The sequence below is a fragment of the Pelophylax lessonae genome, assembly GCF_965119305.1.
Source record: "Pelophylax lessonae genome assembly, chromosome: 9".
NCBI lineage: Eukaryota > Metazoa > Chordata > Amphibia > Anura > Ranidae > Pelophylax > Pelophylax lessonae.
The window spans coordinates 35,012,992-35,085,080 of NC_138776.1; the positions used below are offsets into that span (position 1 = coordinate 35,012,992).

At 41.9% G+C, this 72,089-nt stretch overlaps 2 protein-coding genes across 2 annotated transcripts; both read left to right on the forward strand.

The window, feature by feature from the left end:
• Nucleotides 1-22,307: 22,307 nt before the first annotated feature.
• On the forward strand, nt 22,308-29,159 carry LOC309563177 (trypsin-like; the record flags this gene model as incomplete). The annotated part of the gene is made up of 5 exons (XM_082267509.1): nt 22,308-22,350; nt 22,533-22,683; nt 24,021-24,274; nt 26,631-26,767; nt 29,010-29,159. The coding sequence occupies exons 1-5, from the start codon at nt 22,311-22,313 to the stop codon at nt 29,157-29,159; spliced, it is 732 nt and encodes a 243-aa protein (XP_082123635.1). The 5' UTR covers nt 22,308-22,310.
• A 34,366-nt stretch (nt 29,160-63,525) lies between these two features.
• On the forward strand, nt 63,526-67,783 carry LOC309563169 (trypsin-like; the record flags this gene model as incomplete). The annotated part of the gene is made up of 5 exons (XM_082267503.1): nt 63,526-63,565; nt 64,857-65,007; nt 65,315-65,568; nt 66,731-66,867; nt 67,634-67,783. The coding sequence occupies 5 exons, from the start codon at nt 63,526-63,528 to the stop codon at nt 67,781-67,783; spliced, it is 732 nt and encodes a 243-aa protein (XP_082123629.1).
• Nucleotides 67,784-72,089: the final 4,306 nt, after the last annotated feature.

Genomic DNA, 72,089 nt, shown 5'->3' on the forward strand with positions numbered 1-72,089 from the left:
CCAATTTTTTTATGCTGGTGGAAGAAGTCACACATGAATATCCACACTTTTTTTCTTCTCCATTTTCTCTACATTGGGATATTGGAATCTATAGGTAATATAGATATAGGTAATCATTGTAGACTATAGAAACTTGAGTGCAGGAGTAAGGGTTGAGCCTGTGACATATTTTTTGAGTATTTTGGGTATGCTGGTCAGTGGGGGGCTCCCCCACCAGGTAATAGAGAGAGGTGTGTAAATTTTGTAGAACTCTGTAACATGATTTTGTGTGCACGTATAGCAGTAGACAGATTTCAATGGTTGTAACCTTTAAATATAATTTCACTCCCAGCCCCCCTTTATCCAGCCATATGACACTGTGTATTTGTTCTTTAAATGGATACCTCTAAATACCTTTTTTTCAAAGAGTTTTAGGCCGGTCACGTGACTCCCGGCCACTCTCCTACTCAGATCCACAGGCAACAGAGGGAGGGGTCAAGATCCCCCTTTGACATCAGCCGGGGAGGTCAGGTGACTGCTGTGCTGGCCGCTGAGCCCCTTCCACTGTAGCCCGTGAATCGGAATAGGAGAGCGCCTGGAAGTCATGTAACTGGCCTGAAATATTTAGCGGCTTTGTTTTTAAAAAAAAAAAAAAAACACAATCGCTGGATAAAAGAGAGGGGTCGGCAGGGACATTTTAAAAAAAAAAATTTTTTAGTGCTAATAGCGGCAAGAGGGGGGGACGGCTCACACAGATATAGGAACTGACAGGCAGGGAGGGAGGGGAGGATGATGGGGGGCACGTAAACTGGCCATGGTGTCAGGGCTCAGCAGCCATGATAAACCGTTGTCAGTTTATAGAGGTGGGGGCAGAACCAGGCAGAACAGCTTACAGAGGGACAGGTTAGACAGCACAAACACTGCTTTTTATTTTTCTTTTATTTTAGGGTTACAGCCATTTTATGGGCAGGTTTGCTTAGAGGGTGCCCACCCCTCCTTAAAGGCACAAGGATGCACAACAGGACACCCAGCAAAAGCACAATGGCAGCTGAAGGTTTTCAGAACATGCCAATTTGACCAACTGTAAAAAAAAGTAGCAACCACCCCAACCTATAATTAGCCTATAACAATTAAAACAGAGGGGTTTGTTGCACACATTTGCAAATATACAGTGCCTTGAAAAAGTACTCATACCCCTTGAGATTTTCCACATTTTTTATGTTACAAAAAAAGGAAATGTATTTTATTGGGATTTTATGCGATAGACCAACACAAAGTGGCACATAATTGTGAAGTGCATTTGTATTCAGCCCCCCTGAGTCCATACTTTGTAGAACCACCTTTCGCTGCAATTACAGATGCAAGTCTTTTTGGGGGTCTGTACCAGCTTTGCACATCTAGAGAGTGACATTTTTGCCTATTCTCCTTTGCAAAATAGCTTAAGCTCTGTCAGATTGGACGGAGAGCATCTGTGAACAGCAATTTCAAGTCTTGCCACAGATTCTCGTTTGGATTTAGGTCTGGACTTTGACTGGGCCATTCTAACACATGAATATGGTTTGATGTAAACCATTCCATTGCAGCTCTGGCTGTATGTTTAGGGTCGTTGTCCTGCTGTAAGGTTAACATCCACCCTGTCTCAAGTCTTTTGCAGACTCTAAATGTTTTTCTTCTAAGATTGCCCTGTCTCCATTCATCTTCCCATCAACTTTGACCAGCTTCCCTGTCCTTGCTAAAGAAAAGCATCCCCACAACATGATGCTTCTACCGCCATGTTTTACGGTGGGGAAGGTGTGTTCAGGGTGATGTGCAGTATTAGTTTTCCGCCATACATAGCATTTTGCTTTTAGGCCAAAAAGTCTAGCTTTGGTCTCATCTGACCAGAGCACCTTTTTTCCACATGTTTGCTGTGCCCCCAACATGGCAAACTGCAAATGGGACTTCTTATGCTTTTCTTTCAACAATGGCTTTCTTCTTGCCACTCTTCCATAAAGGCCAGATTTGTGGAGTGCATGACTAATAGTTGTCCTAAGGACCGATTCTCCCACCTGAGCTGTGGATCTCCACCAGAGTTACCATGGGCCTCTTGGCTGCTTCTCTGATGAATGCTCTCCTTGCCTGGCCTGTCAGTTTAGGTGGACGGCCATGTCTTGGTAGGTTTGCAGTAGTGCCATACTCTTTCCAATTTCGGATGATGGATTGAACAGTGCTCCGTGAGTTGTTCAAAGTTTGGGATATTATTTTATAACCTAACCCTGCTTTAAACTTCTCCACAACTGGTTCAGACGGCACAGTGGCATGCTGAAGCCCTGCTGCCACTTTGGCAGCGTTTTGAGAGTGAGTCTGTTCGCCCTTTCAACCTTCAAGGTCTGCTTTGGTCCTCCATGACATATCCTAGGGACGTCAAGCAGCTTAGTAGCATTGTGTGGCACACCTTGAAGCTCTGGTCCACCTGCCGGGACAGGTTTCAATTGCGCTCCACTAGGCCTCCGTTGTCTTTTGTGGGTAATAGGAGTTTTGAGCTGGTGTTCACGTCTCCTGAAACCTACAGTTGGTGGGAACTACACTCCTTGACCACCCTCCACACTTTGTTTCGAGGTACCTCCTTCTACTCTTTTGAAGGTCTTAAGACTCGCTATCATATCCCTGACTCTGAATTTTACAAATACCTTCAGATCAGACATTTCTACGGCTCCCAGGGTCTTCTGACTGGCCATCTGGAAACCTCCCTTTTTGAGTCTATTTGCCATAACACTTCCAGAGACAGGGGGGGTGATCTCTAGACTCTATAGTTACCTCAATGGCTTACACTTGCCAGACAAGTCTCGAGCCATGCTCGCGTGGGAGGCTGATCTCGGGGTGGAGCTGTCAGTTGAGACGTGGTCGTCTATGCTTCAGAATATGCACAAATGTTCTAAATCTATGTCAGTGAAGGATACAGGGGTGAAGCTCCACACCAGGTGGTACTTTACCCCGGACAGGGTCCATAGATTTTATCCGAGTGTTTCCGACCGCTGCTTTCGTGGCTGTGATGCGCCGGGTACTATACTTCATACTTTTTGGGAGTGTGGCCGTATGTCTGCGGTATGGGACAGAGTTTCAGATATGATTTATCAAATGCTAGACTCGAGAGTCTCTGTTACCCCTCAAATGGGCTTATTGTTTGCTAAAATCCCTGGTGCTCCCGCACCCACGCAGAGATTGACACACACACTCTGTTGCTCGGTGCTATGGACTATAGCCCTTAACTGGCGATCGGAGATGGTCCCTTGGACCCAGGTACTGTCAAGAATGGAGGCGATCAGAACCCTATCATACTTTGTATGATACTACCCGCATGTGTTTCATAAAAACTGGGAGAATTGGTCTACGAGGTTAATTGGGTCTGTGGTTTTCTTGCCCTATCTCAGCACTGTGGTTTATCTGGTTGTTTTAGCCTTATGGTTATACCTCATTACTCAGGATTGTGTGTATTTTGCAGATATTGTTTGTCTACCGAAGTATGCCTTTATCCAATGTAGTTGTAATCTGCGCTGGACTCTTCTATACCATAACATAGTGGAAGCACTGTCACTTTAGATGCCTTTACTTTTTTTTTGCAGTTCAGATTTTGCACTGACTTAACTATGTTCTCTGTGATCCCGAGGTTACATCTGCTTGTGATATTGTGTAACTGTACTTTTTTAATTTTTCATGCTTTGATTTTGTTCTTGGTTTTACTTGTTCTTAAAATCCAATAAAAAACGTTTGTATTAAACTTCTCCACAACTTTATCTCTGATCTGTCTGGTGTGTGCCTTGGCCTTCTTGATGCTGTTTGTTCACTAAAGTTCTCTAACAAACCTCTAAGGGCTTCACAGAACAGCCATATTCATACTGAGATTAAATTACACACAGGTGCACTCTATTGACTATTTAGGTGTCTTCTGAAAAAAATTTGTTCCACTAGATTTTAGTTAGGGGTATTAGAGTAAAGGGGGGCTGAATACAAATGCTCACCACACTTTTCAAGTATTTATTTGTAAAAAATTTTGAAAACTATTTATCATGTTCCTTCCACTTAACAATTATGTGCCACATTGTGTTGGTCTATCAGATAAAATCCCAATAAAAACATTTACATTTTTTGGTTGTAACATGACAAAAAGTGGAACATTTCAAGGGGTATGAATACTTTTTCAAGGCACTGTATGTGTCAGCCACAGTGCCCATGTCAAGAATCCTATGTGTGCTGCAGTCCTAACTCTTTTATTTTTAGTCTACCAAATTGGAGCACATATAGCAGTGGATATATCAAGGACATGTTTGTCTGGAGGGAGCCCACCCCTCCTTAAAAGCATAGGGACACATGGGGCAAAATTGTGCAAAAGCACAATGGCAGCTAAAGGCTTCCAGTGTGTCCCCACATTCAAATCAACCGACTATACAAATCCACCCCAACCTATAACTAGCCTTTGCAGCTGGTAAGTGTGCTAGGAATTTCTGTGTTTGTTTCTGATAAACTCTCAAGTATGCCCATGGCAGCAATGATGCTTCCAGGTACCACTGAAAAAGATCACCTGCCTGGGTGGGCAATCATTCTGTAGGCTGCTGTCTCCTAAACTAGAGACTTTACATGGGCTACCGGATCTCTTTCCAGGACCATGCCCAGGTAACCCTATTGTATTTGTAGCACTGTCCCCGTAGGGCTTGCTGTAAGATGACTTCTTGGGTCTCCTCTGATTATCTGCAGACAGTCACTTAGGGACAGTTCACACATCCATCCTTACTCCCAATGGCTCTTTACTCAGGGGTTTTAGTTTTATATTTATTGTGGAACTTGGATTGGAGAAGGAAATCGTGGGATACTCCAACTGGAACTATTTACAGTTGATAAGGCAACTGTCACTTGGCCTCACCAGGTTATGTGTGGAAGTAGTCACACTGCTTTAATCACAGTGCCACTTGTATGGAAGGGTTAAGTCTTCTTGCTCTCTCCAGCAGCAGACTTGATGCAACTACATTATCTTCAGGACACTTTCTAGCATCCCCTTGACTGACACCCGTCCACTGACTCTTCAAGCTGAAGGGATGGCCTTCTCAGGACAGGCCCCGCGACACAGATCTCTATTCACTATTTGCAATGTCCCCCTTCCAATCAGCTCTGTAGGACCTCCAGGTTCAGCTCCTCTCCGACTCTCAGGCCCTCAGGTCGACCATCTGAGGCTGCATGGCAACTTCTACAGAAGAGGAGCAGCCACCCCCTCCCTCCGGGACCCCACTCTCAATAAGAAAAGATCCCAAGCACATGTGCTCTTGGCATTTATACAGTATCCTAGTATGCACCGAGGAACTTTCCTCTGCCATTTACCAGAGATGTACTAAATGCCTGTGCACTCATTTGACACATTTCTTCCCACTGTCCAATAAGTGTGGACAATTGTGAAACACTTCAGTTAAACTGAGCTGCACCTGAGCACCATCAGCAGACCTCACTAGCAGATCCTGCTATCTGGTAGGCAGAGAACAATATAGATTTAACTGGGAATCTCTCTGGTAAGCAGAAAAGATCCAAAACTATACTCTCTCTCTCTAGCACCTACCTAGAATGGTGCTACATCCACCCCCTGCCAAAACGAGCCATGTCCTCACTGGCTCTGGGCATCTGCCCCTACAAAAATACCTGTACAAAATTTACATGGAGTATCCCACAAACTTGGAAATGTGCAAGTGGGAAATAGCATATGTACAGGGCCATGGGGCATACCCCATATGTGGCCAGTAGATAAAATAAATTATCTGAAAATATATAGACATCTGCTGTACAAAAATTACAAGTTTACATTTCACCAAGTGCATTATATTAATGCATCCCCTGCCAAACAAAAATCTTTCTGACAGGAAGAGGTTAAACTTTCTAACTAACTATGCTACAAATAACATTTGTACATGCATATATACATGAAATATACAATTGGTAACCTTTGAAAGGCATGACAATCCACTACAAGCCTGGAAAGGAAAAGAATGAGCATGTAGTAACTCCCCATCCTATATACTTATAGGGAGACTGCCCTCTTCGCAAAGACAACCTTCTTACCTGCAAATTCTCTAGCATCATTGTTCCCGTAGAGACTTCTGATACATCCCCTAAGGGCACGCTTGACTCGTCGTCCTGTTGTGTTCCTGAAATAGACAAACAGAACAACCTGCCAGTCTAACTAACTAGACATTTCTGTACTTGTTCCATCTGGAAACCATATAACTAACAATAGGCACAGTCCCTTTCATCCAAAAAGGCACTGACCCTTTTCTATGTGCGGAGTCCACTCAACTGGTGTTTACAGTGTCCTCCTCTCTGTAACACTAAGGCAACATCTCTTCTCCTGACGGCAGGCTATTTTTGCTGGAGCCTGAGCAAAGCTTGCCTACTTGTGAGTGTTTGTAAGAACTCTGCAAGGGATCCTTAACTCTGCTATCCCTCTCTCTGAAGGGACAATGAGCCACTACCCTTCTCTCACAAGGTAGCAACACGCACAAAGTTACTTCCAACATTACTCTGGCTCACTGGCTCAAAGGAATCTTCACAAAGTGTCCTTGAAACAAAGTATCTTTGCAAAGTGTCCCTTTCTCAGTATTTCTTTAGTAACAGTGATGGTCCATGGCCCAAAAGATCTTCACAAAGTGTCCTGTAGCAAGGTGTCTCTGTGAACTAGGGGTTTACCACCTCTAGGTAGCAGCCCCTGGCTTTAACAGGAGAAGTTCTTTCTCCCAGGTGAAGAAACTATAGCAGTTTTGATGATCCCCTTCTTCTTTTGCAAGGTTAGAAGGGAAAGGGGATCTGGGAAAAGGGCTCCTAGCACTAACAGCAACATGGTAACAAAGAACTATCTGGGCACACTAGCCCTTTTGTAGTTCAAAAACTTCTCTTAGCAGCAACAACAGAATTCTTCGGGCTCACTAGCCCATTAATACCTCAAGTTCTCTTAGCTGAATCAAGAACTTGGTATCCCTCAGTAGTAGTGGTCAGAATGAGGTATGCGGACGATCTTGCCTTCAGGACTCAGGATACTGATAGCCCAGGCTTGGCCTTTTCCATCTGGGCGGTTGACCTCCACTCGGTCATGTATATGGACCGCCCCAGATTGCATTTTGTTCTCGATTCTTCCATTACCTTGCATATGGATAATTGTATCTGTACTCCATGGCCACCTTTCTTTGGACAAGGTGTTGAAAATGTGAGAACCTGGGAAGTTTTTGCCTGTCTCCTCTCCCAGGTGGGGTGTAAAGGCTCTCGACTTTGGCTATCAGCTTGGCATAGGCGTCACACTGTGCCAGGGCATAGGTGTGAGGTGGGGATAGGTCTGGGACCCTAGTGGCATAGGCTTCTTTCTTCAGTTCCCCAATCCCACTCAGCTTCCATTTCTGATCCCCAGTCACCAATTTCCTTTTCCAGGGATTCAGGACAATACTCAAAACTGGATGACCCCACATCAATGGCCCCTGCCTCCCCCTCACTGGACGAACTGGAAGACTTCAACTTTGGGCCCATTCACACCCCTCTGCCTCATTAAGAACTGGACTGTTGGTTGCTGTAAATGCTACCAATGCACCTTGTAACCGCTGCTAGGCCCTTAAAACTTGTGTGCATTGCACCTTTGAGATGTGGGTCTCCCTGGTTTGGCAGATGGTTGTGTATGTTTGCACCACTGGTCCTGGCCCCAGAGGTACTCTTGGCACTCCCCTTCCTCTCCCAAAAGGAATGGTCACTATAAGTGTCAGCAGTTCCTACTTCCCAGTTCACATACAGTCTTCTGGGCTGGCAATCACTCTACTCCAACTTCAGCAACATGTCACTGCAGTGCCCACACTGCCCCCGCGCTTGCAGCTGCACGGATGTATTCAGGCATTTGCCACACACCAGTCCAAGGTGTTCCAGAAAAGATCCAAAACTATACTCTCCCTCTAGCACCTACTGTACCTAGGAGGGTGCTTCATATTTTATGAAAGGGGTTGAAGGTTTGCAGACAAAAAATCCCTTTGTGAGAGTGGCAAGCTTACATATTGTGGCCCAAACACATATTCAAATCTATATGTATAAATTGCTTACACACAACCCGGAACCAACACTAGTTTGCAAGCAACCAAGCGCTTAGAGAGGATAACTACCTCTAATGCAGTGTGATAACAGATGCTGCTACTTAATAAAATAACATGAATAGGAGAATATGTGTAAATACAAACAATAAGTAGATACAAAAAATTCTAGTAGCGCAAACAAGAATGATAAGCTCACTCCCCAATCACAATCACTGAAAACTTGATAAAATCCACTAAAGACTGTAGAAATTAAATTAAAAAATATATATAAAAATAATAGTCCCAACATGGATCAGTCCACCAAAGCAGCGTTGAAAAACGTATGACAAATAATGATATTCACACTGATGTATCCCTTGAGAAATCCTAATCGGTGCAGAAATAAAGGATCACCTTGACCACCACCACTGTGCTCTGAAGGGGGAAGGTAATGCACACTCACCGACTTCACTGGCCCAGTGATTCTCACCACTGAGCAAACAAGCCACAATACAGCCACTTCCGCTCGGGACTCTGGATTGGGACCAATCAGACCAATGACAGGCTCTGCTGCATCCACTTGGGGTTCCGGGATAGGACCGATAATGGGCAAATTAAGTGGACCACTAGATCAAAAGTGGTCAAACCAGCTACCCCATCTATCCATAAGGAATGGTCATATATCCTCCAATGTATCAAGTGGATCATTAAATGTTAATTAGTCAGATCAGATGAACGATTGAACCTCCATCCAACAACACTATAGGTGGTCATCAGTCCTCACATTTCAGCAGTCTTAATTTCCAATGGCCGCCATTCTAGTACAAGACCTCCTCTGTAACTGGCTGGAAATTGCTGAAAGTAATCATCAAATCTGTTTTGGTATTCTTTGGAGTCTTTTAAAAGAGATGGTTAATATGCAAATCAGCTTACCTGTTTGAAGGTAAAATCCGGCTTTACAAAAGCAGCAAAGCAGCTTCCTTCTTCATAACTACACTGATGGACATCATTGTCCTGATTCAATGCAACAGTACAATAGCTTTTAGTTGATTGCTGAAGACTTACAAAAGTGTTAACCAGAGGGTACATGAGAACCAGATAATTTTATTAACAAATTGTCTTAGTTTGCTGACTGCCTTTTATTGCTCCTGTAAAATCTGTTGTCCACTCATTTCTTATGAGGAAGTTCTTTAATTATAGGGGATCTATAGTCACAACATACCCATAATTATTTGATAACATCTGCATTAGCGATACAAACAATAGTTATTTTTGACAATTCAATATAGATTTAGCCAGGAGCGGACTACAATTATCTGACACTGTCAATACTATCAAAAAAGAAGGATAGCACTCTGTGGCATACATATAGGAGATAGCTATATGGATAATTGACTGGAAAATGTCTCAGGATAAACCATGAAAGTTTAATAGAATCATATAATAAAAAAATTGATAAAAACATAAAAATTAGACAGTCTGCCAAACCAGTCTTGGGACCTCTGAATCTCCTTGGGGTGCTGTGGGAATCATTGAGGGTTGAATGTTTTGGGAATAAAAGCGCATTTTGCTGGATTACGCTATGTTGCTTTATCATTTTACATGCAAACTGTCCACTTGTTGGTGAGGTGATTACCAGTTTGATACCTTATGATGTTCCGATTGAATTGCGGGTGTCTGGAGGAGACTATGATGATCCCATTGACTGATATGTTTGGTGCATATACAGATTTTATCTGGTAAGTGTTCCCACATAAGGGTGCACACAGTGGTGTGGTGGAGGTCTTTTCTGGTTTCCTGCAAGGATTCACCATCTCCAGCATCTGTTTACATTTGGGACTTTATGCATGGACTTTCCCTAAACTTTTATTACACAGGTTCATTTTATGTGGACTTTAGCGCTGCTAGTGTGTGAAGGAGTTTGAGCCATTGGTCTTTGTATCTTGTTTCATGCACCTAATTTTCGATTTAATACTATTATAGCAGCAGCTTTATATAGTTTTTTAGTTTTAGAGTTTGTGTGAGCGCCGGGTGAGCAAGGTTATACTGTCAGCCTCTCGAGTTCCATACTTTGCTCCCTTTATATAGTAGCATAAACTCATATATATATATATATATATATATATATATATATATATATATACACACAATATCAAAGTTCAAAAATCAATAGAAGTCAAAATCAAAATCAATAAAATCCATCATATAGGTGAGAATTATTGCAGTTCCATCATAATTAAAGTGCCAAATTCTGTAAACAAAATTGGTGTATGCTCCCCTCCTGTGTGCCCACTCACTCACCAGCTGCCATAGACTTTCATTGATTTCTAACTTTAATATTGTGTGTATATATATATGAGTCAATTTACACATATTATGATTTAAGGCACTGCACCTTTTAAAGGAGCAGCAACCTATAACATTCACTATTTCACGTAATTCTTTTATTACGTCTTACCACATCCATTTGCGCGGGTACAGTATCTCACAAAAGTGAGTACACCCCTCACATTTTTGTAAATATTTTATTATATCTTTTCATGTGACAACACTGAAGAAATTACACTTTGCTACAATGTAAAGTAGTGAGTGTACAGCTTGTATAACAGTGTAAATTTGCTGTCCCCTCAAAATACCTCAACACACAGCTAAACTGCTGGGCTCCACTTAGGGGTGAGTACATTTGGTTTTCAAATCTTGCAAGGCTATTTAAAAACACCTGCTCTTTGTAACGCTCCGGCGTTTGTTTAGTGAACTGGATTTGCAGCTGCAGAATTTCCACTCAGTAGTCGTGTAGAGATGTGTTGAATTACCATATCCAACTCTCCAGACTCATCATTGTGGCCCAGCCTGCCTCACCATGCAAATATACAGACACTCAGATAAGATGTTCCTGGAGTGATAGGTTGTATACGATAGTATAGAGGTGATGTGCTGAAAGGACAGGCGTGAGTAGTGATAGCAATGATAGGCACTCAATAGTAATGTTCTGGAGTGTTAGCAGATGGTGATAGATAGTATGCAGATAGGTTAGCAATCATGTACAATAACAGGTGGTAGGGGACAGCAGATGAAGTGTACAGGAATTGCTAACTCAGTGCAAGGATATAGATGGTAGTAGACTCAAGAGCTAGCAATCTATGTAACAGTGCAGATGATAGAAATAGTAATGCATAGATAGCAACAGTCTTTAGTATGCAAGAGTAGATAGTGTAAGTTGATAGGAAGGAATCCCCTGTGGGGTACTTATCACTAGTTGGTTTAGAGAGATGAGGGGTCCGGTAATGAGATAAGGATCAGGTAGCGAGATACAGGATCAGTAGCGAGATACAAGAAATAGCTGGAGGCTTCGGCAGCGTCAGACAAGGCTGTGTAACAAGCGGTAGGATCAGGTAGCGAGATACAAGATCAGAAAGTGAGATACAGGATCAGGTAGCGAGATACAGGATCAAGTAGCGTCAGGTATAGCTGCATACAGGTGGCTTGCACGAACACCTTGTGAGTGAAAGCCGGCAATTGAAATAGCCGCTCAGAGCGGCGCCTAGTGATGACGTCATGAGAGTTAAAGGGACAGCAGCTATATGCGGAAGAAATGGGCTGGAAGGGTACCGAAGGTACCAGAATCTTACACTCTTATACAGTAAATATGGGGATTTGGTCACACCATATGGCCATACTGTGCTTAAGCCCACCACTACGTCAAAGTACCCCATTCTCAGTGGGTCCTACACTATTCATAGAGAAGATAATCCCACTTCTCAAAACCATAGGGCAATACTCACTCCTGTCATGGAAGAAGTTTGCAGGCTGCAGATTCCTCTGCTAAAACTGCAATGAAGGGCCACCTCCTGGAACTAATCACAGGTGGACAATGCTAATGAGGTTTTGGTGTGGGGGAGTGGGGTGCTCCGTCCATAAGTCTGGTCAGGAGGACTATACATGAAACAAAAAATATATTGGGGGGCACACCCTAAACGCACAATTCTCAGGTTGGTGCTGCTAAAAGACCAATATACAAATTGAACAAATGTTCAATTTGTATATTGGTCTTTTAGCAGCACCAACCTGAGAATTGTGCGCTTAGGGTGTGCCCCCCAATATCTTTTTAGGTACACTGACAAGTCTGCAGGCGTTCTGCATGACACCCGCGATCTGCTGAAAATGGGTGCAATGCTTTCCAGGCTCCAAGTAAAACAAATAAATAAATGCACTTTTTTTTTTTTTAAAGGTATACATATCCTTTGATTTTGTAAATATAATGACTGATGTGGCCGTTTAAACCCATATCATGCAGTTCATGTTATTATAATAAGGGTTAGTAGAAGGACTGAGGTTGACAAATGCCAAGATGATTATTACTTTTACAAAATAAGGTATGTAAAGGGTAATGTTTTACATGTTCTGGGTCCACTTCTCAATAGCTATCCTTTGACTTGCTGAGCACAAAGCCTTCTATGAAAATCACTCAAAGACATCTTTCACAAACTTTTATAAATAAGTAGGCTTTATTTGTAGTAGATCTAAGACAGTGATGGTGAACCTTGGCACCCCAGATGCTTTGGAACTACATTTTCTATGATGCTCAACTACACTGCAGAGTGCATGAGCATCATGGAAAATGGAGTTCCAAAACATCTGGGGTGCCAAGTTTTTCCATCCATGATCTAGGAGAAGGTCCGTCTGTGTTACCCAGAGCAGTGAGCGTATGTTTCCCTCTTTCAGAACCAATTGGGCAATACAATTAAAGATCTAATTGATGCTATGTAAAATGTTCAGGAAATTTATAGTACCACAGATCTTATTGATGCTATGTAAAATGTTCAGGAAATTTATAGTCAGTACCACAGAAAGCATGTTTGTTGATTGATTCACAAGACCCTCAAAGTGGAGTTTTAGCCCCGTGAGATTGCAAACATTAGATAAGAAAATAGAATGTGGGCAGGTTACAATCATGATGTAGCCACAAGTTCAGCTATCACTTTTACTCTTTATGTACGCTGATCTCATCTGGTACATCCGAGTGACAATAGGTCCCAGATATTATCATCAAAGGTTCCATATGGGGCCACTTGAACCAATCAAGATACATGATTTCTGAAGCTCTGCCTATAATTACGGTATCTTCAATAAGCTCCCTAATGTTATTGTCTAATGAGTACTAAAAAAGTGAAACAAAGATTCATTGATTTGGATAATACAGATTGTCCTTCTTGATCTTCTTCAAATGAAGCTTACTTACTTTTAAAAGTTTGTGAAAGATGACTTTGAGTGATTTTTATAGGTGAATATAGGTGTGCTCCCCAGGTAATAGGATAGCTTTAGAGCAGTACGCCCAGAATGGATCAAACATTGCTTGTTACCTTATTCTGTAAAAGTGGTAAACCATATTTATTGATAAGACAATTTTATCATATTAAAATAATTTGATCTGTTTGCCTTTAAAGAAGTGAAATAGAAAAGTGTGAAAAACAATTCAACCAAATTATATGGCAAGGGAAACCACCTCGATGTTCATCCCTTATTATGAGGAGACATAGGAGGCACAGAGGGATGGGGGTCCCTTCGGTTCTCGCATATTATAGAGCATCTGTACTTGACCAACTGAAGTATTGGTGGTCCCCTGAGCAGCAAAAAAGATGGCTGAGAATAGAGATGAACGACTGTAAACAGGAGAATCTTAGAGTCACAATGTTGGCTGTAATATTGGGAGCTAAGGTTCCTGCTGTGCAATCTACAGTGGTTAAAACAGCCCTAACAGTCTGGACAGAAATCGTAGGAAAGCTACTAGAACATGGGACGATGTGTGAACTCCCTACTCCACTGGCAGTTCTTCCGTGCTTTATCCCTAACCGTGATATAAACCTATGGTTAAGAAGTGGTGTTGATAGCTTGAAAGATTTGTATAGCGACACAGGTATTTATTTATTTGAGAGTTTGACACATCGATATAAAATACCATCATGAGCATTAATGAGGTATTATCAAATACGTTCGTTTTTACAGAAGAACAATCTTGCTTTATATCTTAAATTACCAACCACTATGTATAAGCTGTACCAAGAACCAATGACTACCTCTAATGGTATTTCAATTATTTACGATATATTGAACAAACATAATATTTATTCTAAATCCACTACTGTTTTGAAATGGGAGAGAATATTGGGGAAAGTTTATCGAGAAAAAAGCTGGTTAAAAGCCTTTGATATTACATACATCTCATCCAAATGTATCAACCATTGGGAATTATACCAAAAAATCTTAAATTTTTGGTATTTAACTCCCATGAAATTGTCCAGATTTTACTCCTCAGCGTCAGCATTATGTTGGAGAGAATGCGGTGAGCAAGGATCGTTATTTCATATAATTTGGGACTGCAGATCGATAAGAGCATTTTGGTACAGAATATTTTCCCTGGTATCAGAACTGGTGGGAAAAAATATAGTCCCAAACTCTGAAATGGCGATCCTTCACTTAAATATATACGAAATCCCCATAGAGTTCCGAGTAGTAGTTATGCATCTCTTATTAGCGGCAATGCTTTTAATCACTAGAAGATGGAACTCTCAGGAGGTACCAAATGTCGGATGGAAAAAATTGTGGCTACTTTAAGTGCAACAAAGAAAATGTTTGAAGTGAACTGGAAATCATGGTTAAATAATATAAGATGTATAGTAACATTGGAATAGGATTAAAGTAGCTGGGAATAACATAAATATTGTTAGGCAGTCTTAGACATGGTTTACTTGCCTTTTTAAAAAAAAGAAAAAAAGGAAGGGGAAAAAAAAAAAAGAAAGGGAAGAGGAGAAAAAATTAATTAATCTTAACCGCTTGCCGACTGCGCACAGTATATTTACTGCGGCCAGGCAGAGTGACGTAGGTCTACGTCGCTCGCCTGTCACTCCTTCCAGAGCCAATAGCGGGCGGGCGCGCGCCCGCTGAGGCGCGCGCCCGCCTCGGCTCATTCATAGAGGAGTGCGGGAGTGTGACTGGCGGACCCGATGTCCGCCGGTCACACTACGATCGCCGGTACAGCGGGAGAAAGACAGAGCGGCTTATGTAAACAAGCCGCCTGTCAGTTCTCCCTGTGTAAAAGTGAAGATCAGACAGTTCTACTATGTAGAACTGTTGATCTTTGTTTTTACACTAGTAGACCTGTCCCTGCACAGTTAGAAACACGCCCCTAGGACACACTTAACCCCTCCCTGTCCAATACTGTTAACCCCTTCCCTGCCAGTGTCATTTTTGCAGTAACAGTGCATATATATAGCACTGATTACTGCAGTAATGCAGTAATGTCACTGGTAATGTCACTGGTACCAGTGACATTACTGCAGTAATGTCACTGGTACCCCCAAAAGTGTCAAAAATGTCAGTCAAGGGTCCGATCTGTCCGCCGCAATGTCGCAGTACCGCAAAAAAAATCGCAGATCGCCGCCATTACTCGTTAAAAAAAAAAACACCAAAAATGACAAAAATCTTTCCCTTTGTTAGTAAACGCGATAACTTTTGCGCAAACCAATCAAAATACACTTTTTGTGATTTTTTTTACCAAACATAGGTAGCGTAAAACAAATTGGCCGAAAATTTTAAAAAATTTTGATTTTTACATTTTTTTTGGGGGAATTTCATATAAAAAAAAGTGAAAAATATTGTTGTTTTTGCAAAAATTACGCTCTTTTTTTGTTTATAGCGCGTGATCAAAAAATCGCACAGGTGATCAAATACCACCAAAAGAAAGCTCTGTTTGTGGGAAAAAAAGGACGTGAAATTCGTTTAGGTACAGCGTCGCACGACCGCGCAATTGTCCGTTAAAGTCACGCAGTACAAAATCGCAAAAAAAACCCTGGTCTTTTAGCAGGAACATCCTCCGGTGGTAAAGTGGTTAAATGAAGAAAGGCTTGAAACAACGGTATTCTGAATATGGTAACCCCCTCAGTAGGGGTATGTAATGTTCTGGTACCTTTGGGTACCCTAATTACTCTTTCATAAGTGTATGCGCCCCACCATTCTCTTTTGGTAAGGTGCGCATACACCTTTAAGACTGATGCTGTCATCACTGAGCGCCAGACTGGATGGCTATTTAGATCGCCGGCTCTCACTCACATGTGTTCGTTCAAACTGCTTTGTGCCTTGATGCTAACCTGTCTTGAAGCTCTCATGCTTGCAAGCATACCTCGCTGTCGGAACCACGCTGCGCTGATCCCTGTATCCCGCTACCGGATCATCCGCTCTTGCCGAACCTCTCCTCTGCTACATTGCTATTAGTGATAAGTACCCCACAGGGGAAACCTCTATAATCTTTATACTAAAGCTTACACTATCTAGCTCTGCATACTAAGGACTATTACTACATCTGCATTATCTAAGATTGCTAGCTCTTGAGCCTACTACCACCTGTTCTTGCACTGGGTTGATCTCTCTTGTATGTCCACCTGCTACTCTGTCATCTGCTACCATACATGATTGCTAAACCTATCTGCATCCCATCTGCTACTATCTTACTTTCAAGAACATTTCCTTTCAAGTGTCTGTCATCTACCATCTCTACCCAACCTGTCTCTTCAGCCTATCATCACTGTGTTACTATATACATAAGTCACTCTAGGAAACATCTTATTGAGTGTGTGTATTTACTTGCTGAATTGAGATCATCCACACATGATGAGTCATTGAGAGTTGGGATTGGTGTCTCAGCGTTTCTCTACATGACTACTGAAGTGGAATATTTCTGCAGCTGAAAATCCACATCATACGTAAAACGCAGGAGTGTTACAGATTGAACGAACCCACAAATGGATTCAGCAGAAATAACCACTCAGATGACACAATTAAAACAGCAAGTAACTGCGTTAATACACGCACTTGCTGAATTAAAAGAAGACAATCAGGCTCTGTCGCAGCAGGTAATTAGACTGACACAACTTACCACTGCCCAGACCCCTGAACCCAAAATAAATCCTCCTTTGGTATTTACAGGCGATCGCAAAAAATTTCGCGAATTTAAAAACGCATGTGAGTTACTTTTCTTGCTAAAACCCCGTACCTACCTTACTGATCACATTAAGGTTTGTACTATTATTTCTTACCTAACAGGCGATCCTCGGGCCTGGGCAGACTCTCTTTTTGAGAAAAACGACCAGCTTCTCAACTCCTATGCCTTGTTCCTAGCAGAACTCACTAGCCTATATGATGATCCCAATAGGCAGAGTACTGCCGATCTTCAATTAAGATCCTTGAAACAAGGTGGGAGACCTGTAGAAGACTTTGTCGCAGAATTCAAGAGATGGACCCTTGATTCAGAATGGAATGATGCATCTCTGAAATCCCAATTTAGGCTTGGCCTATCAGAGGCCGTTAAAGACGAGCTCGCCCGAGCGGATCTGCCAAAAACCCTGGATGCATTGATACAACTCAGTATCACCATAGATAGAAGACTACGAGAAAGAAAGGCTGAGAAAATGGGAATGCCATTATCCAGTTCTTCTTGGATCTCGGCCGTTGACCCCGTTCCTATGGAGGTAGGAACCATACGCCCACCTCTATCAACTATGGAAAGAGCCAGAAGACGATCTGGTAATCTCTGCTTGTACTGTGCATCCCCGGATCACAAGATAAACGTCTGTCCCCTAGTCTACAAAAAGAAGGGTGAGTGTTCACATGTCCTCCTAGGGGGATTGACAACTTCAATCACTAACCCTTACCTTTCTGTTTGCTTAACATTACAGTGGGACCAGAACAGGATTACTACTAAGGCCATGATTGACACAGGATCTTGTGGAAATTATATTGACATACGTTTTGCTGCTTTAAATAAAGTTCCTATTATTTCTAAACTTAAACCTGTCTCAGTGAGTCTTATTAACGGTGTTCCTTTATCCTCTGGTCCAATCACTGATCAGACACAGGCACTCCTACTCCTAGTCACTACTAACGGGTCTCATATGGAAACCACTACCTTCGATCTAATACCTTCACCCCACTTTCCCATTGGTTTGGGACTTCCCTGGTTGCACACACATCAACCAACCATAGATTGGAAGGAACGGACCCTGACCTTCCTCTCTTGCTATTGCGAGGGTACGTGTAACCTCCTGTCTTTCGGGAAGATCCTGTCTGTGGTGACAGATGAGATTGCACCACTATGTTATCAGGATCTCTCTGAGGTTTTTCTTGAGAAAAATGCTCAAGCACTACCTCCCCATCGAGACTATGATTGTAGCATTGATCTACTCCCAAATAGCAAATTGCCGTTCGGTCATGTTTATCCTCTTTCACAGGATGAACTTTCCCATCTCAAAAACTATTTGGATGAGAATTTGGAAAAAGGTTTTATTAGACCTTCCACTTCTTCCACAGCAGCAGGACTCTTTTTTGTCCGCAATAAGGACTCAAGTCTCAGGCCTATCATCGACTATAGGCAATTGAATGCTATTACAATAAAAGATCGCTATCCTCTACCGCTTATCCCTGAGCTCATTGAGCAGGTGCGTGGAGCTACCTATTTTTCAAAATTGGACCTGAAAGGAGCATACAATCTCATTCGAATCCGTGATGGACACGAGTGGAAGACTGCATTCAGAACCAGATACGGATTGTTCAAATATCTTGTAATGCCATTCGGGCTATGCAACGCCCCTGCAGTTTTTCAACGATTTATAAACAATATTTTCAGAGACTTACTAGATGTCTGTGTTGTGGTATATCTGGACGATATACTTATATATTCACGATCCCTGTCTGAACACATAAGACATGTAAGACTAGTATTATCGAGATTGCTTGCACACAACCTTTATGTGAAACTGAAAAAATGCTTGTTTCATAAAGAAGAGGTACTGTTTCTAGGCTACATCATATCCAAAACAAGAATCGAGATGGACATGAGTAAGATATCCTGCATTCAGGATTGGCCTACACCAACCACACGCAAGGCGCTACAGCAATTCCTTGGATTTTCGAATTTCTACAGGAAGTTCATTAGAAACTTCTCTGCCATTGTGAGACCCCTCACACAGCTCACTAGCATTAAAAAACCATTCACATGGTCAGATGAAGCAAATAAAGCTTTTCACCTGTTAAAGACAAGGTTTACTTCTGCTCCCATACTACGCCATCCAGACCCATCCCTCCAATACATTCTGGAAGTAGATGCGTCAAACATGGCAGTAGGAGCAATACTCTCCCAACGACCAACTCACACTTCACCACTTCATCCAGTCGCCTTTTTTTCTAAATCCCTAAGCAGTCCAGAGATAAATTACCCCGTGGGTGAAAAGGAACTGCTTGCTATAAAATTGGCTCTGGAGAATTGGCGACATCTACTCGAAGGCACCCAATTACCAATACTTATATACACGGACCATAAAAATCTCCAATATCTTCAGACTAACAAAACTCTCTCGCACCGACAGGTATGATGGTCACTATTCTTTCTAAGGTTTAACTTCCTAGTGACCTACACACCTGCAGATAAGAACAAAAAGGCGGATGCACTATCACGACTAACTGAAGAAAACTACTTTGAAATCCCTTCCGTTCCTATAATACCTCACAAACGCATTATTGGAGTTGTCCGTTCCTTGAAGGAAGAGGTTTTGCATGGTATAAGTTTGGATACACCCCCACCACAACTAAATACTGATGCAGAAGGCTTCCTCTACTACAACGACAAACTTTACATACCACCTACCATACGCACCAAGATCTTGGAATTATCGCATGATGTGCCTATGGCAGGACATATGGGTATGACAAAGACTCTTAATCTGATTACCAGGCAATTCTGGTGGCCTGACATGAAAACATGTATACAAAAATTCGTCTCTTCATGCAATGTCTGTGCCAGGTCCAAAATTGACACTACGAGACCATCCGGTCTACTATGCAGTCTACCAATACCCCAAACTCCATGGGAAGTTGTGTCCTTGGACTTTATAGTGGAATTGCCTCCTTCCAAAGGATTTAATACCATCTTAGTGTCAGTGGACCATCTGACAAAAATGGCACATTTCATTGCTATTCGCAGACTACCTTCGTCCAAACAAACGGCAGAACTCCTGATGAAACATGTCTTTAAGTTACATGGTATCCCAAAAACTCTTCTGTCTGACCGTGGATCACAATTTATTTCCAAGTTCTGGCAAGAACTATGTCACATACTACGGATCGAGCGGAAGCTCACTTCTCCTTACCATCCGCAGACCAACGGACAGACTGAAAGAGTCAACCAATGCATCAAGCAATATTTACGTTGTTACACTTCTTACCAACAGGATGATTGGGTGTATCTTCTCCCTCTGGCAGAATTTGCCTACAACAACGCAACCCACAGTACGACCAAGCAGAGTCCGTTCTACTTGAACTATGGGTTTCATCCCTCTATTCTTCCACCACGCATCCTTCCTTCAAATAACCCAGTAGCTTCAGACTATCTTACCCAAATAAAGGACTCTCTAGGGTTTGCTTAATACTACCATTGCACACGCTCATAGTCAACAAAAGAAGTACTATGATCTTCGCAGAAGACCTTCTCCTCAGTACGCTATCGGGAACCTCGTTTGGCTCTCAACAAAAAATGTAAGACTGAAAATCCCTAGCAAAAGCTTGGACCTCTGTTCTTGGGACCTTTCCCAATCAAGAAACTTATTGGAAAAGCTGCAGTACAGCTTACATTGCCAATAGACCTCAAAATACATCCCATTTTCCATGTGTCGCTACTGAAGCCCCATGTTCCTGACCAAGGAATAAGGCCTTCTATCCCACCTCCTCCTCCTGTACAAGTTGAAGGTGGAGAAGAATACGAGATAAAAGAGATTCTGGATTCTCGTATCCACAGAGGAAGACTTCAGTACTTGGTTCGATGGAAGAACTATGGGCCCCAAGACGACACCTGGCTAAACACCTCTGACATACATGCCTCTAGATTAATCCGCAATTTTCATGCGAAGTACCCAGACAAACCAGCTCCAGAGGCCTTCAGGAGCCGGCCTTAAGGGGGGGGTACTGTAATGTTCTGGTACCTTTGGGTACCCTAATTACTCTTTCATATCATCTCTTTTGGTAAGGTGCGCATACACCTTTAAGACTGATGCTGTCATCACTGAGCGCCGGACTGGATGGCTATTTAGATCGCCGGCTCTCACTCACATGTGTTCGTTCAAACTGCTTTGTGCCTTGATGCTAACCTGTCTTGAAGCTCTCATGCTTGCAAGCATACCTCGCTGTCGGAACCACGCTGCGCTGATCCCTGTATCCCGCTACCGGATCATCCGCTCTTGCCGAACCTCTCCTCTGCTACATTGCTATTAGTAATAAGTACCCAACAGGGGAAAACTCTATAACCTTTATACTAAAGCTTACACTATCTAGCTCTGCATACTAAGGACTATTACTACATCTGCATTATCTAAGATTGCTAGCTCTTGAGCCTACTACCACCTGTTCTTGCACTGGGTTGATCTCTCTTGTATGTCCACCTGCTACTCTGTCATCTGCTACCATACATGATTGCTAAACCTATCTGCATCCCATCTGCTACTATCTTACTTTCAAGAACATTTCCTTTCAAGTGTCTGTCATCTACCATCTCTACCCAACCTGTCTCTTCAGCCTATCATCACTGTGTTACTATATACATAAGTCACTCTAGGAAACATCTTATTGAGTGTGTGTATTTACTTGCTGAATTGAGATCATCCACACTTGATGAGTCATTGAGAGTTGGGATTGGTGTCTCAGTGTTTCTCTACATGACTACTGAAGTGGAATATTTCTGCAGCTGAAAATCCACATCATACGTAAAACGCAGGAGCGTTACAGGGTAAAAGCTATACTGGAAGGAAGGGGGGGGGAGGGTCTCTCCCCCTTTTTTTTTTTTTTTTCTCTGGTAGTATAACGTTATAGATGACAAATTTACTGCATTAATGCTGTTCTTGTTTTTACTACTGGATTTTGTATTATTCTTTTTCTTTTTCCCCTGTGGTCTGTATATTATTTTGTTATGTGAAAAATTAAAATAAAGAGAAAAGTGTGAAAAAAAACTGAATTATCAAGAATATAAAAAATTACTAACATTACCGATGGTGTAGGTTTCTGATAGTGTGAAAAAAATTTGCTGATAAAACTGTGTATACATTAACCTTACCATTTCTTATTTACACAGATGGCCAGTGCACATATGGGGGGGGGGGGAATGGGGGGGGGGGAGTCCTGGTAAAACATATAAATACCTACATTATTAGCAACAAATTGTTCACTGGTAAAATCAACGCCATGAAATTCCTTCTGATCTGTGTGCTCCTCGGAGCAGCTGGTGAGTATACATTATATATATATATATATATATATATATATATATATATATATATATATGGAATGTTTATTAATTTTTTAAATATTATGTTTGTTTTTTTTGTTTTTTTAAATGATCGTAGACTTAATGTATCCCTTTGCGTAGGCTCTTTATATGTAATCAGTACATGTTGTGTTTTACAGCTGCCTTGGACGATGACAAGATCGTCGGAGGATACACCTGTGGAGCCTACTCTCAGCCCTGGCAGGTATCTCTGAACTCTGGATATCACTTCTGTGGTGGATCCCTCCTCAACTCCCTGTGGGTGGTCTCCGCTGCTCACTGCTACAAGGCGTAAGTGCACTTTTTTTGACAGCCCTTTTTATTGTAATAGGCATTGAAAAAAGTAGTATTTATTATTCAGAGCTAGCTGACCAGAAAAGTGGCATGTTGGTTAAATAGATGGTTAGTTAGTCAGTGGGTGGGTCGGCAGGAGATCCCTGGGGATGGTAATGCCCTTATTAGTGAAGAACTTATTTATAAAATGAAGTCAAATTAAACACAAATTGTTTGGTGCTCCTAATTCCTTGCTAACCTATAGCCAAAAACCAAAATTACCATACCGGCTCATCCCCAGTAGTAAAGGGGTGTTTAATTGAAACAACTCCCCAGACCTCCATACCCTATCACCAAACAGAGATAGATTAGGTTAGGTGCAGTCCAAAGACTTAAAAACCATACAAAAAATGGGGGAAGGGAGGGTTTTCCCTCCCACAAGTCAAAAAGGGACACACGGGTGCTGATTAAGGTATAATTTATTGAAAAATATTTAATTACAAAATTACATTATTACACTAGAACTTCCCCAACGTTGTAAAATTAAAAACAAACCAACATATGGGAATAGACAGCTGCTCATGCTTTACACATCCACTATCCACTCATTCAGCACATCCACCATAAATTCAATGAAAATTCATTATGATAATATTGTAGGTAGATAACAAATCTCTTCATAAAGATGAATAGCTCCAGAGTGGGGCTAGGGAAAGGGCAGTAAAGTGTCAGATATACCAATAATCATGTGACATCCAGTTCATCAAGAAGGAAATCATTCCATGAGTATTAGACAGTATGGTATGATGACAAGGACATATCAGTTCTGTTTCAGGAAAACTTGTGTAGAGGACACTATAGTCCAGTAGCATATGAGAGTGGAAGATGAATGCTTCACGCTTACCACCACAATAAGTTCATAGTTCCCATCCAGATCAGGTTCCCATTTGTCTCATACCTGCTTAGGTCTGTTAGCAGGGTTCCAGAACTTTTGGAGCCACTGATGTATTTCCTTATAGTAGTTTACGGCGTCGGGTCCAGATCACATGATCAGGAAATACATCAGCAGGTCCAAAAGTTCTGTACTTTCTGTCTTGGACGGAAGTGGGGATACATCTCCCCAATAGAAAGACAGGCCTCTGACAGAGGCTCTATTCCTTCCCTGCTCTATACCAAACAAAATTAAATGTTCTCAGTACCCAAAACGACTGTACTTTACTCCTAGCGGTACATGTTCCATACTAAGAAAACCTACACTGCTGCTCAGTTTTAAACAAATTAACTGGCTGCTATTCAGAATTCCTTTGTTTAAGATGCAAATGTATACTGATTTGATTGAATTTGTCTCTATACAGGAGCATGCAGGTCAGACTCGGAGAGCACAACATTGCTGTCTCTGAGGGCACCGAGCAGTTCATCAACTCTGCCAAGGTCATCAGACATGGAAGCTACAACTCCAGAACCCTGGACAATGACATCATGTTGGTCAAGCTGGCCTCTCCCGCCACCCTCAACTCCTACGTCAGGGCCGTGTCTCTTCCCAGTGGCTGTGCTGGCGCCGGCACCAACTGTGTGATCTCCGGATGGGGAAATACCCTTAGCAGTGGAAGTAAGTCAACATCAATGTAACATCATCTATTACTGATAATAAATGAGGTTAAGCTTCTCAGGTAAATTTTCCAAGATTAGAAAATGTAGGCAATATTATTCCTTTGAGGAACAAATCCATAGTCCTGCAATCTTCTTCCCTGAGGTTATGGTTGTGGTGACCAGTCTTCTCAAGCCCCTCTTCTTGCCATTTCTCCAACTGGTCTTGCTGATTTCATCACTTAGAATGCAGGACCAACCCAATGACCAGTGGCCATGTCATCAGGGTAAAAAACTAAAAAAAACCCACTCTAAATAAAGTCCTAAAACAGTCACGATTGCTGCTGTTCAAAAAGTAATACATAATCCATCAGAAATCACAGCGCAAAACAGTGCAAATATACTAAAAATAACATATGTGACACATGAACATTTGATACAAACAATAGTTGCAAGCAAGTGTTCAGTGAAAGTCCAAAGTAAAAAATCACAACTTCAAACTCATGCAGTAAACTGTGCTCATCACTCTCTTGTGCTTGCACTTACCAAAAGATGTGGACCCCTTAGCAATACTGCATGTGAGTCTATTGAGCTGTATATGGTAAGTGGGAAGATGTCAGATCTCAGGTATCTTGTAGCTTGGGACTCAGTTTCCAGAAAATTCTGCAGACAGGAAGAAGTGATGCAGCAGAGATAAGAATTCACACAAGGCTCCCGCTGGGCCTCAAACTTTGGGGCTGCATTTCAAGAAAGGTTTATTGTGTCCATCCTGAAGCATTGCTGATGGTCATCAGGGTGGCTGCTGGATGGAGTACAGCTAGCTCCACGTTGCAGAACCCGGAGGGAATAGGACCATACAGCAAGCTGTCCTGGGGTAAGATAAATATTACTCTGTATTATCCCATCCCCTAATATAAAATTTGAGTACTGGATCCTTCATGAGTTGGGAGGTGACAAGTTTAGATAGACTTTACTAAAGAAAAGCAAAAAAATAATAAAGTAAAAAAAAAAAAAAAAATAAGAAATACATTCTGAAATATTTTCGAAACTCAGAACAAGTGTCACCAAAGATTTCCCTTTTTTCCGTTCTGTCCGACACTCTAAATTTTGGATTTCATATCCTTTTCAGTCCTGGAGACAATGGTCATCAGGACAAATATAGTCAAATAGAAGACAAATTAATGTATTCAGCGAGGACACAGGCAGAAATAAAACTTGGAAAATGTTTTAAACCCCCCCCCCCACTCCCCCCCCTCTATCCAAAAAGTTTTGACTGTAACTACACTTTAATGTTATCTGCTTCTTTTGAACTGAAAATACAGACCAGTCTCTATAACTGGAGTGGGATGGTGGATCAGCTGTGTATGTGTAATGCCATCTTCTAATATGAAGAGCTATTCAAAACATTGGCTGTATAAGTTATTCACAACGTAGTTGCAGTGGTAAAGAGCTGCAGAATATCCACAAAAGCACCACTTTCTGGCTGAAAATAGTAAAAATAATTATAGATAATTGGAATTTTTTAACAGTTTAAGGGCCAGGCCTATTTCTGACACTTGTTGTTTACAAGTTAAAATCAGTATTTTTTGCTAGAAAATAACCCCCAAACATAAAATAATTTTAGCAGGGTCAAAAAGACCTCAGATCTCACATTTACACCTAAAAGCAATTAAAAAAAAAAAAAGTCACCCCCCCCCCCCAAAAAAACATTTGGTCCTTTAAGGCTGTTGGGTGGATGTGGCGTTTGACATTGCTCCGGTCCTCCAAGGGCATAAAGTCGAGTGGGGGCCATCTTGCGCTGGCTCAACTTCATGCCCATCAACACAGGGGATTGAATCCTTTTCCCTGCTACCGATGGTTCTGGGAAAGCAACCGGGAAGTGGCGGGAGGCGGTTGACACCTCTCCCACCACCCATAAAAGTGATCCTGTGGGGAATCTGCCACTGGGACCACTTTTATGTCAAAGCGGACTGCCTGTTGTGTAAAAGAAAACTGACGTTATGGCGGCTATCTGCTGCCATAACCCCAGTATTTAAAGTCAAAATAGCGACGTAAATACATGGTGGGTGGTCCGGAATTGGTTAATATTTCTATGACTAAAAATGTATAGAGCAAGTTTTTGATTTTTTTTCTTCTTCTGGTTCAGTAATAGTTTATTAAGTTTTTATAAGAGAACAACATTACATAATGTAAATACAAAACAGAAATACATGGTACAACCAAGGCTGGGTAGCCCTAACACAAAGACTGAGTGCCAGCTAGAGCCTGCAAGGCTTGCCAATCTGCCATTCTATTATTGTCTTTTTTTTAACACATTTTGTTCTTTCTCGTTCTGTCTCCAGTCAATATTTTTTAACTGCCATTTGTTTTAATTGTAGCCAGCATGCCTAACCTCCTGCAGTGTGTGAACGCTCCCATCCTGACCGCTGCCCAGTGTAGCAATGCCTACCCCGGAGAGATTACCGGCAACATGATCTGCATTGGCTACCTGGAGGGTGGCAAGGATTCCTGCCAGGTAATTGCCACAACTTAATTTATTTTGTATATAAAGTTGTACTGTTCAAATAAATGTGTCATCTCAAACAAGTAGTAGATTTCGTAGACTGGAAAAATTGTTTTTTCATATTAGTTTAGATGTAAAAAAATATTTCATTCAATGTATAAATTATAGTCCTAATGTTCAGGAGAAGTTTTGAAAGTAGATTAAAGACATTTCTTCCCATGTAACTGCATAGTAAAACAGATCTTGTTTAGAAATATGTATTATTAGTTGGAAATGCAACTAACAAAATTAAGTCGACGAGGCAAAAAAATACCATCCTAAACTATAACTAAACCCAAGAACTAATATGTAAGGGGGGTATAGCTCAGTGGCAGAGCATTCGACTGCAGATCGAGAGGTCCTCTGTTAAAAAAAACTAAATCTTACAAAAAAAAAAAATGTAATATCTTTTAGCTAGCCAGACCTTAGATGTGGTGGCTGCATTTTTTTTTCTTTTTTCAGGCTAAGAATATATATATATATATATATATATATATTGTGGGAGATTAGCTCGGTGGCGGGTATGGATGACCCCTTGGGGGGGGGTGCGTTTACACAGGGAGATAGCTGAGAAGTGGTTGCAAACAACAGTTTGGTTTATTCTTGCAATTTACTTCACACAAGTGCAAGCCTCAAAATAAAAATAAAACACAAAATAAATCCTTGCCACTGTGGGCGGCTACCTTCTCACATACAGGAACCTACCTACGGAGTCTGTCTCCAACCTACTGTTGGGCAAACTTTACTGATCCTACATTAGACACTCCATAGTCCATGTTTTTCTTCACACAGCAAATGTCCATTGAACATGTCCGTTTTCCTCTTCACATTGAACATGTCCCTTTGCTTTTCTCTTCACATAGAACACATTCCTTTGTTTGTCTCTTCACATAGCAACCATTCCTTTGCTTGTCTCTTCACATAGCAAACAGTTCATTTATTTCTTCCACATAAAAATAGTTCATTTTCTCACCTTGAGAAGTCTTCACACTTTTTACCCTCTTCAGCGCACATCGCTCCAGGAGGTCTTCCACATGCTCACACAGCTTCAGGGGGCATTCCTTCTCCCATGCCCACACAGCATCGGGAGGCACACATCTGACTGACCTCCTCTCCCCAGCTCACACAGCGTCAGGAGGCAGCAATCCATAGACTTCCTTTGGACAAATTATAGAGGCCTTAGATTCCTCATTCTGAACAGCTAAAGTCTGTTCACCGTCCTTAGACAGTTCTGGCTACCTTTGCAGCCGACACCCTATAGTAATTGGTGAATTTCTTAAACCAGGTGGAAATGTATCTCCTGTCTGTGACTACATCCACAGATTTACCTGACTTCCTGTCACAATATATATATATATATATATATATATATATATATATATATATATATATTTATTTATAATCATTTTTATTAGGTTTTATAATTAAAAAACAGTACAAATTATATAAGTACAATAGCAAATTTAGCAACTTTCAGCTGAGAACAAATAGTGGAGTATTAAATGCATAGGAGTACTTCTTGAACTTCAGATAAGATGTAGACAGAGTTAAACATATGCATACAGTGGAGTGTTAAATGCATAAAGATACTTCTTGAACTTCGAATAAGAAGTAGACAGTGGTAAACATATGTATACATTACTATCAGATAGCACATGTGTGCCCTCAGGAGCTCAGATGCCCTCCACCCCCTCGTGGCACACTTTTGGGAGCACTTTTTGCCCCAGGGGGTAGCAACATCCTACTTAAGTCCACCACGTCACTCACAGGGTCATAATTTCCATATTAGAAGTAAATCATGTAGCTGATTTCACATAAGATGCTCACACTTGCCACCTAGCATCAAATTTTGTGAATGTGCTAAGAATATTTTTAGCAAGTACAGAAATTAACTGTTGGTCCTGCCAGAAATGCAGTGTCCTTGTCACTTTCTGTGAGATCAACTGGAAGCAAACACAGGCTGCGAATCACATCACAACACTTGTAATAGCAAAGGCAGACATGCCTTGGTGGCTACCATGGCTCCTTTCATAGATACACTGGAGGTAATGCACTTTGCCACCCAGGGACAGGAAGTGTGCCATCCCCTGGATTACAAGGTGGAAAAAAAAAGATAAAGCCTGAAAAAATGAAAACCAACACAGCCACCGCATCAAAATACTTATAATTTATAGTTTGTCCCAAAGTTCTAAAAAATGCTTTTTCTATTTTTCAGGGTGACTCTGGTGGCCCCGTGGTGTGTAATGGACAGCTCCAGGGTATTGTCTCCTGGGGATACGGCTGTGCCCTGAGAAACTACCCCGGTGTCTACACCAAGGTCTGCAACTTCAACTCCTGGATCGCCAGCACCCAGGCTGCCAACTAAACTTTCAAAGGAAATACTTATTCAGATCATTCTGTTCTCTACTTCTAGAATACATGCAATGGTGTGCTAGGCTCAGACTTCAACCTACATCCTGTAATGACTGAATAAACATATTTCTTGTTAAAAAATAGTTTTGTTCATTTTATTTATTACTTCAACTATTCCTTCTCCAATTGCTGCTTGTCTTGGCTACAGAAATATGGGCTACAACAAAAACAACATATATGATGCAGTCTGTCACTAGCACCAAAATTGTATAATTTTTACCCCCTTCCCCCATACATTAGAATGTTTTCAGTAATAATCAGGAAATGAAATGTCATGCATGTTGGGGGTGGAAGTAGAATTGTTTGGTGAAGGGCAGATAGCAGTAGCTTTAAAGGATAACTTTACTTCTGTGGGTGTAAAAATAGCAAATATAAAAATAATAATATAGCATATACAATTGCTACAGCAGAGTTTAGAGACAAGTAGGAAGAAACAGAACAAGAAGCCAATAAGTTGAGCTGAAGTGCATAGATGCTGATGGTAGTCAAAAATCGAAAAAAGAGAGAGAAAGTGTGACTTTGTAAGCGTTAAACTTCCCCTGATACTATTAAGATAACACATTAGTTGAGAAAAATTAACATTTTATTAGTAATAAAGTTTAAAAACTCCAATATTTGGAGATATGGCATAGAATATAAAACCGATAATGACATAATGTAACCCTAAATGAGAATATAGCTCATGACATGAAATTCCCACACATAAATACAGGCAGCCAGGTAGCTGGTGATGCAGAGGACGGGACTCCTCCCCAAAGCGTTTCGCCTTACGGCTTCTTCAGGGGTGTTTGCATGGGGAAATTTTCAAATGGGTTACTACAAACATAAGAAAAAAAGATTTCCATCAACTAGTATCAACTGTAAAATACTTTGAAATGAATAGCTCATATAACTATACATTGCATAGAGACTTACAAGTAAAATTATTTTGTTTTGCAATCTGCTGGAGGAAATCAGAGACACTCAGTAAACACTTGCGGCCAGAGGAACATCATATACAGGTGAAGCTACCCCCAACTTATGGATACAGAGGAAAGGGGAACCCATCTTCCCAATAGTTCACTGATTAGATATTGGTGAAGAGGAAGCCAATAAAACGTTTGCTTAATAGGGTGAGTATTACATAATCTTGGGTCACTGAAAGCAATAAAAATAGTAAAAAAAACAGCTATCCATTGTTACAAATGCCTAAAGACTCCTTTCTTATAAGTTTCACCAATCAACATACCTATTTTACAAAGTAAAATTGATAAGGAAAATAAACCTCAATAGGTAAGACTAAAGGTGTAGGGATCAATATGGATACATCTAACAGAAATGAGCAAGAAAACAAGGAGTAAGGATGCATGTATGTCATCAATTAAAGCATTAGTAAACTATTATTCCTCATTCCATTTATATCCAAGCATAACATTGTTACCTTGATGCAATACTGCCAGTAAAGCGCAAGAGACTCAAAGGGACAAAAACCAAGGGGTCCGGCACCGTGCCAACAAAGGTCCTCCAGGGATAGTTAGAACAAGCTTTCTCCCCCTGGTGCCCCATATAATGGAAGCTATTGGCTCCAAAATGCGTAGCTACACTCTCCCCGTCATACTTCACCGCCTCCAGCGCACTCCCTTGTACTGGAAAGTGCTATTGCGCATGTGCAGGATTTCATGCATGCGCGATAATAGCGGAATGCGTAGTCTCCGCCCCCCGCCTCTATGTCACCTCATCCATTCAGTTGGGGAGAGCAAGGGCAGATGACAAACCATGGGAGCAGAGAAATTATACACTGCCACATCCCACTACAAGTTCAGATAGAAGGGGTCACTCAATATAAACCAAACGGATGTAAAACAAAATATAATATATAATCTCTTATATCTATGGGAATTGCACAGGATATGTATAACAGACAGCACCATCTTGTAGTCACAAACAAGAGGGTGCCTACCCATGTCAATAGCATTAAATCCACCACTACAGGAATATGCACATCCCAAATACAATGCCACATAGAGACTATATGAACACCACTATGTAGGATTAAATAAAATCAAAAATTCTGGAACTCTCATAACAATGCAATTCAAGTAAAAAAAAAATCCAAAATCAGGGATTACAGTATATACTGTAGATATAAATACCATGCACATCCTAGAATTATCACTATATTTCTTTTAGTTGCAATACTCACATTCTCATAATAACCAAGAAAGTGACTTCTAACCATTACATTACATTGGTGTCACTCTTAAAATACACTGAGCAATTTGCTCCAGAAGTATTCATATCCTATATAGGCCCTTCATTGGTCCATACAGCAAGCCCTGTATCACTGGGCTTACACAATCCAAAATTGGACATCAAATAGAGAAGTCCCCCCTCCTCCTAGATGATAAAGTATGGATTTCATCCTGTCCAAACTTGCTAAGTGCTCCCCATTCTAAAGTTTCAAATCTGACTCCTTCAGCAAAGATCGCTGTGGATTAATTACCATATATATATATATATATATTGTTGATTCCATTTTCCAGTTACATGTACCCAACAAAACAGAATATAAAGAAATATGTTTACAATAAATATTTATAACTTATATATTTGTTCAAACCTGGGGGTTTTGTGGCATTAAGCTGAAAGATCCATTGAGTTTCTATGTGTAATAGATGTCTATCAATATCAGCCCCCCTGGATGATTCCTCCACATGTTCCAGAGCAAAGAATCTCATATAATTTAGATTGAAATGATGATATAAACCTATATTTCGACTGATGGCTGATTCCATCAACCCGTTTTTAATCTCATATACATAATCACGTATATAAGCACTTGCGATCTTTGTTTGTAAATGGCTATGGGTTAAATGGTCACGAGCGATTAAGCTCTGCAATACGTTATTTAAGGTTTCTCTCCTATATACTTAGCTACTATTGGATCATCTTTAAGTAAATACCAATGACTTAATAGGAACCATTCAACTTGGTTAATTAAATTTTAATTGTTTTTATCAAGATCAAGTGTCATACAGGGCATTCCATGTTGCATGTAAATGCCGCTGGAAGTCTGGTGAGAGATGGTTTGTTGTTGTGTTCTTTTTTCTGGCCTCTATCGGCTTCCAGATTGTCCTGTTACTTCCTATAATGTTCCGTGAGGGGAGCTGGTTACAGCACCGGAAGTATTCGCCAACACACCTCCGGGTCCTCGTCATGGCCATACCGGAAGTCCATCTCCTTCCTGGGAGTGCCCCAAGATAGTAGCTGGTTACAGCACCGGAAGTGAGTCGTCATCACACGTCTGGGTCCCGGCTACGGCCGCGCCGGAAGTCTCCACTACCACAGCTATTTATGAAGGGAGAAAGGCAGCGCGACTTCAGCTCCAGTCCCAGAAGCCGACTATTCAGTGGAAACGTGTCAGGGGGAGCCAGGCGCGCTGTCTTACGTCACGGACTGCACTGCAGGCGGCCGTGATTTTTTTATATGAGCATTTGCTGATTTTACCTCCGATGTGTGTAAGTGTCTGCCTACTTTTGTTTCATTAAAATTTGGGTAATGCACTATTAGTCCCCTCCTTTTTTTCTATGGTGGATATTCTTCTTGAATTCCCATATCCGGAAGAACTCTGGATCCATGTAATAAGGGAGCTGTTTGATCCATCCATCCCAGTGGAGGATATACCCTTTCCAAGCCGACCAGGAATTGGATTCTTCGGTACTACAGCTATAGCTCATTTCTCCCTAATTTGTGGTAAGAATCCACCTTCATCACAGGGTGTCACCATCACTACTCACTGTTAGTTCTCCCACTATTACGTTCATTGGATCTATTTTGCGGTAAGAGGCCACCTAAGCACTTTTTTATACCAGTGAAATCACATCCGTTTGAATTTCTTCACCTGTCACCCTGACATGGAATTATTGGTTATCACTCATCTTCAGTTGAAAGAGACTTTGCTCATTTATTTTTTATTGTTTGAATTTATGTGTTCTACTCATTTGTATTACATGGTGATATGACACGTTTGTTTATTAATTTTTAGAAGCGCACTTTTATAATCTATATTTATTTATATATTATAATCTTTCTTAAACATTATGTATTCATATACCTTGGCGGATCATTACTGCGCATTGGCTGTGATGTCTGATGACATATGTTTTTTGGTCATTTGCAAGTTATTTTTAATGTTCTCTGAGAATTTTTCAGACAGATTATGCACTTTTTCCTGCATTAGGGGACACCAAAATTCTTATATTTCTGTGGTTGTTGCACTGAATAACTTTGGCCATTTCCTGGTATTCAACAAATTGGTGTTATTGACATTTCCTGTGCCTTTTAACATAGGTATAATGGTGGCCTTGTCACTTCCTGTCACTGGCAAAGTGGCCGACTGATCACTTCCTGTCTGCAATTTTTCTTAGGAGACACAGTGATTAAAAGTGTTGAGAGGCTATATAAACTAGTTTGACATTTGACACTTGGGAACCCCTTGATAACATCCCATTGGATGAAACGCGTTGGGAAGGAGACACTAGTGCTGATGTCAGGCCACTGTCCGCTACCAGGTCGATAGTGGCACCCATTGTCATATAGTTTTATGATTCATTTTATTTTGGCTTTTAACATACACATCCAATAAATACTACACCATGGAGACTTTGTCTGGCTCCTGGTGAGCTTTATTTACCACAGCTACATGTGGATGGTGCAAGTTGATGAACAGCCTTCCCCACAACAGATGGCGGATCTACACTAAGTGCATGTTTGCTGCTGTAACGGCAGTCAGCTTTTCCGGTAAGCATCCATTTCACATGGGTGTGCTGGATGATGCTGGAGCACTGTACTGGATCTCTCCTTTACTTTTCTTGTTAAATAGTTTTTATTAAGATTATTTCAAACAGTAACAAACAGGGAAAGGAAATCATAATAATAACAGAGGAAAGCAAACTCATGAACCATTGATATTATGGTCAGTAGTACATAGGTGCAGTTATGCAATCTAACTTCATACCCATGAAGATAACCATTACAGCATTAAGCAATCCAAATATACGAATAGCATTAATACTTATAAGATGGGGTCGCTGATGGCCGTTCTCTAACAGGGCCACCCCAACCCCCCTGAACCTCCCAAATGGGTATACACTGTGTCCAGTTGGGGGGGGGGTAGACCCTCCGAAAGCTAAACAACCGCAGACCACCACATATTAGACTGACATGTACATAGTTTTACAAGATGTTGTTTGTGACACTAACAGAGAATATATAAAAGGTAAAATAAAGGGAATACTCTTTGGTGGTAAATCAAAGCAGGCTAATTGGGCTTGAGACCAGGAGCAGCATTAGGATGCTTTAACCAGTGAATCCATCGTTTACTAAAGATAGGCATTCTATAATCTTTTACAGCTAATAACTTCTCAAAATGACATTGTGTGTTTACCCGTGAAGTAAGTTCCTGAATTTTTGGTGACTCAGGTGATTTCCAATGGTGAGTAATGGTCACTCTAGCAGCAAACAAGATGTGGAGTACTATAGTCCGGTACTTCAAAGGGATCAGATCTATTCCCAAGTTCAAAAGTGCCAGATAGAGAAGGTCGTGCCCAGAAAAACTCCAAGCAAAACCACCACTTCCTTCCAAAAGGGTTGAATAAAGGTGAAGTCCCACAGGATATGATACAGTGATCCTACCTTATTGCACCGTCTCCAACACAACGCACTGGAGGAGGGATAGATTTTAGACAGCCTATGCTCTTCTTTACTTTTCAAGCCACCACCAATTTTTTGTAAACATCTGTGCACGAACTTTGTACTTTCACCAATAAGTTTATATTGCTGATCCTATCATGGGACTGTGCACTTAAATCTATATTTTTTTACTATATTAGTTTTATATTGTTGATTTTCGTTCAAGATTGGACTTATATATATATATATATATATATATATATATATATATACATTTCTTTTAACCTTAGCACTTTTTTGGACTTTATTTTATTGTGTTGTCCATTTATAACACAGTCTTCACATTTCATTGTTGTTCATTCACTTTTGGCGCTACACACTTTTTCTTATTATTTATTATTTTCTGATTATTTATAAGTTTGGTATATTACTCATCTGTGTCAGCTGCCGCCCCACCACAGCGTAGAGATACACTTTTTTTTATTTCTAATACACAGATTTTGATCAATTGCAAACTAAGAAAAGCATTGTTGCAAAGAAAGGAACAAATCAACGACAAACTAAGATTACAAAAAATAATAGCAATAATAATAAAGATAATATTGATAATTCCATAATAATAATTTGATAATAATTGATACCGTAAAAAGAAGAAGCATTCATAGCAGCACTGCTTTTGGATCCTTTAATGTCAGGTCTTCCTGTTATTGTTAATTTAGAATTTGTCAAGTACCGTAGAGGCAAGGTTGGCCTGGGATACTATTCCCCCCCCCCCTCTCCCTTTCTCACCACCTCGGCAGGGCGCAGTACCACTCATCTCAGGACCGGAGCGCAGAAGAAACTCGGCTCCCTTCTCTCACTGGGCAAAAATTTAGAAACCTGTTACAAGAAAATTTTATGGAACTGTTTATAGAGGCCCCAACTAGGAATGATGCTCTGCTGGACCTGGTAATCTCACACCATGCAGTGCTGATTACTAATGTACATATAAAACAAAAATCCTGGGTAGCATTTGCCATAACATGATTTAATTTAATGTTAGATGTAAACAACAAACACATACTGGGAAAAAAAAACAATCATCTATAACAGAGCACAAGGATGAGGGCTGCTCTCCAGGACATAGACTAAGAAACAATAGTGGCATTGATAAATACAGAACAGAAATGGGAATTCTTCAAAAAGACTGTATGTAAACACACCGCAAAGTATATTCCCATGGGCAACAAATTAAAAGGCTAAATATAAAACCTATGTGGCTCCGGGAGAAAGGTAAAAAAAAAAAAAAAGTTATAATTAGAAAAGAGCTTTTAAAAAAATTAACCACTTCAGCCCTGGAAGATTTTACCCCCTTAATGACCAGGCCATTTTTTTTGTGATTCGGCACTGCGTTAATTTAACAGAAAATTGCGCGGTCGTGCGACGCTGTACCCAAATACAAATGATGTCCTTTTTTCCCCACAAATAGAGCTTTCTTTTGGTGGTATTTGATCACCTCTGCAGTTTTTAGATTTTGCGCTATAAACAAAAAAAAAAGCCACAATTTTGAAAAAAAAAAACACCATATTATTTACTTTCTGCTATAAAACATTCTCAATAAAAAATTTTTTAAAATTACATTTTTTTATCAGTTTAGGCCAATTTGTATTCTGCTACATATTTTTTAGTAAAAAAAACAATCCCAAAAGTTATCGCGTTTACAAACTATGGAATAGATTTTTGGACTTTTTATTTATTTTTATCTTTTTTATTAGTAATGGCGGCGATCTGCGATTTTTAGCGGGACTGAGACATTGCGGTGGACAGATTGGACCCCTAACTGACATTTTTGACACTTTTTGGGGACCAGCGACACTAATACAGTAATCAGTGCTAAATAATATGCACTGTTACTGTATAAATGACACTGGCAGGGAAGGGGCTAATACTGGGGGTGATCAAAGGGCTTAATGTATGCCTAATAATGCTTACTGACTGTGTGGGGGAAGGGTTCTGTGACAGGCACAGAGAGATTGGAAACAGCTGAAACTGCTGATCTGTATCTGCCTGTCTGACAGAAGATCCACCTGCTTTGTTTACATAAGCAGGCGGGTCTGCTTTGTTTACATAAGCAGGCGGGTCTTCTCTCGATTTCCCGCATGATCGCAGGAGAGCCGCCTCGCGCTGTGTCTAAACCAAATGCACTCCAGTCACGTAGTACTACATGACTGGATGCAGCTGAGCTGCCCTGCCGCAGTGATATTACGGCAGGCGGGCGGGCGGGCGGCAAGTGGTTAAAAATGAAGTTACACTGTCATCATTTATATGTTACAAGGAATATGACATAATATGTAAAAAGGAAATCAAGACCGCAAAAATTCAAAAAGATCGACAAATTGCAAAAGTGAGTAAGGCAAACCTAAAGAAATACTTCCAATATATTAATAGCAAAAAGGTTAGGTAGGCCCTTTACAAAATAATCTGGACTGGGTGACTGGGGACAAAGAGAAGGCAAATGTATTAAATACTTTCTTCAGTTCTGTGTATACAAGGGACCATGGGGGAGCTCATGACCATAATGAGGATTATATTGACACAGCCCGAAATGATCCACAATGGCTCAAAATTGATATTATATTATATTTAAACAGAATAAAGGTGGGTAAAGCACCTGGACCCGATGGCAATCACCTACAGATCCTAAAAGAATTGAGCGCTGTCATTTCAAAGCTATTGTTTCTAATTTTTAGGGACTTTTTAATGACTGGAATAGTACCACTGAATGGTGTAGGGCCAATCTGGTGCCTATATTTAAAAAAGGAACAAAGTCTTTACCAAGTAACTACACACCTCACAGTTTAACTTCTGTATTTGGGACGATAATTGAGTGTTTAATAAAATACCACATAGATAAAGTTTTGCTGGAAAAAAAAAAAAATAAAAACATTTTAGGCAACAGACAGCATGGCTTTATGAAAGACAGAAGTTGTCAGACAAATCTGATTTCCTTTTATGAGGAGGTAAGTAAAATCTTGGACAGAGGGTGGCTGTGAACGTGGCATACTTGCATTTTGCAAAAGCATTTGATACAGTTCCCCACCCATGGCTAATGTGTAAGGTAAAGTCTACAGGCTTGAAAAAAAAAATCGGTTTGTAGTTAAATGGATAGAAAACTGGCTAAAAGACTGTATTCAGAGAGTAGTGGTCAATGATTCTCACTCTGAATGGTCTAAGGTTATCAGTGGTGTACCACACGGTTCAGTGTTGGGACTCTTACTTTTTAACCACTTAAGCCCCAGCCCTATCTCGGACATTTTTTGTTCACGCGTTAAAACCAGTATTTTTTCCTAGAAAACTACTTAGAACCCCCAAACATTATATATATTTTTTTAGCAAAGACTCTGGAGAATAAAATGTCGGTCATTGTAATATTTTTTATCACGCGGTATTTGCGCAGCGGTCTTTAAAGCGCCATTTTTTTGGAAAATTTTTGAAAAATCACATTTCACAAATTTTAAAAAATACTAAACAGTAAAGTTAGCCCAATTTTTTTGTATATTGTGAAAGAACATGTCACGCAGAGTAAATAGATACCCAACATGTTACGGTTTAAAATTGCGCCCCCCCCCGTGGGATCGCGACAAACTACGGTCAATAGAGATCTCAATCTGCAACGCTTTAAATTTATTTAACGGTTACTAGTTTTGAGTTAGAGTGTAGCTCTTTTTTTAAATTATTGCTCACGCTCTGGCGATCGCGGCGATACCTCACATGTGTGGTTTGAACAGCGATTTCATTTGCGGCTCGACTTCCGTATAGGTTTTTTTTTGTGCGCGAGCTAACGGTGACGGGGGCGGCTAAATTTTTTTTTTTTCCCATTTATTTTATTTATTTTTTTAACTTTATTAAAGTTTTAAAAAAAAAAAAATCTGATCACTTTTATTGCTGTCACAAGTAATGTAAACATCCCTTGTGACACCAATATGTAGTGACAGGTACACTTTAAGGAGGGATCGAGGGTCTAAAAGACCCTAGACCCCTCCACTACACTTCCCTGTATGCAAAACGCTGAAAACGGCATTTTTGCATACAGCCGTTTTTCAAATTTGCCGCCTTTTGCAGCACAGTAACCCGGAAGTGACGTCATGGACGCCGCCTCCGGGTTACGTCATCGGAGACCCGATCGATGCCGTATCCGGCATTCATCGGGACTCCATCCAGCCGGCAGACGTGCCAGCTGGGTGCTCGGGGCTCCCGGTGGGACGGGAGCCCCGGGCAAAGCCACGGAAGGCGGCGGGAGGGGGGGGACGTCCCCTCCCGCCCCCCCGGGTACCGATCGAGCGGCTCCCGAGCCGCATCGGTCGGTACCGACGGAAAGCCAACCGTCGGCTCTAAACCACGGTACCGGGATGGTGCCTCTAGCTAGAGGCATCATCCCGGTACACTACCGCAAAGTTTACCGACGTAGACCTACGTTAGTATGCGGTAAGTGGTTAATATCTTTATAAATGATATAGGGTCTGGGATTAAAAGAACCATTTCAGTCTTTGCAGATGGCACCAAGATTTGCAGTGGAATAACTTCTTTACAGGATGTCTCCAATTTACAAGCCGGCCTCAATACACTGTTTAATTTGGTTACTATGTGGCAAATGAGGTTTAATGTTGATAAATGTAAAGTTATGCAAAGTAAAGTTAGGCTAAGAATATGCATGCATCATACACACTAGGGGGAGTACAACTGGGGGAATCCATAGCGGAGAAGGATCTGGGTGTTCTTTTAGATCATAAGATTAATAACAGCATTCAGTGGCAAGCTGCAGTTTCCAAAGCAAGCAAAGTCATTTCATGAATTAGGAGAGGCATGGACTCAAGAGAGAGAGAGAGATGTCATTTTGCTCCCGTACAAATCATTAGTAAGACTTCATCTGGAATATGCTATTGGGGAACTGGAGAAAGTGCAAAGAAGAGCAACCAAACTGATAGAGGCACGGAGGAGCTCAGCTATGAGGAAAGATTAGAGGAACTGAATTTATTCTCTCTTGAGAAGAGGAGATTAAGGGGTATAAGATCAACATGTAAAAATATATGAGGAGTCCATATAAGGAACTTGGTGTTAAGTTCTTCAACTTAAGGTCATCACAGAGGACAAGGTGGCATTCTTTATGTTTGGAGGAACAGAGATTTAATCTCCATGATCCACTGGATCATTCTTTATTGGGGGGGGGGGGGGGTGTTGCCTTCCTCTGGATCAACTGTAGGTATGGGAAAGTATATATGAAGTTTTTTTTCTACTTGTGTGTGTTTTTTTTTTTTTGTGTTGCTTGAACTGGGTGAACTGGATGTAACTGAGCACCATGAATGTTCATTGGGTAACTGAAATCCATTGATAGTCATTCTTTGCTCCAAAGCTTTTAATAAACTTAAACATAAGATTTATGGAGAAAAAGAAGAACACAACAAAGAAAGCAACTCTGTGAACTTCCCATCACCAATAACAACCACCCCCCCACCCCCATCCCTGGGGGCAACTGCCTGCAGATGATCAGAGATGATGTACATGTTACAGTGGATAGTCAGAGAATGTAGGCATGTTACAGATGATGGTTTGAGACTGAGGAAATGCTACAGTAGATAGCCCAGCACTGTGGACAACGTACAGAATTTGGTCTGAGACCATGGATATGCAACAGTAGATGGTCAGAATATGCAGACATGCTACAGAAGATGGTGAGAAAGGATGGACATGCTACAGTAGATGGCTCAGCACTGTGGACAGTGTATAGAAGATGGTCTGAGGCCATGGATATGCTACAGTAGATGGTCAGAGACTGCAGACATGCTGTAGTAGGTGGTCTTAAACTGTGAATGATAAAGTTTATGGGGTTAGACTGTGAACATACTACAGTACATCATTTGAGACTGTGGACTTTCTATAGTAGAGGGTCTGAGACTCTAGACATACTACAGTGGATGATTAAAACTGTAGACATGCTATCGTTGATGTGAACATGTTGGAGGGGGTGGTTAAAGGCCATGAGCATGTTACAATAGATACTCAGAAAATGCAGCTATGCTACAGGAGATGGCTGGAGACTGTGAACATGCTACAGGGATGGGCCAACTCTGTGGACAATGTACAGTGGGTAGTCAGAGACTGCAGATGTGCTATAGTAGGTGGTCTTAACTTAGATGTAAACCCTCACCTTGTAAAATAAGCTATTATGTTTAAAATATAAATGAAATGCAAAACATTTGTGTATAAATAAAGAAAACTTTATAAATTCCCTTTTTTCCCTTTTTCATAAGTTATCACATTTCCTATGTTCTGAGCTGCATGGAAGCTAGGGGAGGAAAAACAGCAGCACACTAATCTTCCCAGTAAAAGTCAGTGCAGGGGGGGGGGTCAGGTTGAGTCTGATCATTGGAGGAGAGCAGGCTGAGTTCCCAGCACAGCTAGAGAACTGACCATGGTATATTCCCCTGCTTGGTATGGTCAGTTTTTTTTATTAGAAAAGCAGAGGGACTGGCAGGAACACCAGGGATCTCACACAAAGGAAGCAATGCAAACAGTATAGGATACTTTTTCATACAAGTACATGATACAGCAGATGCATATCAGAAATATGAAATGTTGGGTTTACATATTCTTTAACCTGTGGACATGATATAGAAGATGTTTTAAACCATGAACATGCTACAGTAATTTCTGCAGGTTGCATACCCGGTTGCCGACCGCCGCACGACTATATACTGCGGCGGTCAGCCCCGGCCAGGCAGAGTGACGTATGGGTACGTCACTCGCCTGTCACTCACTTGAGAGCCAATTGCGGGCGGGCGCGCGACCGCTGAGGCGCGCGCCCGCCGAGGCATGCGCCCGCCGCGGCTCGTTCACTGACAAGTCAGTACGTGTGACCGGCGGACTCGATGTCCGGTCACACTACGATCGCTCCGGTGAAGGGAGAAAGGCGGAGCGGCTTATGTAAACAAGCCGCCCGTCATTCTCCCTGGTGTAAAAATGAAGATCAGACGGTTCTACTATGTAGGACCATTGATCTTTGTTTTTACACCAATAGCCATGTCCCTATACAGTTAGAATTATGCCCCTAGGACAAACTTACCCCCCCCCCTCTCCAATACAGTTAACCCCTTCCCTGCCAGTGTCATTTTTGCAGTAACAGTGCATATGTATAGCACTGATTACTGCAGTAATGTCACTGGTAACCCCAAAAGTGTCAAAAATGGCAGTCAATGGTCCGATCTGTCCGCCGCAATGTCGCAGTACCGAAAAAAATCGCAGATCGCAGCCATTACGCGTTAAAAAAAAAACCACCAAAAATGACAAAAATCTTTCCCTTTGTTAGTAAATGCGATAACTTTTGCGCAAACCAATCAAAATAGGCTTTTTGCGATTTTTTTTTACCAAACATATGTAGCATAAAACAAATTGGCCGAAAATGTTAAAAAATTTTGATTTTTACATTTTTTTGGGGGGGAATTTCATATAAAAAAATGTGAAAAATATTGTTATTTTTGCAAAATTGAAGCTCTTTTTTTGTTTATAGCGCATGATCAAAAAATCGCACAGGTGATCAAATACCACCAAAAGAAAGCTCTGTTTGTGGGAAAAAAAGGACGTCAAATTTGTTTAGGTACAGCATCGCACGACCGCGCAATTGTCCGTTAAAGTCACGCAGTAAAAAATCGCAAATAAAACTCTGGTCTTTTAGCAGCCAAATCCTCCGGGGCTTAAGTGGATACTTTTGCCTTCTGTCCTCCCAAGTTCCAAAAATACATTTCAGCACCGCCACATCTAACTTTTTCTTTCTGTATGTAGATTATGCCACTAATGCAAACAAAGATCGGCAATGAGCATACGTGAGTTCTGACACTCTCGGGAGGTATGATGGCTTAAACCGGTGGGGGAATTCACACAAGCTGTACAGCTGTGTTCAGATAAGGCTTAATACAAACAACTAAGACTATTCACAAATTTAGGCTAACCAGATCTATTTACTGCTGAATGTTATTTTTGTTTGAAGTTTGGAAATAAAATAATTGTCATCTGAGTTTCTCAGGCTTTCTGGATCTGTTTGGAGCCAATTTTTGGCAACATTTATATTTTTTATTTTTTTGTTCCAAACATGTTTTATTGACAAAATTAGCAAAGAAACAAGCATTTTACATTTTACAATCCAAAGAAATTGAATAGAATATAACGTGTCAATTAAACAGGAATAATTATGCAACTATCACTAAAGCGGACTTTCATGCACAAAAGGTTAATTGGCTTGTTACAGTAAGGTTTAAACGTTCCTAAATATAATTCCATACATAATGAGACAAGAAGTAATTAGACAAACTAGTTAATTATTCCTAAACTTACAGAATGTAGCATTATTCGGTTGACTATAGACCAATTAAGAAATATGTTAGAGTGGAGTTGATATGATTGTGAAAAGTCGTAGGGTTAGTTTAATTGCCAGGAAATTAGATTAAAATTTGAATGCAGGTGTCCATCACGTGCACTATTAGTTGAGTTGGCTGGTGTAAATAAGGATGAGTGGGACTATACAGTATCTCACAAAAGTGAGTACACCATTTACATTTTCGTAAATATTTTATTATATCTTTTCATGTGACAACACTGAAGAAATTACACTTTGCTACAATATAAAGTAGTGAGTGTACAACTTGTATAACAGTGTAAATTTGCTGTCCCCTCAAAATAACTCAACACACAGGCATTAATGTCTAAACCGCTGGCAAGAAAAGTGAGTACATCCCTAAGTGACAATGTCCAAATTGTGCCCAAAGTGTCAATATTTTGTGTGGCCACCATTATTTGCCAGCCCTGCCTTAATCTTCTTAGGCATGGAGTTCACCAGAGCTTCGCGTCAAATTTTTGTAATAGAGAAGGGGTGTGATACCAAAGTGAAAGAAATTTGTAATTGTTTCCCTGAAAGGAAACATTAATGGACCCTTTGAGAACATGACAATGGATTTTCTCCCTTTGGGTGTCAGATAGTTTCATACGTAGGTCCTGGGCCCAGATCTTGCTAAATTGTGACTAATCCAAGGGATGCTGCATAAGGGACTTTGGGAGAAAGAGTTTTTGAAAACCTACCCAGTCTTTCACTCTCTAATGGATGTGCCAGCCTATGATGTGCTGTAGGTGGCATGCCCAATAATAGTGTTGGATGTTGGGGGGACCAATCCCTCCTTTGGTTTTAGGTATTGCAAGTTGGCCAAAACTAATTCTCTGGTGTTTATGGTTCCAGAGGAAAGTCCTACAGGCTGATTTAATAGAGCAAAAAAAAGTTATTAGGTAGTCAGTGGGTATTGTTTGAAGGAGATATAGTATTTGCTCTAGGACGTTCATTTTGATAATAGCCGCTCAGCTCCATTATGGTCTTATTGGCAAATAGTTTTTAGAATACAGGTTGGAAAGGTGTGATGTGAGTTGAATATCAGGGTAAGTTATGGCTTCTGGTTGCCAGGAAAATGGAAATCTTGAAGTGTTATGTTTAAAGCATGTGATTTGGTGTAGTTGATTTTAAAGTGTGCTAAAAATTGGAATAGGCAAAGGTATTTTAAGAGGCTGGGCAGAGTTATGTAGGGTTCTGTGAGAAATAACAATGTATCATCTGCAAAAGCAGCCAATTTGTGATGTTTATCTACCACAGTAGCTCCTCGGATATCCACATTTTCTCAGTGACGACGTAGAAAGAGTTTGAGAGTGAGAATAAAAAGTAGGGGGGGAGGGGTAGAGAACATTCCTGATGGGTTCCATTTTTGATGGAAAAGGCATTAGAAAGGAGGCCATTTACAAAGACTCTTGCATTTGGGTTAGTGCATAGGGACATTATTAGTCGAATCAAATGGTTACTCAAACCTGTTGCAAGTAGTACCACTTTGAGATAGTCCCATGCCAGTCTGTCGAACACCTTTTCGGTATCAAATGAAAGGAAAAAGCTGGGTTGTTTGGTATTAGAGAGATAATGATGGATGTTCAATGCTTTTAGGGTATTGTACCTTGCTTTTCTGCCTGGCCTGGGATTAATCCCACTTGGTCTTTGTGATTAGTTTCGTGATTGGGGGAAGGATATGATTTGCCAGAATTTTAGCAAAAATTTTCAAGTCGGTGATAAGGAGTGAAATGGGGCAGTAGTTGGAGGCAAGTGTGGAGTCCTTACAGGGTTTGGGGATGACATAGATATGTGCTTCTAGGAGATTATTGGGTGAAATATTTGGGTTAGAAAGTTGATTAAATGCACGTAAGGGGTCTGATAATAGTTCTGGAAAGGTTTTGTAATAGGCCATGGAGAAGCCATCTGGACCTTGGCTTTCACCGAATTTAATGTGTTTAATTGCTGTTTTAAATTCTTTAGTTGATATAGGGCCATCTATTTTATGGGCTTGTTGTTGGGAGATCGGATTTGGGCTATATTGTTTATGAAAGTCATCAATGATAGACTTTCTTGATCTGTTATTGTCAGGTGGCTTTTGCTCGGGTTTAAGGTTGTAAAGATCAGAGTAATAATGTGCAAATGATTTGCAATGTCATCACTGGTGGAAAGCGTTTGTCCAGAGGATATGTGCAAGGTGTGGATTGTAGTGCTCGCTTTTGTAGATAGTAATGCTCTAGCAAAACATTTTCCACTTTTATTGCTATGTTCATAAAAAAGCTTCTGTGAGAAGGTGATTTTCTTTCTTACCTTGCGGCCTAGCTTACATAGTTACATAGTAGATGAGGTTGAATAAAGACAATAGTCCATCCAGTTCAACCTGTGTAGGTGTGTGTGGCTGTAATCATCTCACATAGCCCTGAATGTTCTGATCCTTGAGAAGTACGTCTAAGAGTCTTTTGAAAGCCACCATACTTCCCACAGAAACCACCTCTTGTGGTAGAGAATTCCACAATCTTGTAGCCCCTACAGTAAAGGACCCCCCATGTTGCCTGAGGTTAAAACACTTCTCCTCTAATCGCATTGTATGCCCTCGAGTCCTCGTGCAATCCCTTCGATTGAACAGCTTTTTTTCTAAGCTGAGATCCCCATTGAGATATTTGTAAATTGCTATCATGTCCCCCCTCAGGCATCTCTTCTCCTGGGAGAATAAATCAAGCGATTGCAGACGCTCTTCATAATTAAGGTCCTCCAATCCCCTAATCAGTTTATTTGCCCTTCTCTGGACTCTCTCCAGCTCCAACACATCCCTCCTGAGGACTGGCGACCAGAACTGGACAGAATACTCCAGATGCGGTCGGACCAGAGTTTTATAAAGTGGAAGGATTATAGTCTTATCTCTGGAATACATCCCTTTCTTTATGCATGCTAATATTCTGCTGGCTTTGGCAGCTGCTGCTTGACATTGCATGCTATTGCCTAATCTATCATCAACCAAGACTCCCAGATCTTTCTCCATTTTTGATTCCCCCAAGGGTTCGCCTCCTAACGTGTATTGTGATTTTATGTTTTTAGTCCCCAAGTGCAAAACCTTATACTTCTCAACATTAAACCTCATTTGCCATGTCGTTGCCCACTCCGTTATTTTGTCCAGGTCATTCTGTAGGATATCTGCTTCATGCTGTGAAGTTATTGCCCTGGCCAATTATGTGTCATCTGCAAAAACTGATATCGAAATACTGACCCCGACCTCAATGCTGTTTATGAATAAATTGAACAAGGTTGGTCCCAGGACTGAGCCTTGGGGGACCCCGCTTACTACCTCAGACCAGTCTGAGTATGCGCTGTTTATTACCACCCTTTGGACACGCCCTTTTAGCCAGTTGCGTATCCAAGAGCAAACCCTGCTGTCGATACCTGCCGACCTTATTTTATAAATTAAGCGCTTGTGGGGAACTGTATCAAATGCCTTTGCGAAATCCAGGTACACCACATCCACTGGTCTGCCCCTATCTAGCTCACAGCTCACCTCCTCGTAGAATGTTAAGAGACTGGTTTGACAAGAACGCCCATTTGTAAACCCGTGCTGATTACTGCTGATGATGTTGTCTTTAGCAAACTGTACGATATAGTCCCTTATCATCCCCTCCAGAAGTTTACATACTATTGATGTCAAACTGACAGGCCTATAATTTACCTGGATATGCCTCTGCCCCTTTTTGAATATCGGAATCACGTTAGCTTTCTTCCAATCCCCTGGTACATCTCCTGTCCTAATACTGTCAGCAAAGATCAGGAACAGTGGTCTAGATATAACCTTACTGAGTTCCTTGAGTACTCTCGGATGTACACCATCCAGGCCTGGTGATTCGTTTGTGTTAATTTTATCCAGCCTTTCCCTGATTACACCCTCTGTAAGCCATAGTGGCAAGTCCTGTGTATTACTACTAACCATATAGTTGTAACGCTCCTGCGTTTTCTGAAACAAGATGGATTTGCAGCTGCAGAAAAACTCCACTCAGTAGTCATGTAGAGATACGTTGAAATACCAATTCCAACTCCCAAGACTCATCACTGTGGTCTGTCTGATTCAGCATACAAATATACACACTCAATAAGATGTTCCTGGAGTGATAGATGTATATAGCAGTATAGTGGTGATGAGCTAAAGAGACAGGTATGAACAGTGACAACAGGTGAACAGCACTTGAGAGAAATGTTCATGAGAGCATAGGTGGTAACAGGTAGGATGCAGATAGGTTAGCAATCATGTATGGTAGTAGGTGGTAGGATAGCAGATGACATACAGGAGAGACTAACCCAGTGCAAGGATAGATGTTAGTAGGCTCAAGAGCTAGCAATCTAAACAACAGTGCAGATGATAGTAACAGTCCTTAGTATGCAGAGCTAGATAGTGTAAGCTTAGTAGGAAGGTTTATGGAGGATTCCCCTGCGGGGTACTTATCACTAATAGCAAGCAGTAGTAGAGAGGTTCGGTATGAGCGAGTGATCCGGTAGCGGGATACAGGGATCAGTAGCGAGGTTCCGACAGCGAGGTACGCTTGTGAGCATGTGAGCTTCAAGGCAGGTTGAACGAACATGTGAGTGAGAACGCCGGCGGTTGAAATAGCCGCTCTGCGGCGCTCAGTGATGACAGCATCGGTCTTAAAGGTGTATGCACACCTACCAAAAGAGAATGGTGGGACGCATACATGAATGGGAAGTGAAATAAAGGGTACCAGAGGTACCAGAACATTACAGTACCCCCCCCCCTTAAGGCCGGCTCCTGAAGGCCTCTAGAGCTGGTTTTTCCGGGTATTTCGCATGAAAATTGCGAATCAGGGGCATGTATATCAGAGGTATCCAGCCAGGTGTCGTCTTGGGGCTCATAGTTCTTCCATCGTACTAGATATTGGAGTCTTCTTCTGTGGATACGAGAATCCAGAATCTCCTTTATCTCATATTCTTCTCCGCCTTCAACTTGTGCAGGAGGTGGAGGTGGGATGGTAGGCCTTATTCCTTGGTCAGGAACATGGGGCTTCAGTAGCGACACATGGAAGATGGGATGTATCTTGAGGTCTGTTGGTAATGTGAGCTGTACTGCAGCTTTTCCAATAAGTTTCCTGATTGGGAAGGGTCCCAAAAATAGAGGCCCAAGCTTTTTGCTAGGGATCTTTAATCTTAAGTTTTTTTGTTGATAGCCAAACGAGGTCCCCAATAGCATACTGAGGAGAAGGTCTTCTACGAAGGTCATAGTACTTTTTTTGTTGACTATGAGCGTGTGAGATGGTAGTATTAAGTAAACCCAGAGAGTCTTTTATTTGGGTAAGATAGTCTGAGGCTACTGGGTTACTTGATGGAAGGATGCGTGGTGGAAGAATAGTGGGATGAAACCCATAGTTCAAGTAGAACGGACTCTGTTTGGTCGTACTGTGGGTTGCGTTGTTGTAGGCAAATTCTGCCAGAGGGAGGAGATCCACCCAATCATCCTGTAGGTATGATGTGTAGCAACGTAAATATTGCTCGATGCACTGGTTGACTCTTTCAGTCTGTCCGTTGGTCTGAGGATGGTTGTCAGATCACTGGGTGGAGGCCGATGTGCTGAGAGGGCTTCCCTTGCAGCTCGGTGCGAATCACCCCTGGAAGTGAGACAGGAGGTGACGCGACCCAAGTGGCACTGGATGCTTGTGGTGGTGCAGGTGGATGGCAGAGAGGGATATCCGGGTCCCTTCTGAGAAGCTCCAGTGAAAGCAAGCAGTGCAGTGGTAAATGCCAGGCCGGGGGTCATACACGTGTGGTCAGTCCAAGTAACAGCAAGCCGGGGTCAGTACACAAGTTAGCAGGCAGAAGCAGATCCGTAGAGCAAGCCGGGGTCGGTACACAGGTTATCAGGCAGAGACAAGTCCGTGGAGAAAGCCGGGGTCGGTACACAAGCAAACAGGCAGAGACAAGTCCGTGGAGCAGGCCGGGGTCACAACAGGAAACAGGAAGCAGGAAGCAGGAAACAGGAAACAGGAAACAGGAAACTGACGATAATCCAGCACTGGATGAGAGGGTGAGCGATCCTTAAGAGGAGGCTGGGTTGGTACGATGTGCGACATGACGCACACGCATGCGCACTCGCCTAGATGGATCGTAGGCTGCACAGCGGCGTCTGAGTCCCTGACAGTGCCCCCCCCAAAGGGCAGCCTCCGGATGCTCAACTGGGCTTGTTTTTCAGCGAACTTGTCATGGAATTCTTTTATGAGTTTAGGGGCGTGAATGTTACTTACAGGTTCCCATGAATTGTCCTCAGGGGGGTAACCTTTCCATTTGATTAAGTATTGCGTAGAATTACCCTTCTTCCGACAATCCAGGATGGACTCGACCTCGAATTCCGATTCCCCCTCCACCGTGATTGGGGGTGGAGGCGGCTCTTCCCTCCCTGGGAAGGGACTAGGCATTGCAGGCTTCAGCAGGGAAGCATGGAACACAGGATGAATCTTGTAGGAGCCTGGTAGGGCCAGTTCAAAGGCCACAGGGTTGATGATCCTCCTGATCTTGAAGGGTCCGATAAATCTTGGTCCTAATTTCTTAGAAGGACATGAGATCTTTAGGTTGATTGAGGAGAGCCAGACTTCATCCCCAATCTTAAATGCAGGATTTTCCTTTTTCCCTAGATCGTGGAATCTTTTGTACTCCTGTTGCGCTTTTGCGATGTTATCCTGTAGCAGTCGATAATTGGTTTTAATGGTAGTTATCCGATCCTGTACTGCAGGAACTAATGACTCAGGTAAGATGTTGGGTAAAAAGGATGGATGGAACCCGTAGTTTGCCCAAAACGGAGTCTGGTTAGTTGCAGAGTGCAAAGAGTTGTTATATGCAAACTCCGCGCAGGGAAGAAGCTCGATAGGACAGTCGTAGGGTCTGTGCGGAGGAAGAGCTTCGGCCTTTTTCTTGTCGAAAATGTCTGTGAATTCCCCATAGACTGTGGGGAAGTTTTCGGGAAGATCCGATACTGGACCGACGGCCAGGCAAGCAGCAGGGATATTGGATCCTGAAGGAAGGCAATGATTCAGACAATAGTTAGAGGTAAAGGCGACCTTTTTATTAACCCAATCAATTTGCGGATTATGGGCCTGAAGCCAAGGAAGTCCTAAGATGATAGGAAACATAGGTGAGGACAGGACATCAAAGCAAAGGAACTCTTGGTGATGGGAGTCCGTTGTGGTGAAGATAGGGTGTGTCTCTTCACTGACTGGTCCAGAACTGGGCAGGGTGCCATCCGCTAACAGGATATGGAGTTGTTGCTTCTTGGCTTGCAGAGGGACACCCAATCTCTTGGCTAGTGAGTGGTCCAAGAAGCAGCTGCTTGCCCCAGAGTCAATGATTGCCAGGAGCGGAATCTTCTCTTCTGCTACCTGTAAAGAGACAGGGAGAACCAGATGAGCAGGGGATGGTTTGGCAATTTGACAATTCAGCAGAGGTCGGGTGTAGCACTTACTGGGCCTTACTGGGCAGCTGCGCAAGAAGTGGCCGGATTCCCCACAGTAAAGGCAGAGATTGGCCTGGCGTCGACGTTGCCTCTCTTCAGGGGTCAAAGAGGAACGGATCAGCCCTATTTGCATAGGCTCCCCCTCAGGTCCCGTGGTGGCAAAAGGCTCAGGATGCGGTGAGGCAGCAAGTGGAACCTTGGGAATTACCCAGGTGGGCCGAGCCCCTTGAAGACGCTCCGAGCGTCTCTCCCGCAAGCGCCTGTCCAGCTGAATCGCTAGCGAGATCAGGTCTTCCAGAGATGCGGGGGCCTCTACCCGAGCTAGTTCGTCCTTAAGGGCTTCAGACAGTCCATGTCGGTACTGGTACTTAAGGGCTGCCTCATTCCAGTCCGTGTCCGCGGCCCATCGGCGGAAGTCAACGGTGTAATCCTCCACAGGACGTTTATTCTGCTGTAGGGCGTGCAGAGCGGATTCGGCCGTGACTGTACATTGCGGATCCTCATATAGTTGGGCCATGGCCTCAAAGAAAGAGGTCACGGAATTCAGGGCTGGACTCTTTTGCTCCAGGAGGTTATGAGCCCAGGTCTGGGGCTCTTCAGCCAGCAGAGAGATTATAAACCCCACTTTGACCGTCTCGGAAGAGAAGGTTCTAGGTTGAAGTGCCAAGTACAGAAGACAGGCGTTTTTAAAAGACCTGAATTTTCTTCGCTCCCCACGAAAGCGTTCAGGAGTGGGGACCCTGGGTTCAGGTGTGGTAGCTGTAACTGGTCCTTGCGGAGGGGAGACAGGCACCGAGCTGGCAGGAGGTTGATTGGGGTTAGCAGGAGGTGGTGAGCCTGCAAGATTTAATACTCGACCCTCCAGCTGGAAGTAGCCATCCTGCAGTCTTTGAACTGCTTGGGTCAGACTGGAAACTTGCTGACACAGTGCCTCGAGCTGGGAAGCGCCTCTGTCGGCCTCTGACATGGCTGGATTATACTGTCAGATCACTGGGTGGAGGCCGATGTGCTGAGAGGGCTTCCCTTGCAGCTTGGTGCGAATCACCCCTGGAAGTGAGACAGGAGGTGACGCGACCCAAGTAGCACTGGATGCTTGTGGTGGTGCAGGTGGATGGCTGAGAGGGATATCCGGGTCCCTTCTGAGAAGCTCCAGTGAAAGCAAGCAGTGCAGTGGTAAATGCCAGGCCGGGGGTCATACACGTGTGGTCAGTCCAAGTAACAGCAAGCCGGGGTCAGTACACAAGTTAGCAGGCAGAAGCAGATCCGTAGAGCAAGCCGGGGTCGGTACACAGGTTATCAGGCAGAGACAAGTCCGTGGAGAAAGCCGGGGTCGGTACACAAGCAAACAGGCAGAGACAAGTCCGTGGAGCAGGCCGGGGTCACAACAGGAAACAGGAAGCAGGAAGCAGGAAACAGGAAGCTGACGATAATCCAGCACTGGATGAGAGGGTGAGCGATCCTTAAGAGGAGGCTGGGTTGGTACGATGTGCGACATGACGCACACGCATGCGCACTCGCCTAGATGGATCGTAGGCTGCACAGCGGCGTCTGAGTCCCTGACAATGGTAGGGAGAAGTGAGCTTTCGCTCAATTCGTAGTATGTGACATAGTTCTTGCCAAAACTTGGAGATGAATTGTGATCCACGGTCAGACAAAAGAGTTTTTGGAATTCCATGTAACTTAAAGACATGTTTCATCAGTAGTTCCGCTGTTTGTTTGGACGAAGGTAGTCTGCGAATAGCAACGAAATGTGCCATCTTTGTCAGATGGTCCACTGACACTAAAATGGTATTAAATCCTTTGGAAGGTGGTAGTTCTACTATAAAGTCCAAGGACACAACTTCCCATGGAGTCTGGGGTATTGGTAGACTGCATAGTAGACCGGATGGTTTTGTAGTGTCAATTTTGGACCTGGCACAGACGTTGCATGAAGAGACAAATTTTTGTATAGATGTCTTCATATCAGGCCACCAAAACTGCCTGGTAAGCAAATTAAGGGTCTTTGTCATACCCATATGTCCTGCCATAGGCACATCATGTGACAATTCCAAGATCTTGGTGCGCATAGTAGGGGGTATGTAGAGTTTGTCGTTGTAGTAGAGGAAGCCTTCTGCATCAGGTGGTGGAGGTGAATCCAAACCTATACCGTGCAGAATCTCTTCCTTCAAGGAACGGACAGCCCCAATAATACCCTTGTAGGGTATTATAGGAACGGAAGGGATTTCGGAGCAATTATCTTCAGTTAATCGTGATAGCGCATTCGCTTTTTTATTCTTGTCTGCAGGTGTGTAGGTCGCTAGGAAGTTAAATCTTAGGAAGAATAGTGACCATCGTACCTGCCGGTGGGAAAGAGTCTTGTTGGTCTGAAGGTATTGGAGATTCTTATGATCAGTATATATGAGTATTGGCAATCGAGTACCTTCAAGTAAATGTTGCCAATTTTCTAGTGCCAGTTTTATGGCAAGCAACTCTTTTTCACCCACTGGGTAATTCACCTCTGGGCTGCTTAGAGATTTAGAGAAGAAGGCGACTGGATGGAGTGGTGAAGTATTCGTTGGTCGTTGGGAGAGTACTGCTCCTACTGCCATATTTGACGCATCTACTTCCAGAATGTATTAAAGGGATGGGTCTGGATGGCGTAGTATGGGAGCAGAGGTAAAGTTTGTTTTTAACAAGCGAAAAGCTTCATTTGCTTCATCTGACCATTTAAATGGTTTCTTAATACTTGTGAGTTGTGTGAGAGGTCTCACAATGGCAGAGAAGTTCTTGATGAACTTCCTATAGAAGTTTGAAAATCCAAGGAATCGCTGTAGTGCTTTGCGGGTGGTTGGTATAGGCCAATCCTGAATGCAGGATATCTTACTCATATCCATCTTGATTCCTGTTTCGGATATGATGTATCCTAGGAATAATACTTCTTCTTTATGAAATAAGCATTTTTTTAGTTTCACGTATAGATTGTGTGTGAGTAATCTGGATAACACAAGTCTTACATGTTTTATATGTTCAGACAAGGATCGTGAATAAATAAGTATATCGTCCAGATATACCACAACACAGACATCAAGTAAGTCTCTAAAGATATCGTTTATGAATCGTTGGAAAGCTGCGGGAGCGTTACATAGCCCAAATGGCATTACAATATATTCGAACAATCCGTATCTGGTTCTGAATGCTGTCTTCCACTCATCTCCATCACGGATTCGGATTAGATTGTATGCCCCTTTCAGGTCCAATTTTGAAAAGTAGGTAGCTCCACGCACTTGTTCAATGAGTTCAGGGATAAGCGGCAAAGGATAGCGATCTTTTACTGTAATGGCGTTCAATTGCCTATAGTCGATAATAGGCCTGAGACTTGAGTCTTTATTGCGGACAAAAAAAAGTCCTGCAGCTGTGGAAGAAGTGGAAGGTCTAATAAAACCTTTTGTCAAATTCTCATCCAAGTATTCCTTGAGATGGGAAAGTTCATCCTGCGAAAGAGGATAAACATGACCAAAAGGCAGTTTACTATTTGGGAGTAGATCAATAGTGCAATCATAATCCCTATGGGGAGGCAGTACTTGAGCATTTTTCTCAAGAAAAACTTCGGACAGATCCTGATAGCATAGTGGTGCAATCTCATCTGACACCACAGACAGGATCTTTCCATAAGACGGGAGGTTACACGTACTCTCGCAATAGTAAGAGAGGAAGGTTAGGGTCCGTTTCTTCCAATCTATGGTTGGTTGATGTGTGTGTAACCAGGGAAGTCCCAAAACAATGGGAAAGTGGGGCGAAGATAATAGGTCGAAGGTAGTGGTCTCCGTATGAGACTCGTTAGTGGTGACTAGGAGTGCTTGTGTCTGATTAGTGATTGGGCCAGAAGATAACGGAATACCGTTAATAAGACTCACAGAGACAGGCTTAGGTTTTGAAATAATAGGTACTTTATTTAAAGTAGCAAAACGTATATCGATATAATTTCCGCAAGATCCTGTGTCGATCATGGCCTTAGTGGTAATCCTAGTCTGGTCCCACTGCAATGTCAAACGAACAAAAAGATAAGGGTTAGTAAATGAAGTTGTCAATCCCCCTAGGAGGACATGTGAACACTCACCCTCTTTTTTGCGGACAAGGGGACAGACGCTTATCATGTGATCCGGGGATGCGCAGTACAAGCAAAGATTACTGGATCATCTCCTGGCTCTTTCAGTAGTTGATAAAGGTGGGCGTATGGTTCCTACCTCCATAGGAGTAGGGTCAACGGCCGAAATCCGAGCAGGACTGGACAATGCCATTCCCATTTTTTCAGCCTTTCTTTCTCGCAGCCTCCTGTCTATGTTGATACTGAGTTGTATCAAAGCATCCAGGGTGTCCGGTAAATCCGCTCGGGCGAGCTCGTCTTTAACGGCTTCTGATAGGCCGAGTCTAAATTGAGTTCTCAGAGATGTATCATTCCACCCTGAATCAAGGGTCCATCTTTTGAACTCTGCTACAAAGTCTTCTACAGGTCTCCTACCTTGTTTCAAGGACCTCAACTGAATATCGGCAGTACTCTGCCTATTGGGGTCATCATATAGACTAGCGTGTTCCGCTAGGAATAAAGCATAGGAGTTGAGAAGCTGATCATTTTTCTCAAAGAGAGAGTCTGCCCAGGCCCGTGGATCACCCGTTAGGTATGAAATAATAGTACAGACTTTGATATGATCAGTAAGGTAGGTACGAGGTTTTAGCAAGAAAAGTAACTGACAGGCGTTTTTGAATTCACAAAATTTTTTGCGATCACCTGTAAACACTAGAGGAGGATTTATTTTGGGTTCAGGGGGCTGAGCAGCGGCAAGTTGTGATAGACGGGTTACCTGCTGCTTCAGAGCCTGATTGTCTTCTTTTAATTCAGTAAGAGCGTGTATTAACGCAGTCACTTGTTGTTTTAATTGTGTCACTTGAGTGGGTAAATCTGCTGAATCCATTTGTGGTTCGTTCAATCTGTAACGCTCCTGCGTTTTCTGAAACAAGATGGATTTGCAGCTGCAGAAAAACTCCACTCAGTAGTCATGTAGAGATACGTTGAAATACCAATTCCAACTCCCAAGACTCATCACTGTGGTCTGTCTGATTCAGCATACAAATATACACACTCAATAAGATGTTCCTGGAGTGATAGATGTATATAGCAGTATAGTGGTGATGAGCTAAAGAGACAGGTATGAACAGTGACAATAGGTGAACAGCACTTGAGAGAAATGTTCATGAGAGCATAGGTGGTAACAGGTAGGATGCAGATAGGTTAGCAATCATGTATGGTAGTAGGTGGTAGGATAGCAGATGACATACAGGAGAGACTAACCCAGTGCAAGGATAGATGTTAGTAGGCTCAAGAGCTAGCAATCTAAACAACAGTGCAGATGATAGTAACAGTCCTTAGTATGCAGAGCTAGATAGTGTAAGCTTAGTAGGAAGGTTTATGGAGGATTCCCCTGCGGGGTACTTATCACTAATAGCAAGCAGTAGTAGAGAGATTCGGTATGAGCGAGTGATCCGGTAGCGGGATACAGGGATCAGTAGCGAGGTTCCGACAGCGAGGTACGCTTGTGAGCATGTGAGCTTCAAGGCAGGTTGAACGAACATGTGAGTGAGAACGCCGGCGGTTGAAATAGCCGCTCTGCGGCGCTCAGTGATGACAGCATCGGTCTTAAAGGTGTATGCGCACCTACCAAAAGAGAATGGTGGGACGCATACATGAATGGGAAGTGAAATAAAGGGTACCAGAGGTACCAGAACATTACAATAGTCATGGTCAGTGTACCCCTCCTTTTCCTGTGTAAAGACTGACGAGAAAAAAGCATTCAGCACGATTGCTTTTTCAGTGTCCTCTGTAACCATCCTCCCATCGTTAATTATGTGTGCAATATGCTCTGCCCTAGTTTTTTTGCTGTTGATATATTTAAAGAATTTCTTTGGGTTTTTTTAATATCTTCCGCTATTTGTCTCTCAAAGTTGATTTTAGCCATCTTGATTTCGTGTTTACTTTTCTTATTTGCCTCCTTGTATTGTATGAAAGCCGATACTGTGCCCTCTGCTTTATATTTCTTGAAGGCCAATTTTTTTCACCTAATAAGTTTTTTTAACGCTATGGTTTAGCCAGCCAGGTTTGGCTTTGTCTCTTCTAAATTTATTTCCCATAGGAATGCACTGCAAGATGCATTTGCTTAATGTGGTCCTAAAGCATTCCCATTTTTCCTCTGTGGTCAGGGATCCCAGGGTTTGTTCCCAGTTTACCCTTTCCATCAATGAGTACAATTTTGGAAAGTCTGCCCTTCTGAAGATTACGGTTCTTATGATCCCCACTTGCCTTTTTATATTGTTATTTATACTAAATGCGATCATCCTGTGATCGCTAGAGCCCAGGTTGTCCTGGACTCCTACCTCCGAGATTAGGTTTGGGTCATTAGTGATCAATAGATCCAGGATTGTTTTTTCTCTAGTCGGAGAATCCACCAACTGAGACATGTAATTATCCTGTAAGGTTTCTGTGAATAGACGGCCTTCTGTGAGTGTGTAGTCCCCTCTTCCCAGTCAATGTCGGGATAATTGAAGTCCCCCAATATGATGACTGATCCCAGTTTTGCCACTTTACCCATTAGTGCTAAAAATTCCAGCTCTATCTCCTCCCCTTGTTTAGGTGGCCTATAGCAAACCCCCACAATTACTTTTCCCTTTTCTCCTTCCCTATGGAGTTCTACACACACAGATTCTAACTCCATACTCATCCCTTCCGTAATGTCACTCCTCTCTATCACCTTTATATTGTTCTTGACATAGAGACATACCCCACCCCCTCTTTTTCCCACCCTGTCCTTCTCTTTTAACTGGGTGTGTTTTTGTTCAAGTTCAGTCTGAGTGTCGTGCTATGGTCATTTTATGTGTTTTTTCAAGACTTTGTATTTGTTTTATATGATTGTTGATAACTTCTTGATTGATCCTTTTACGTGTAGCTGCCATTTTTATTAGGACTCCTCTGACCACATATTTGTCTGCTTCCCATTGAGTGAGGGGATTGATGTCAAAGGTGTTGTTAATTTCAAAGAAATTAGAGAGGAGGTAGCTAATAGTGGAAGTGTAGGTAGGGTCAGTTAACAGAGATGAATCAAGTCTCCATGTCTTTGTGAATTGAAAAAGCTCAGGAAGTGTTAGGGTGACAGTTATCGAGTGATGGAGTAGAGTATCGGTTGTGTGGGGGGGAGAAGAACATGTAATCCTTTACTCCTGGGTTTAGGGTACGCTATGAATCATGTAATAAATGTTCTTGTAATTGAATCTTAATTCAGCACAGAGCTCAATATGGTAGGGAAGATGTTCCTGAGGATGTATCCTCAAGTGAGTTTAGGGCTTCATTAAAGTCCCCTCCAAGGATAAGAATTCCTGTTTGGAAGGAAGCTAGGGTCATTGTTATGTCACAAAAGAAGCTGACTTGGCCTGTATTAGGGCTACATATATTTGCTATCGTGAGTGGTCACCCCCAGAGAGTACCTTTTATGAAAACATATCGACCATTATCATCTAATATTGAATCAGATGTTTCTATGGGAAGATGTTTGAAGAAAAGGATGGAAACTCCTTTTTTTAATAGCTGCATGGTAAACTGTGGGGTAATCTCTGTTTGCTAGATTGGGGATTTGGTAGACCTGAAATGTGTTTCCTGTAACAGAATTATGTCTGCATTGATTTTCCACATTTAAAGCAATAGCTGAGATCTTTGTTCTGGTAAGTTTAAGCCTTTAGTTTTAAGGGAGAGTTTAGTTTTTACATCCGCTAGTTTAGAGTTTGTATCTATAGGAGGCATAATGAGGGGTATTCCTTTTAGGATCTGCAAATGTGTTAAAGAAAAGAAAAAAATGTAAAGGAGAGGAATTTAGAAAAGGATGGTATGGGATAAAAAGGAAGCGAGTGAACCAACAGTAAGGATAAGCCAGCTATCCTAACTTTTCCCTATTCTTTTTTCCAATTGTTTTCTCTTATGAAGAATGTGTCAGTGAAGGTCAGCACAGTAGTATTGACCCTAAATAGAAAGTTGTGATTGTAAGCTAGATAGTTTAAAGTCCTTTAAGTTAATATCAATCATAATACTAGAACATAGAACTATAGCAAAAGGACGAAGCTTTGCTGTTACTAGGATAGGATGTATGTAAACAGAGGAAACGCAAAATAAACTATTTCAGTTCTGGTAAATATATGAGTAGCAGAATAGTACTATGCTTATACCAATACATTTATACATAAAGTTGCAACCACAACTGTGGGATGATTTAAAAAAAAAAAAAAAAAAACGGGATAATGTTTTGATAGTAAATATATATATCTTAATAGTTCCACGTCAGATATGTCCACTGCTTATTGTGAAATTACAGTAACATGGGTTATGGATGGTGATGAATTGTCAAATAAAGCTTAAGATTATAGCTTGTTAGGGTCTTGAAACTTAATGAAATGTACAGTGGACAAAAGAGACCAGTTTATTTGAGGATTATCCAAAACCAAGAAAATATCCAACAACTTGAAAAACTTGCACAATGTAATAGGTTAGGGTAATCTTTATATTTCCCCCTATCTTATCTATAACTTCAACCTCCTCAGCCTTAGTTCCTCTCAGTTATAGGAACCTGAGAACCCAATCTCGATCCAGCGAAGTGCACAAGAGCCGAGGCTCTCCCTGGTCTCTTCCAATGGCTCCTGCATCTCAGCGACTGAGCTGCTCTCTCTGTGTCTTTTGGACATAGAGAATAGGCTCGGGAATGAGCACAAACAAGTGCCCCCATAACAAGTGGCTTGCTATAGGGGCACTTGGCAAGGGGGAGGGGCCCAGAGCACCGCTAAGGAAAAGAGGTGGATCAGGGCTTCTCTGTGCAAAACCATTACACAGAGCAGGTTAGTATAACATGTTTGTTTTCCTTTACAAACACTTTAAAGGATAAGTTCACCTTTTGGAACATGTTGCATGTTCCAGCCATATTTAGGGTGAAACATGTAACATGTTAAAGCAGCTGCAGCCTCTCCCCCTCCCCCCATCCCCAGTGACAGCAGGTGGGCATTTTCTCCAGCTGCCTGCTGTCAGTATATGAAAATCCTTTGCAGCTGTCAGCTTGTAGTGTCAATGACCTACCATGGTGCTGTTGAACACTCTGGGAGTTCATTGACATTTCCTGTCAATGTGTGTCTGTTTGCCCGTACGAGGTACGAACAGACAGATACACTGACAAGCCTGCAGGAGTTCTGCATGGCACCCGCAATCTGCTGATCTCGGGTGCAATGTTTTTCAATCTCCAAGTAAAACAAATAAATAAATGCATATTTTTTTGCCTGCAAAAAGTTATGCGCTTAATATTATTTTTTTTTAAAAGGTGAATGTATCCTTTAACCAGTAACCGACCACCTACCGCACATATACTGAGGCAGGCAGCCGCTCCTGGGCAAAGCGGCTTCGCTCGCTCTCAGGAGGCTAGGGGGCGACTGCGCGCCGTCAGCGGGGAAGCCGATGCATGTGTCAGACGGCTCCGATTGCTGCCTGACACCCACGATCGTTCCCCACTGAGAGAGAAGAACGGTCAGCTGTTGTAAACACATCTGACAGTTCTTCTCCCTGCAATGATCATAGAGCTCCTGTGATCCTTCTATATAGGATCACATGCCTCTATGGTAATTTCAGAAGGCCCACCCCCCCCACAATTAGAATCACTCCCCTAGGCTCACATTTAACTCCCTGATCACCCATAATGTTAACTCCTTCCCTGCCAGTGTCATTATTACAGTAACAGTGCATATTTTTAGCACTGATTACTGTAGTAATGTCATTGGTCCCCCCAAAAGTATCAAAAATATCAGTTAGGGGTCCGATCTGTCCGCCGCAATGTCGCAGTCCCACAAAAAATCGCAAATTGCCGCCATTACTAGTAAAAAAGAAAATAAAAATGACATAAACCTTTCCGTAGTTAGTAGACGCGATAACTTTTGAGCAAACCAATTAAAATACACTTATTGCGATTTTTTTTACAAAAAATATGTAGCAGAAAACAAATTGGCCTAAAGTGTTAAAAAATTTAGATTTTTACATTTTTTTTTTGAGAGTGTCATATAGCAGAATGTGAAAAATATTGATTTTTTTTTTTTCAAAATTGTCGCTTTTTTTTGTTTATAGCGCAAAAAAAAAATCGCACAGGTGATCAAATACCACCAAAGGAAAGCTCTATTTGTGGGAAAAAAAAGGACATCAATTTTAGTTGGGTACAGTGTCGCACAGCTGCGCAACTGTCCGTTAAAGTAACACAGTGCCGAATCGCAAAATAGGGCCTGGTCAGGAAGGGGGCAAATCCTTCCAGTCTTAAAGTGGTTAATTTTGTAAATGTAACGACGACCAGTGCTTTAAGTGGGCCGGTATGCACTGGTACTCAATACCGCCACTTCCAAATATGGCTCTTGAGCATACTGCCACCTCTCTGTGCGCCTTAGCGTACCAGTACGCTCATTTTGGACATCTGCGCCCTCAATTGCCCCCCCCCAAGAGTATTTCCCACTCCATAGCCAGATCAGTCACCAACAGTGAGTCCCCTTGCTCCGGAGTCCCAGCCCAGGCCAGGGGGGTTCTCTGTGGGGACCCTGATGTGGAGTGGAGGTGGGGGGGCGACAAAATTTATGGGCTATAATAGAGTACCGGCACCTCTTTTGGGCCACTTAAAGCACTGGTAACGACTGATGTGGCCGTTTAAACCCATATCATTTAGTCCATGTTATTATGTTAAGGGTTAATAGAAGGACCGAGATTGACAAATCCTTTAGTCAAGATGATTATTACTTTTACAAAATAAGGTGATATGTTCTGAGTTCACTTCTCAATGGCTATCCTGTGACCTGTTGAGCACAAAGCCTCCTATAAAAATCACTCAAAGACATTTGAGACGTGAGATTGCAAACATAAGACAAGAAAACAGAACCTGAGCAGGTTATCATCATGATGTAGCCACAAATCCAGCTATCACTTTTATTATGAAATTGCGCTGATCTCATCTGGTACATCCGAGTGACAATAGGTCCCAAATATTGTCATCAAAGGTTCCACTGGCGGGCCACTTGAACCAATCATGATGCATGCTTTCTGTGGCTTTGTCTGTAATTATCTTCACAAAGTTCCTTAATGTTATCATCTAATGAGTTCTAAAAAAGTGAAGCAAAGATTCATTGCTCTGGATAACACAGATTGTCCTACTTGATCTTCTTCAAATGAAGCCTACTTGGGGTTCTTCTAAACGGGTTTTCCGGCCGGCGGACTCTGTTTTTCTCACTGGGGGATTGATCCGCCGATCCCCTCTAAGCAGACCTATGACAGGTCTGTCTCCGCTCTCTGTGCAGAGACAGACCTGTCAGAGCCCCACTCTCCTCTATGGGAGATCTGATTAAAACAGACCGCCTGTCCGTTTTCATCTGATCCCATCTGATCCAATTCTCCAGACGGATGTAAAATAGGGTTACCACCCATCTGGATTTCACGGACAGGATCGTATAGCAGTGGGTGTCAGTGGACATGTCTCCGCTGACATCCGCTGCTCCATAGGGGTGCATGGAGCGCTTGATTAAGTCTACCTAAAAAACTGACAGGTGGACCTAATCGGAAAGCCCGTGTGAAAGGGGCCTTATTTATAAAAGTTTGTGAAAGAGGTGATTTTTATAGGTGATTATAGGTGTGCTCCCCATGTAATAGGATAGCTTTAGAGCAGTACACCCAGAATGGGTCAAACGTTGCTTAAAGCGGAGTTCCGGGCACAAAAACTATATTTTTTTTTTGTGCCCCTACGCTAGTTCGAGATCACCTGAAAAGGAATTGGATAGTTATTTTTTTTTGTTTACTTTAATTGAAGATCGTAAATACTCACCTCAGAGTACTTCCTCCCTCGGAGCCGCGGCTCACCCCGTCACTTCCTGTCTTGCTATGATTCCTGGGAGCTGAACGTCATCGCTCCCAGGAATCAATGCGACGGCACTGGCCCCGCTCGTCACTTCCGGGCGATGCCCAGAAGCTGTGGAGGAATGCGGCGCCGCACCGGAAGTGACGAGAGGGGCCGGTGCAGGCGCATTCTGGGACAAGAAGACGCGGAAGAAGACACAGAAGAGGACCGCACCGGCTTCATCTGCCCACAAGAGAGATGGAAACGCTGTGGAAGAAATTTTATAAGTAAGTATTTCTTCTTGCAGGTAAGTGCGAACCGGGACAGATCAGAGGCTAGCCATTGTGGAATGTGCTAGCCCTGACTGTCCCGGGGGTATGTTTATTAAAAAATGACTTCTGTGCCCGGAACTCCGCTTTAATACCTTAATCTGTAAAAGTGGTAATCATATTTATTTCTTTTCACAAATGTTATTTATTATTATTTATTATTATTTATTTTATTATTTTAATTTTTATTATTATTTATTTTATTATTTATTTATTTTTACAAAATTTTCACATATTTATTGATAAGACCTTCTTCTCATATTAAAACAATTTAAACTGTTGGCCTTTAAAGAAGTGAAATGGAATAGTGTGAAAAAATACTGAATTATCAAGATTAAAAAAACATTACCAAAGGTGGAGGTTGCTGATGAAAAAAAAAAAAATGTGAAGGAAAAACACGCTGATAAAACTGTGTATACATTAACCTGAACATTTCTTATTGACACAGCTGGCCAGTGCACATGTGGGGGGAATGGGGGGGAGTCCTGGTAAAAAATATAAATACCTACATTATTAGCAACAAATTGTTCACAGGTAAAATCGACACCATGAAATTCCTTCTGATCTGTGTGCTCCTTGGAGCAGCTGGTGAGTATATATATATATATTTATATATATATATAGATGTAGCACCCTACAGGTAGGTGCTAGGTAAATGCATAGTGGGCCTTGTTTGCTTAACAGCAAGGCCATGATTATTTTGGGTCGGGGTGTCATGGCTCTCAGGTGTGTCTGCTGAGAGGGGAGTTTCCCCATTGGCTCTCTGAGAGGCTTCACATAGGGCAGTGGAGGAAATCCAATCAGGGACACATTCAGGCTTGAAACTACCCCAGAAGGCAGATTTTGCCGCAGAGGATTCTGGGAGTGGTTATACGTTTGAGGGGAATGCATGACTCAGCGTATTTGGCAGGAAGCAAAGTCCCAGGAGGGAGAGTACGGCTGTCTCTCCTCCTGTCAGAGGAAGCGGATGTCTCTGGGTGCTGCCTGGAAATACAGAGGGTGCTGAGTTGAGCTGAAGGGGATCCGGTGTGCCGAGAACCAGTGGAGAGAGAGGGGTCCAGTCCCAGGAAAGCCTACAAAGGTCATGAGTACTGTGGATTGCCCCTGGGGGGGTCTACCTAGTGTCAGAGGGGACCACTCCGGAGAAGGCTCTGGGATCCAAGAGCCAGCTAGCAGTAAACGGGGTGCCTGGTTGGAGGACCCTGAAGCAGTAGAGGGGGTACCTAGGTTGAGGTCCCTGAAGTATAGAGGGGGTACCTGCAGTTTGGGCCCTGAAGAGTCATTGTACAGTGTGGAGTGTACCAGTTGAGAGTTGCAGCGGCACAGGAATTTACAAGGAGCTACCTCAAGCCAGCGCAGGGCTGGAGGGAGCCGTTCAGTGACTTTTGAGCAAAGCAGTGTCAGGAGTCAAGTGTTCTACAGTCCTGGATCTTCTGGACTAAGGTCGAGGTTCCAGCACAGTTTTCAGTGTTACAATATATCCAAGCATCAGGAGGAAGTGTTGGCTAGCGTCTGCTGGCGTCAAGACAGCGCTGACAGGCATTTTTTTCTAAAAGAGTCCCAAAATTGTACCTAGTTGAGCCAGAGGAGTATCCCACTCATCCCCTTCTCCTATCCCCAAAACATAATAAAACACACAAACCAAAGATGCTGGAATTGTCATTGTCTCAGTTCTCACACCTGGAGTTAAAGCTCAAATGGGCTGGGAGTGTTACCGGTAACAATGGCAGACCCACCTCAGGCTCCATGCCTGGAAAACCTGCTACATATATATTGCATGTTTATTAATTTTTGCAAATATTTTGTATTTTTTAACATAGAATATATCCCTTTGCGTAGGCTCTCTCTATATGTAATCAGTACATGTTGTGTTTTACAGCTGCCTTGGACGATGACAAGATCGTCGGAGGATACACCTGTGGAGCCTACTCTCAGCCCTGGCAGGTATCTCTGAACTCTGGATATCACTTCTGTGGTGGATCCCTCCTCAATTCCCTGTGGGTGGTCTCCGCTGCTCACTGCTACAAGGCGTAAGTGCACTTTTTATTGCAGCACTTTTTATTTGAATAGGCATTGAAAAAAGTAGTATTTATTATTCAGAGCTTTTACCAGCTGGTTGACCAGCAAAGTGGCACATTAAATGTTCTCAGTACCCAAAATGACTGTACTTCACTCTTGGAACTGATGGTGAGTGTACGAATCACTAGCAGTACATGTTCCATACTAAGCAAACCTACACTGCTGCTCAGTTTGTAACAAATTAACTGGTTTCTATTCAGAATTCCTTAGTTTAAGATGTAAATGTATACTGATTTGATTGGATTTGTCTCTATACAGGAGCATGCAGGTCAGACTCGGAGAGCACAACATCGCTGTCTCTGAGGGCACCGAGCAGTTCATCAACTCTGCCAAGGTCATCAGACATGGAAGCTACAACTCCAGAACCCTGGACAACGACATCATGTTGGTCAAGCTGGCCTCTCCCGCCACCCTCAACTCCTACGTCAGGGCCGTGTCTCTGCCCAGTGGCTGTGCTGGCGCCGGCACCAGCTGTGTGATCTCTGGATGGGGCAATACCCTTAGCAGTGGAAGTAAGTCAACATCAATGTAACATCATCTATTTATGATAATAAATGAGGCTAAGCTTCTCAGGTAAATTTGCCAAGATTAGAAAATGTAGGCAATATTCCTTTGAGGAACAAATCCCATAAATCCTAACTTTGGGCAGTTAAGAACTATTATGCATGTCTCCATCCCTCCAGCAATTAAGGATCCAGTGCTTGTTTTGTCAGGGGATTGGGATAACACAAAGTAATGTTTAACTAAATCCCGAGTCCTGCAAACGTTTTCCCTGAGGTAATAGTTGTGGTGATCAGTCTTCCAAAACCCCTCTTGCCATTTCTCCAACTGGTCTGGTCACTGCCCCTATTGCTGATTTCATCACGTACAATGCAGGACCACCCTAATGACCAGTGGCCATGTCATCAAGGTGGCAGCTGGATGTACCCCTCCATGTTGTGGAACCGGAGGGAATAGGATCAGACAGAAGGCTGTCCTGGGGTATTACTCTGAGCACTGGATCATTCATGAGCTGGGAGGGGGGCAAGTTTAATTAGACTTTACTAAAGAAAAACAAAAAAAAATATTAAAAGCAAAAAAACAAAACATTCTGAAATGTTTTTGAAACTCAGAACAAGTGTCACCAATAGCAGATTTCCCTTTTTTCAGTTTTCCAAAATCCAAAATGTTTGATTTCTTATAATTTTCAGTCCCGGTGACAATGGTCATCAGGACAAATAAAGTAAAATAAAGACAAAATAAAGACAAACATAGGCTGTATAAGTTATTGGCAACATAGTTGCAAGTCACCGTGGTAAAGATCTGCAGAATATCCACAAAAGCACCACCTGCTGGCTGCAAAAAGTAAAAATATCAATACAAAATTGAAATTTTTAAATATTTCTCTGAATAAAAATGTATAAAGCAAGTTTTTGTTTTTTTTTTTTCTTCTGGTTCAGTAATAGTTTATTGAGTTTTTACAAGAGTACAACATTACATAATGCAAATACAAAACGGAAATACATGGTACAACCAAGGCTGGATAGCCCTAACACAAAGACTGAGTGCCAGGCTAGTGCCCACGAGGCTTGCCTAGCTACCATTGTATTCTTGTCTTTTTTTCTAACACATTTTATTCTTTCTCGTTCTGTCTCCAGCCAAAATTGTTTTAACTGCCATTTGTTTTAATTGTAGCCAGCATGCCTAACCTCCTGCAGTGTGTGAACGCACCCATCCTGACCGCTGCCCAGTGTAGCAATGCCTACCCTGGAGAGATTACCGGCAACATGATCTGCATTGGCTACCTGGAGGGTGGCAAGGATTCCTGCCAGGTAATTGCCACAACTTCATTAATTTTTTATATAAAGTTGTACTGTTCAAATAAATGTGTCATCTCAAACAATTAGTAGATTTTGTAGACTGGGAAAATTGTTTTTTCATATTCGTTTAAATATAAAAAAAATTAAATGCAATGTATAAATTATAGTCCAAATGTTCAGGAGAAGTATTGAAAGTAGATTAAAGACATTTCTTCCCAAGTAAATGCATAGTAAAACAGAACTTGTTTAGCAATATTTATTATTAGTTATCAGTTGGAACTGCAACTAACAAAATTAAGCCAATGAGGCAAAAAATATTGTCTCAAAGTATAACTAAACCCAAGAACTAATATGTAATATCTTTTATCTTTCCAGTCCTTAGATGCGGTGCCTGCATTTGTTTTCTTTTTTCAGGCTAAGAATATTTTTAGCAAGTACAGAAATTAACTGTTGATCCTGCCAGAAATGCAGTGTCCTTGTCACTTCTTGTGAGATCAACCGGAAGCAAATACAGGCAACGAATCCACACTTGTAATAGCAAAGGTAGACATGCCTTGATGGCTACCATGGCTCCTTCCATATATACACTGGAAGTAATGCATTTTGCCACTCAGGGACAGGAAGTGCGTTATTACCAGGTGGAAAAAAAAAAAAACATAAAGCCTGAAAAAAAAAAACCAACACAGCCACCACATCTAAATACTTATAATTTACTGTTAGAATGTATACTGTTACTTTACTACCCAAAGTTCTAAAAAATGCTTTTTATATTTCTCAGGGTGACTCTGGTGGCCCCGTTGTGTGTAATGGACAGCTCCAGGGTATTGTCTCCTGGGGATACGGCTGTGCCCTGAGAAACTACCCCGGTGTCTACACCAAGGTCTGCAACTTCAACTCCTGGATCGCCAGCACCCAGGCTGCCAACTAAACTTTTAAAGGAAATACTTATTCCGATCATTCTATTCTTTGCTTCTAGAATACATGAAATGGTGTGCTAGGCTCAGACTTCAAACTTACATCCTGTAATGACTGAATAAACATATTTCTTGTTAAAAATTGTTTCAATCATTTTATTTATTGCTGCAACTATTGGTTCACCCATTGCTGCTTGTCTTGGCTACAGAAATATGGGCTACAACAAAAACAATATATACGATGCAGTCTGTGATTAGCACCAAAAGTGGATCATTTTTTAAACGCCGAAACCATACATCAGAATGTTTTCTGTAATAATCATGAAATGAAATGTCATGCATGTTGGAGGTGGAAGTAGAGTTATTTGGTGAAGGGCATATAGCAGTAGCTTTAAAGGTTAACTTTACTTTTGTGGGGGTAAAAATAGCAAATAAAAAAATAACAATATAGCATATACAATTGCTACAGCAGAGTTTAGAGGCAAGTAGGAAGAAGCAGAACCTTTTGTACACCTTTTGCTTTGATGCCCCTCAAATGTATTTTGTTAATTTAATCTAAACTTTGGTTGGGTGTTTACTACAGTTGACTTGGTGGCCAGTTGCAACTTAATCCTCTGATAACAATAAAATGGATTGGGGGTTTTACATATCAGGCTATAAAGAGTTCTGCAGTTCTATATTTTGTACATTCCAGTTTGTAGTAAGTTATTTACAGGGGATGTCATGGTGAAACAAGGAAATGTAGTAATTGTACCAATGTTTGTTATAGTAAATTTTCTTACAATCATGTTCTCTAAGTAGAAATTATTTGTCACCTTAGAGAAAAAAAAGAGAAAAACTAGGGGCCTCGGCTTAACCAGGACATACCTGCATTAAGTTTGTATGATCTCTCTGTGTTTGTATTAGTTACTTACCATGCTCCAGAGTAGGTAGGTGAATTGGCTCCTATCTAAATTGGCCTTAGTATAGGGTGACCACATTTTCAAAACTGCCATTCAGGGACACCCCCCCCCCGCCCTTCTCAAAAATAGATGATTTTTGATACCTTTTTTTTGCCAATGTTTGGAAACACAAAATAAAATAGTGGTTACCAGTTTAGACAGGTGGTATACACTGTGCACCTGCTTTAATTAAGTCACATAGGGCCTAAATTCACTAAGAATAAGGAGAAGAAATAGTCATTCTATAAGCCACGTGTTTTTATGATTGCAAAAAAGAGCTTAATGTGAATAACTTTTGGTGTGATTTACCAAATGATCTGAAATTTTCAGAATATGTTGGAATTGATAGGCTCTTCTATAGTGCCAAGTTTGGGGGAAATTGGTTCACATCTAAGCTCTTTTTTGTACATTAAGCCACATTAAGCTCCCCAAAAAAAGAGCTTAATGTCCCCAGTTTTCCACGTGGGAGACCAAAATCGATGAAACCGCCAGGATAGCTTAGGGAAGTGCAGAACTTGGGCTGTGCAAAGCTTCAAGACAATTGGTTGAGGTTTAGGCACATTAATTTTCAGAATATGTTGGAATAGATAGACTCTTCTATTGTGCCAAGTTTGGGGGAAATTGGTTCACATCTAGGCTCTTTTTTGTACGTTAAGCCACATTAAGCTCCCCAAAAAAAGAGCTTAATGTCCCCAGTTTTCCACGTGGGAGACCAAAATCGATGAAACCTCCAGGATAGCTTTGGGAAGTGCAGAACTTGGGCTGTGCAAAGTTTCAAGACAATTGGTTGAGGTTTAGGCACATTTTGGTACATTAAGCTCTTTTTACATTAAGCTGTGGACATTAAACGTTTTAGTATTATAAGAAAATAGCTTAATGTGAATAACTTTTGGTGTGATTTACCAAATGATCTGACATTTTCAGAATATGTTGGAATAGATAGATTCTTCTATTGTGCCAAGTTTGGGGGAAATTAGTTCACATCTAAGCTCTTTTTTGTACGTTAAGCCACATTAAGCTCCCAAAAAAAAAAGAACTTAATGTCCCCAGCTTTCCATGTGGGAGACCAAAATAGATGAAACTTCCAGGATAGCTTAGGGAAGTGCAGAACTTGGGCTGTCCAAATTTTCAAGACAATTGGTTGAGATTTAGGCACATTTTGGTACGTTAAGCTCTTTTTACATTAAGCTGTGGACATTAAACGTTTTAGTATTGTAAAAAAATAGCTTAATGTCAATAACTTTTTGTTTGATTTACCAAATGAGCTAAAATTTTCAGACTATCTTAGCATCTTCTATTTAGAGTCTTCTATTGTGTGAAGTTTGGGGGAAATTGGTTAACATCTAAGCTCTTTTTTGTACGTTAAGCCACATTAAGCTCCCCAAAAAACAAGCTTAATGTCCCTTGTTTGCCTCCTGGCAGACCAAAATACATGAAACTTCTAGGATATATTAGGAAAGTTAAAAACTTAGTCTGTGCAAAGTTTCAGGGCAATTAATTATGGTTTAGGCACTTTATTACACATTAAGCTACATTAAGCCATTTTCACATTAAATGTTTTAGTATGTCCCATAATTTAACCCCTTAAGGACCAAGCCCATTTCTGATACATGTTGTTTACAAGTTAAAATCAGTATTTTTTGCTAGAAAATGACTTAGAACCCCAAACATTATACAGTACCTTGCGAAAGTATTCGGTCCCCTTAAACTTTGCGACCTTTTGCCACAGGGGAGCCCATCAACTCACTATTCAGCAGGCCCTGCGGGGACAGTGCTACATAGATTTGATGTAAAACCCACACTCGCTTTATTTAGAAAGTAATTTGCATTTTCCATTATGTGAAACTAGTGTTGAGCGAACACGGACTGTATTATTCGTGTTCGTACCGAATAATTGGATTTTTGTTACCCGAACACGGACACGGACACTTTACTGTATATTCGGGTAAAAATCCGTGTTCGGTCGTTTTATTTCCGGGTTTTGCATGCTTTGGCGCGCTTTTCATGGCGGGCTTTTAACAGCCAATCAACAAGCGTTTAACTGGTGTGCCTAAGCCATCCCAGCCATGCCTGCAAATGTATCAGTAGCTGTGATTGGGCGTCTGAAGCATGTGACCAAGTCTTTATAAGTTCGAGGCAGCGCCGCAGCGGCGTCATTCTGCTGCTTAGATCAGGGAGAGAGCACACATCAACGTGCTGGCTGCTGATTAGGGACAGACAGGCAGGAAAAAAACATTTGTGTCCGGATAGAATTGAGGGACAGGTCGGAGTGTTTTAGGCAGGGCGAGTTGTAGGCATTTTAGGGAGAGGCTGCTGCTGATTTTTAGGGAAATTGTGTTCTACAAACTACAATCGATATTGCTGTGTGGGGTGGGGTCTGCACTTAGTCCTGATCTACGATCTCTTATCAATCCTGTTAGGGATAGAGTCTGCTGAATTTTAGGGAAAGTGTGTTCTACAAACTACAATCGATATTGCTGTGTGGTGTGGGATAGGAGATAGGCAGGTCTCTGTGATCCACATCCATTTTGCTGTGTGTGGGCTGCAGTGAACACAATCTTTTTGGGGTGCAGTGAACACAATCTTTTTGGGGTGCAGTGAACACAATCTTGGTGCAGTGAACACAATCTTTTTGGGGTGCAGTGAACAAAATCCTTTTGGGGTGCAGTGAACACAATCTTTGTGGGGTGCAGTGAACACAATCTTTTTGGGGTGCAGTGAACAAAATCCTTTTGGGGTGCAGTGAACACAATCTTTGTGGGGTGCAGTGAACACAATCTTTTTGGGGTGCAGTGAACAAAATCCTTTTGGGGTGCAGTGAACACAATCTTTGTGGGGTGCAGTGAACACAATCTTTTTGGGGTGCAGTGAACAAAATCCTTTTGGGGTGCAGTGAACACAATCTTTGTGGGGTGCAGTGAACACAATCTTTTTGGGGTGCAGTGAACAAAATCCTTTTGGGGTGCAGTGAACACAATCTTTGTGGGGTGCAGTGAACACAATCTTTTTGGGGTGCAGTGAACACAATCTTTGTGGGAGGCAGTGAACAAAATCCTTTTGGGGTGCAGTGAACACAATCTTTGTGGGGTGCAGTGAACACAATCTTTTTGGGGTGCAGTGAACAAAATCCTTTTGGGGTGCAGTGAACACAATCTTTGTGGGGTGCAGTGAACAAAATCCTTTTGGGGTGCAGTGAACACAATCTTTGTGGGGTGCAGTGAACACAATCTTTGTGGGGTGCAGTGAACAAAATCCTTTTGGGGTGCAGTGAACACAATCTTTGTGGGGTGCAGTGAACACAATCTTTTTGGGGTGCAGTGAACACAATCTTTGTGGGGTACAGTGAACACAATCTTTGTGGGGTGCAGTAAACACAATC